Source organism: Hoplias malabaricus, chromosome 17, assembly GCF_029633855.1.
Source record: "Hoplias malabaricus isolate fHopMal1 chromosome 17, fHopMal1.hap1, whole genome shotgun sequence".
NCBI classification, from domain to species: domain Eukaryota; kingdom Metazoa; phylum Chordata; class Actinopteri; order Characiformes; family Erythrinidae; genus Hoplias; species Hoplias malabaricus.
Window position 1 is genome coordinate 24190872 of NC_089816.1, and position 72089 is coordinate 24262960.

The window sequence follows — 72089 nt, forward strand, 5'->3', positions numbered from 1 at the left end:
AGCAACAGCACGCGTAAATACATATACAGACATAAGAACTAAATACTACTGGTTAAATTTTAATTGATGAAATATATAGACCTGCTTGAGCAGAATTAAACATCATAGAAATATGCTCAGGAAATTAAAAGACACCACACACTGGTATTTGAACTTCTGGAACTAAATAAGCCACTGGTTTTGATGCTAATTGGTGACTTTTCACTTTCATTCAATATTAGCTCCATTAGTAATTCAGAGTAAACTAATTCTAATGTTTGTGAGAAGGAGTCAGAGCAACTTCAGAACTGCATGTCAGTCTGAATCCTGTTTGAATTATGAATCAAACCTGACATCAAAACTTGCTAAATGTTGTAACTGACACACTCAGCGTGCCACTGAGGAGGCCCTGAGGTCATTAATATGTTTTAGTATAATTATACAGAGAAAGAGAGAGAGAGAGAGAGAGAGAGAGAAAGAGAGAGAGGAGAATTTAATATGGAAATCACCCCAGTGTTAATCCCAGATATAGTTTATATCCTTTCAATTGCTGTCTTAAAAATAAATAATAAAAAAGGAGGCCAAAACGAGGAGAGTGAAATATGAATGGTATTTTAATATACACAATCACACACATACCTACTGCTGAAGAAGCAGATTAAACGAAGTCAGAAAAGTGTGTGTGTGTGCCTTATGCACTCTGTGAGGTGTGTGCTGTAGTGTTAATGAATGTCACACTTCTCTGTGAGATTATCCTCTTCCTCTCTATTGCCCCATATGCTGCTCAACAATTCCACACACATTAATTTTCCATTCCACCTCAGAGTTAATTATGGTTTATTAAAGTCATGTAGCCACTGTGCTCCCACCTGAACTAGAGGTAATTAGGACAAATCGTATACTGAGTTTGGAATAGAGGGACACACATTAGGGGGAAATTACAGAATAAATTACAGAATGAAATTGACCCCTATTATGTTTTATTTAAAATAAACTGTATTTCCAAATATATCCAAGCTGATGAACCTATAGTTCATAAATTTATTGCAGTATAATCTCCATAGAAATGCCTTAGCAGTAGAGTAGGACACTGAGGACGAGCTGCGAGACACTGATGTCAGCTGGAGGAGTATAAAACCCCCAGCAGTGGAAGTGTATTCTCTTGAGTGATGGAGCTTCAGAGAAACTGATTAATCATTCAATCCAACTAGGATTTAGTTATTCAGCATTAAAACAGAGGTATTAGCAATGGAAGCGTCAGATTAGCTTAGCCTAAAGCTAACATTGAAGCTACCCCGAAAATTAGAACAGCATTTCATACATTACTTATTGCTCAAACATCACCTTTCCATTTTCTCTTAGTTCAATAATTCAGACTAATTTACTGCCACCAGCATTCTCACTGGGAGTTTGCCCCCGGGAATTTTCTAAGAGCTTTTACCCTGCTCTGCTAAAGGAAGCAGCAGTTAGAAATGACAGAAGCATGTCAATCATGACTTTGCGAACAATCGATTAGCCTTCCTTTGTAATTTAAGGTGAGTCTTTGCTTTAAGGCATCTCTGGAATAAATTGATTTTATCCTGCTCCGTCAGTGCTAAGGTTACTGAGATGTTCCTTCAGGGAATTGTTTTGAGCTTTAGCACTGCCTTTGTCCTGTAGGGTTAAACGTGTGTGGAGGTCAGAGCGGTGTGTTTGTAGTCACACTGTTTACAGAAACACCTCACACACTGCAACAGACGGATTGCACTCCTCCATTTTTCATTAAGGATGTGCTGAAACACAATGATCATTTCTGATTCTCTGTGCTGCTCGCTCGGGACGTGCCTGCAGGCTTTCTTCAAAGTTCACACACAGGGAAGTGACAGAGTCTCGGAGGATGGGGAGCACTCCACTATAAAATATTCAAATTTCCAACCATTGAATAAGGCCTGTGTGCTCACCCACATAAATTCATGTCAGAAATAAGCTCACTGAACATCTGACTGAATTCTTATTTTCCATTTGGTTTTCACCTCGTTTAAAAATACTGTACATGTTCTAAAAACCACAGGTCACCTTGCTCAATGTCTAGTGTCACCTACAGGGTTATAAAGCCCTCCAGCATTAGGCTGTGGAGGGCTCCTAGACCTGTGTTAAAGCCTGAGGAGTCCTCAGGTAGCTACAGAAGCGCTGCAGTCATTAGCAAGACACAGGAACAGTGGGACTGGCCTGAATCTGCCAGAGCACATTGGAGCCACCATCAGAGCAGCCAGCCTCTGCTTTGATCCTGTAGCTTTAATAAGCTCCTTCACACTCCTTCATCTGAGTCTTGTTTTAAGATGAAGATGAGAGAACGTCAAAAGGCACAGACTATGTTTTTCAGCAGTGAGAGAAAAACGCTCTACATGCACGTCATTAAAAGGGACATGTCGGATAAAACGGCACGCTTAAAGAGGTGAAACACGAATGCCAATTAGACCCAAAGTATAAAAAGTGGTGCTTTGATTCAGTGGCAGGTGATGTAGGCTATGACACCGCAGACAGTAACAAAAATCCCTTGATTATGACTCCTTCTGAGCAGCAGAAAAGAAGCCAATTAGAGTGTTGCATACAGACAAGACATGCATAACACAAACACACAAACAAACACTTGTAATTAACACTGACAAACAGAGGACATTAGTATCATTTGCATGCTGTATGTGACAAGATCTCTGTCTGTCTCTTCGAGTAATGCACTATATTTAAGACAAATTCATTGAATAAAAGGGCTTCATTGAATTGAGTCAAAAGTACAGTCAGAGGATCTGAAGCATCATGAAATCATTGTTTCACCATTGTTTTCAAGGCCTACTATTTTCTAAACTAAAGTGTGTAGACTTGATATCCATTACACAGCTCCTAATAGCAATGGCATACTACTGTAATATGACCTTAATATCTCTCAATCTACTTACCATCGCTTGTATTGATTGACAGGCCTTGGAATCGAATCTGTAGTCTTTACATCAAGATTAAATTAGAGTGAATATGTGACCTCTGTCATGGGAAATGTTCAGAGTAGATATTGGGGTCATTGGTCCTTTGGGCCTTTAAGAGATAATTACAGTCTGTCCAGTACAATTACAGTAATATAGAGAGGGCACATATAGGGGATCTTAAGCTGGTGCTATAAGGGACACATATGTTCATGCTTGGTTTTAATGAATACAATATCAAAGGGGTGTGTTAGATTTCAAAAGGAATAAATAAATAAATAAATGCTTGGTATAATATGGTGTGTAAGAACTATTTAAAAAAAATCAGATTGGGCAGAATCACCTCACTATATCAATAAGGGCCCTTGGGCAAGACACCTAACCCTACATACACCTGTGGCTGGAGGGTGTTTTACAATGTACATTGCTCTGGAAAAGACTGTCAAAAGCTGTAAATGTAAATAATTCTTAAAGCAACCACTCTATTAACACTAATACATTCTATATTTGCTTTCAGAAGAACAAAAAGCATTCAAAACAATGCTAAAATCAATATAATTCTTTCTTTGAGTTTTGTGTGGAATACCAGTGTGACATCCTTATTATAGTTATGAATCATCCATTCCCACAGCGGTCTAGGACACCTCCAATAAATCATGGATGCTGCTAATCTACCGGGGGATATTTTTATTCATTCTGTTTACTAATCATTATGAACATTGCAGCTGATATATTTAAATGTGCATTTATGCTTTCCTGCTTCTTCAACTAATCCTGCTCCTTTTGGGTTTACTATGGTCTTGATTGAACTGTAATTCTGTTCCTTTAAGATGAGCTACATACAGTGAGAATCTGAGAAACAGAGCCATCAGATGTGACACATCTGGCAGATTTCTGACAGCTCTGCTGTGATTCATGCTTCTCTTTTTCATCACTCAGTAGAGTGAAGATGGACAGTTCCTCCTCTTCTCTCTGCAGATGACAGCTGCTTATCAGACGCTTCATATGTAGTCTGGAGATCTCTGTTTACTGCACCAAACACATGAACATATTGTCTACCACTGCACAGATTAATGGTGACCACAGATACTAAAAGTAATGAAAGTCATAAGGTGGCATTCTACCAGGCCACAACTCTGAGATTTTAATCAGGTCCAGTTTATGGAACGCCACTTCTGGCAACTTATGGATTGTCACAATGTGCCAAAACCATAGTTATTATATCAAATGCATTTTTTTATTCGAATAATACTTGGATAAACCCATACTACTCTAAATGACTACTTCAGAAAACTATACACTACAAAACAACAGACTAAACACTTTGCTGAAGGGCATCGGTAGAGCATAATGGGAGCTACAAACATAAATGGGGATAATGCAAGCGCTTTAAAATCCCAATTCCAATAAAAGCTGGGCGAGTATGTGAAATGCTAGCTAAAGCAAAGCAGTGAATGTTAAATCCCATTTAATTTTGAAAAGATATATATAAATAAAATTATATTCATGAAAATGGAGGCATTTTATTCCAAATGCATTTTTGTACCTATTGTGAAAAGAATCTGCCTTTTTTCCCCCAAAATGTAATGCCTCCAAGTGCCATGCTTACAACTGTGTATTGTCACCTTTCCTTTTTGTCAATACTTAATAGCAGCTGGGACGTGAAGAAAGCAGTTGATTCCTTTTTGAAAGCAGTTATTTGTTTGTTTGATTCTTTTTATTTATTCATTTATTTTTGTCGTTTATATCTTACACAATACCTCAGCTGTGCAACTGTATTGATGTCATTTTTTGCTTCTTTATCCTGAGACTTCTTTTGGTTACCAGGCACTTTTGAAGATATTATATGAGAGTGAAATACATAATATCTATGCTCTTTAAATTATATTAACGTTTTATAATGAATGGATGATGGCACAATGGCGTAACAGGTATCGTTGCTCTCACAGTTTCAGAGACCTGAGGTTTTAAATTTGTTTGTGCCCCAATAATTCTGGGTAAGCTCTGGACTGACCTGAACCTGAACATGATTAAGCGGTTATGGAAACCAGAAAATAATAGATTCAATGATAAATACTGGAGGGACCAATAGAAATAGCTAAAAATGGCTTAGATTAAACACAAGATATTTGACATTAACTTACACTGATATTTAAAAATCTATTTCCTTCTCCTGTAAAGTTACCACACTGGAGTGCGTGAAGCTGAATTACGACACTGATAAGGACATGGCCGCCCGTACCATGGCTATATCCACTCACCCCTCATTCACTTCCTTTCAGCCCTGCACTCAGTGGCTTTGTGTGTTGAGCAACGAGAAAAAAATAAGAGCTGCTATCCGCTGGCCTGGTTGTCATGGAAACAGCATTAGAAGTGCGTGGGGGAACAGGATGGCTGGCTGGAGTGTGACTGGTGAAGACGCCGCTGTCATTTTAGTCATTTGCACACTGCATTCAACAGCCTTTCTGCACCTCTGAGTTGTGTAAGAATCCATTTGAGGACTAATAATAAAAATGAAAAACTTAAAGAAGAATAAAACGCAAAACAAAGTGGTCTCAGGATATCCAGGGTGCCGGGTGCTCATTAATGCACAAGTTCAACTAGTGATAGAAGCCTCACACTGAGCGCGTTTCTATGGAAACCTCCTCCTGTGTAGTGCTTAGTCTGTGCATACATAAGAGATGTGGCATTGATGTGAGAGCATCTGAGTGTGTGTCTGAGTCGAGCAACATAGAGATATGTGTGAAAAAATGATAGATGAAAGATATTAACTGCATGTCATGTATAACAACACATTTCTAATGGGTCAGTTTGCTTATTGGATGCTTACAGAAACAAACCATCTATGTGTCTACTCTCTGACTACTGTATGAGACACACTTGCCTTGTTGGTCCACTTTGTAGAGATGAAGTCAGAGACAGTAGCTCAACTCTTGCTGCACAGTTTGTGTTGGTCATTCTCTAGGCCTTCATCAGTGGTCACTGAATGCTGCCCATGGGGCATCGTTGGCTGGGTTTTTTTTGGTTGGTGAATTATTCTTAATCCAGCAGTGACACAAGTTGTTCAATAACACCAGCAGTACTGCTGTGTCTGATCCACTCAAACCAGAGCAACACTTAATGACAAACCACCACAGCGTCAGTGTCACTTCAGCTTTGAAAATGAACCACCTACTATCTACCTACTTTTTGGTGGTTTGGGTGTCTTGATCATTGTAGAACAGTGGGGGAAGCAGGCTAACATGGTACGCAGAACAACAGATGGACTACAGTCTACAGTTTGACTGTGACATGTCAATGGCTGTAAACAAAGAGAAACTTGTAAATAACTCATGAAAGAATAAAGTTATGTTAAAATCATGCGATTGTTTTTCTTGTGAAATTCCCAATAAGTTTGATGCGATGCTCTTCCCATTGAAAAAACAAAATTTGGATCCAAAATGACAGACTTCAAAATGGCCACCACCCGTTTTGAAAATTTTCCCCCATCCCATATACTAATGTGACACAAACAGGAAGTTAATATCACCAACCATTCCCATTGTATTAAGGTGTATCCATATAAATAGCCCACTCTGTATAATAATAACTACAAAGTGTGCTTAAACATTAAGTGGACCTGATAAAACAGGTAAACAAAATACAAAAAAAGAGGTTATTTATGTTATGCCAAAGCTAATGTTGTGAGCTACAGAGTGGCACATAAAGCCCTTTGGATTACGTACCTTCAAAGGTTGAGATGGCTTTTGTATAATATTTATGTGGCTAAATGCCATCAAAACCTCATGCAGATTCTGGACTTCCGTTGGCACAACACTCCATCTATACAGCTTTTTGTGGGCAATGAGGAAATTTGGGTGGGGAATGTGCACCCCTGCCCCCCTCTAGAGCCGGCCCTGCTGGACACAATGTGATATTGTGAAGCAGCACACCTCAATCTTAAATGATCAGTGTATTTTTTTGTTTTTGTTCTTTTTTAATTCTTCACAGTTGGCAGAAGAAATCTGCAGTCCCTTAAAGGGAATGCCTATGATTGTGGGGAAAAGCAGCTCATAGCTCTGCATCTTTTAATGTGTAATGGCATGTTTGACGGAAAACGACTGTTGTTTGTATGGGTGGAGTTTAACATGTCAGTAAGATTTTATTCACCGTTTGAATTACCACAGAAGCTCATTTGTAACTGGAGGTGTTTAGTTTTATAGCACTTTCAGTAATGCAGTTAGCCGTTTCCTGAGTTTGGAGACATTTCCACCTTAAGTGATCCGAAACAGCAAAAATAAGCCAATACTGCCCACCTATGGAGCAATAATAGAGCAATCCTCATTTCAGTTCATGCTTTTAAATGTTTGGAGTCCTCTCTATTGTCTAAAACAACTCCAGATGCCTCTGCCACGAGCAGCGAGAGAGACAGAGAAAGACTAGCATACACCAGACAGAGCCTGTATGATTTTACATTCATTTACAGACACTGGGGATTCCCAAATACACGACTGGTTTGGAGCACACAAACAGACTAGCAAGTTGTGAGGAAACATCTTCTGAATTTTATATTTTATAAGTGTTTTTGTTTATAATCGTGAAGTACACCTTTAACAATCCACACTGCTCATGCTCACTTACACACATACCCACACACACACACCCACACACACACACTGCCGTAATGTTAAATGTCGTGTCTTTCGGCGGGGGTGACATGTGATTGGTGTCAGTCTGAGGCTCTGCCGGAGTGTATCATTTTCTGCTCTTCAGCAGAAAAAAAAGACAAAAGCCCTGTAGCTAAAAGCCTGGAGAAAAGAGAGGACTCGAAGCATTTGTGTTCTTTGCCTGGTTCCTTTCTCTGTGCTTCAACTCTGCCACTTAAAAAGAGCCATTACTGTCCACTTCAGCCATCTGAGGAGGAAAACTGAACAGACAGGGTCCGTTTACGCATGTAAGAGAGAGAGAGAGAGCGAGAGAGAGAGAGAGAGACATTTCATACATTGGACAATCCTGAATTAACAGAAATCACAGCAAAACAGGATTAATCTACAAGTCCAAAACATATCATGTCATACATTATATTAGCTTGAGCCTTTACTGCTTTTAAGTTACTTTTACTGAACCATTATAAGGACACTAGACAAAACAAGCAAGGGAACAAGCAGCACTGTGGGCTTAATATGTGGCAGAACCACGAGGGTGAGGTCCATTGACCAACACAAACCCCACCACATATCAAGCCAGAACATCCAAACAAACCCCCCCACAACATACTCCTAAAAAACCTCAAAACAACCCCAAACTACAGGAAGTATTGCTCTTGGGCTCCCCCTACAGATGCAGAGTGTATTTAATTTTTACAGCACTGTCGCAGATCTGTGGAATCATTCAGAATTAGATATTCAGATATTCAAGTTTGTTAGTCTGATGGTAGCAAATATAGCGGTTCATTCAGTCTTAAATAATTGTTACATGGTAAACCTTATGAAATATGTTAAAATGTATACATTTGAGGTTTAGTTTTTCTTGTGTGGCCTGTATTTAATACATGTGTGATGTTCTGACACTTAAAAAAGCAGTGTAATTTTGTGTCTAACATTGATCAAAAAACATTCTAGCACTTGTTTTCCATTACCTTTATCAGAAGATGCCTTCTGGGTAGTGAGAGAGGTGTGAGAATATTTTTGTTCCTAATGAGTGTAACCTACCATGCAAAGCAGGACCTGACACTAATCCACTTTGGTGTTTGTGTGCATGTTTACTCATTGTGGGGACATATTTATCCCTAAGGAAAATGACAACATGAACATCCTGACATTTAAAAAAATAAAATAATAATTGTTCTGTTAAATTATGGTGATATCTGAGGTTCACTGATTCCACAAAGATGTTTCACAATAAATCCGCATTTATTTCTGTCATGCAAACTATTGATATATTTCATTCATTAAGTGATTTGTTGCATTGCAGTGTAAAGAAATAAACCTGTTTCTGTATCAACATCTGGTCTTTGAACACAGAGACAGATGTGCTTCATGTTGCTCAGGGTACCAAATGATGCATTAATAATGACAGAAACCTGAATATGTCTGGAAAAATAAAAGAATATGAACTGCTATCAGGCCGAGAGAATAATGAAACAGGTGTGTCTTGCTTGGTCCTGCCGTTGTGTAGCAACCACCTCCCCAACAGAGTTCATTCTGCATTATACCACAAAAATAATAAATACATAAATAAATAAATAAATAAAACCTCAGAGCCTGGAGATTTGCATAAATTATCGTTTTTTTGTTTTTTTTTTCACACACCTCCTCCAAATTTATTCACCGCACTCAGTGAATGTGAGCTATAATCCAGGAGCACACTCACTATTTTATTACCAGTGACCACTCTAACCATCAGAATAGCTCCGCCCATAGAAACTGCATAGAAAGGCTTTCATGTGAGTGTATGACTTGACTTGAGTGAGGAGTCCTACCCAGTCAGAGAGAAAAAGGCAAGTTATGATCTCTTGGACATTGGGACACAAACGGCTGTTACATTGATGGGGGTCCACCTCATGACCTCTCAGCGATGGTGTCAGGGCTTAAATTATTGTACCAATATTGTTCAGAATATTATCACACTGCATTTTTATCATAGTAATAATATTTGTATGTTTATCCCCATTATTGGTGCTTATATGGCGATATACCATTGGATAAATGGGGGTAGTCTAGCAACACGAGGTGAACCAGATTCAGGGAGGTTGTTCCATAGGTTGTTCCAATCCTAGGACTGATCACTCATAGGATTGATTCCTGATTATGGCCTTGGACAAGATAATTAACCACACTACCAGCAAACTAATAGTTAATTCAATCATGTTCGGCAATAGTAGCACTACCCTGAGAAGCAATTTAAGGACATGGATGGGTTATTGTCCACCACTGTACCAAAAGCTGTCTCAGAAAGTAATCTACAGGTTCAAGGACACTGTTCCTCAAAGAATGATTACAAAAAAAGGTTGTCCACTTAAAATTAATTAAACAATCTCATAAAAAAACTCAAAAGCACTAGGTACAATTTAGTATTTTACCTCCTGGGCTCCCGTTCAGTCACAGAGTGTAATTTACTCTTACAGCACTCTTTCTACCCTACTCCAAAAGTTACATAGTGCAGTTTCTGCAGTGCTGAGCCCAGAGTAGCAACAACGGAGGACCTGTTTTCCATATTACAGGTCAGTGATGTTGTAGCTGTAATTCTAAGGTAAAAATACTACCTAATGTTCAATTAATCATTTCTTTTGCCAGACTGTTATTTTGTTGGCTTCATTGTCTTGTTCAAGTACCTATTTTTGTGCTGCCTCTTGGCCACAGATGCTGCAGCAATGCAAAAAGCCCAAATGTACCCAATGAGGAGATTAAACATCAATCAGTGATTTTAGATTGAATTCAAATGTGTTCAGTCATGTGACAGTTGTGGCTAGCAGGTGGGAAATCATCTCTCAATTTCCCCCTGAAGCCCCTGTATGATCCTGGTGGTTCTTTGTGGAGGGAGAAATAGAGGGGCACTCTGGAGAGATTGGTTTTTACTGTGTCCTCCGAGGCATACCGAGATTAAAGCTTTCATCTCTTATTGAAAGCTCTGATTTATGCATGTAGAAGCCTGGGCTGTTCACATACTGTCTGTACACAGGCCTAGGGGCCATTAAAACAACTATGTGCTAATCCTTATCGTAACTTGTGTAACTGTGTGTGAGAGATAGGGTTTGTATTTTGTGCACATTTATATAGACCTGTGTACTGTAATGATGCTGCCTTTCCTCGTCTGTGTGCCTGGCGGGTAGGACACACTGCCGCTTCCTCATTGTATGAACATAATGCATCTTGACATCGATGCTTTATGTTGAAACCGAATGAATGCATGTAAGATATGGAACATATTTTAATATCAGTTTAGATATTGACACATAAGATACTGCACAGCCAGTGAGCACACTTTTTAAATGCTATCTGTATTTCAGACATTGGAACAAACACAGAAATCTGTAAATAGAGCTTAAAAAAGAAGTAACAAGCAGAAAATTACCAACAGGCTTCCCAAGGCCTGGGAATAATAAGGGAATTACAATGACCCATAATATTAAAGTAAAGTTTGTAATGTCAGAAGTTATTTGTGTGTGGTTTGTCATCAGCCGAGATAATAAACATATCTTTACTAGCAATTAATAATGATTTATGATAGTGTTGGCAAGGTGTATAACTGATATTATAGCCCCTATCTGAACACAACTGAACATCCCGTCAAACTTTATTTTAATCTTTATCCAAAAACGAGGGCACATGGGGCAAGACTAAAACATGGAGTGTAAAGCAAGAGCTCCTGACTTCATCCGTTTCCTCCCATCCCTCCTGCTACTCGTCTGTGGAGATCCAGGGGAACACTTGCCATATGGCAGCTCTGGTGCAAGCACTTGGTGCCAAAGAATGAACAGAAGGGCAGTGCCATGCTAAGCTATGCTATAGTGTTAGTGGCATGAAAGTGTGTGTGTGTGTGGGCACTGCTTCACTCTATATCAGCCTCAACAGCTTCAAGGCCAAATTAAGCTTCATTCACAGGAGGCAGGAATGCAGCCTTATTTAAAACCCAGAGAACTGTTTACTGATGAGAGAATTTTCTCTTTCATGCACTGAGCCCTAATGGAAAATCTATCATTAACCTTTTAAACTGCACACTTATTACAGAGATGGGGGAATTAATTGATTCTTAGATGTGCTTCACTCTTCAAGGATTCTGAATCTTCAGAATTCCAAAAGGTTAGAACCAACAGGATTTCGTTTGCAATCTACCTGTGTAAAGTTCTCCCACAACGGTTTACAGCGCCCTACTGTAATGCATTTATGTGGATTTGTCCAGTGGACAGGAGCTCACTTAGGGATTATACAATAACAATGAATCATAACCAATCTTACTGCAGAAATCATATGAATATCTGGCCTACAACTTTTCAGATCTGGTTGTTTCCTGTGTCTTTTATTTTTCTTATTATTTTACAGTTTTCCTATTTTCAAACCTTTGCTTTTATTTAATTTTATTCTTTTTAACATATTTTCCAAAGACTTGTGCATGTTCATTATACCAAACCTTCTCAGAAATGTGTGTGTGTGTGTGTGTGTGTATACAGTATTATGAATGGACATTTTCTCTTGACATTTTAAATGATGTGTGCTATAATCTGCATGCTACTATGACTTGTTTGACTCTGGCCTGTAGTATGTATCAGCTCTGCTGGAGGTGTGCCCTGTTGTAGCTATAAATTGTGGAAGGCTGTGCTAATCCACCTCTATCAGTACTTTTCCTCATCTCTCTGCTAGACTCCAGACCAGTTAACTGTGAACTTTAGATTCTGTTCCTATAGAGCACTACAGCAACACGTGAAAGACCCCAGCTGTTGTATAGGAAAGAGCAAACAGCACTCTGTTTCTCAGCTAATGCCACCGCATGCCGTGCCCAGCTCAGCGGGGTCCTCTATGGCTGACGGGTGCATTATTAATCCTGATGTCCAATTGATGGCTACTGCTGTGCTTGTTAAGAACAGACTGGCCCTGTTCAAAACATCCATGAACAACCAGCCCCTTGCTTCAAGGAGCAGAAAAAAGTCAAAAAGCCTTGTCACCCTAACTCCAGTTAAATGGAATATGAATTAGATTTAAAAGAAATAGTTATTTATTTAAATGGCCCACTGACAGTGTTTCACAGATGCTGAGCTTATCTTAAACACTTTCATGGCCCTTTACATCTTGTGTTTAAAGTGTGAAAGCTAGCTAATGCCACACAATGACTGTTCCATATTAATTTGTTGCCTGTAACCGCTTATCCAGTTCAGGGTCATGGTGGGTCTGGAGGCTACCTAAAATCATTGGGCGCAAGGCAGGAACACACCCTGGAGAGAGCACCAGTCCTTAACAGGGCGACACACACACACACACACACACACTTTTCAGTCGCCAATCCCTCTACCAACGTATGTTCTTGGACTGTGGGAGGAAACCGGATCACCCACGCAGACACTGGGAGAACACACCACACTCCTCAAAGACAGTCACTCGGAGGAAACCCACGCAGACACTGGGAGAACACACCACACTCCTCAAAGACAGTCACCCGGAGAGGGACTTGAAGCTACATCCTCCAGGTCCCTGGAGCTGTGTGAGAGTGACTCTACCTGCTGCGCCACCGTGCCACCCCCACTGTTCCATATGCTTTGAGACAAACAATACATTTCTAGTTCTATCATGCGACTTAATAATTCATGTGTGTGTATTTGTTATTTTAAAAAGAGAATTACATTTAAAACACTATTTTAAAAATCTATTTTATTTGAATAAATATGGTAATTGCTGCTATTTGTTTAGTAATGTATTTCTACTCGGATGCTGCTTCATCTTTCTCTCTACACACAACGACACTGCACTGCGAAACTGCATGGGTTTTTTTTTTTTTTTTTTGCATGGATTTACATTTGCAACACTGCCAAAGAGAGACAGATGCTGAAATATTAATTAAAGGCACGTTCTGTCGCAGTCTGTCTATGGTTCACTCAGTAACCTGTTGGCAGTTTGATCCACTGTTCGTTCCCAAGACACACTGCAGCCTTGTTCTCATATTGGAAAGACATTTACAATAGCACTCTGACCACAACAAATGAAAAAGCATTACCACCACTTGGAATATATATGTATCCCTGAGGAAAAAATACACATTCATACATATAGCGAGTTATGAAAAAGGGGCTCTGTAACAAAATGAAAAAGTGAATGCTGTATGAGGAATATATTCTCCCATATTATATGCTAAGACTCCTACACTATCCAACTGATGAGTAATCGTGCATCTGTACAACCATTCAATTGACTTTTCCAACCACTGGCTTTGCTTTAGTCCCAGATTCGCCCGTGCAGGAAGAACAATACCTGACCATTCTCCCTAAGGACAAGAGTACAGTGCCCAGGACAGGTCAATATAAACTACAGTCTTTACATAGATCCATCAGAATATTTTTATGTCATTAATCTCACTGACTTGGCTCCATAGGTGATTAATGTGTTTTTTTGTGTTCATTGAAACACCATCTGGGTATATTCTGGTGACCAACATGTTATAAAAGAGCTCAGTCCCAGCTAACAAATCACATCTTTAGGATTTCCTTAAAATATTGTTGTAGGGGATATATTATTTCCAATAACAGCCCGGACCTGCAAAACAAGCCCAATGAGTGTGGAGAAATAAGTATGTTAAATAAATATGGGAAAATGAGAATGGAGAACAAAGAAAACCAAACAAAAATCCAGAGCTCCTACTCCTTGTTCCTGTCCAACTCCTTGAACTGTGGCTCAACTGCAACTGTCCTTCAGTCCCTTACCTTAGCTTCAGAGTTACTTGGAATATATACATACATATTTTCATTGGAATTTAGGAGTGTTTGTTTGTTTTGTTTCTTTTTCTTTCACCTGTAAGATTACTATTTTGTAGATACCTTTTCTTTTTACCTTTTTTCTTTTGGTGTTGTCCCAGTGTCCGCTTGGGTTTCCTCCGGGTGCTCAGGTCTCCTCACGCACGTTGGTAGGTGGATTGACTCAAAAGTGTCCATTGGTGTAAATGTGGAGTCCAGACCCACCACAACCCTGAACTGGATGAACGAATTAATAAATCAATGAGTTAATTAATGTTTTCCTTTGGGCAGTGGCAATATATTGGTTGCTTTATGTACCTTGAATGTAATTTCTGCTGAAGTATTCCTTTTAAAATTGTATGCTTAATGTTTATGGATGATTAATACTCTACAAATGCTCTTATATCTCAAATATATTCACATTTTAAATACACAGGAAATTCTTCAGTGTTAAATCAACACTATTAGTGTTAACACTGAGAGTGTTAAATTATTACACTAACAGTGTTAATTCAACACTAATACATTCATTCATTTATTCATTCATTCATTATCTGTAACCGCTTATCCAGTTCAGGGTCGCGGTGGGTCCAGAGCCTACCTGGAATCATTGGGTGCAAGGCGGGAATACACCCTGGAGGGGGCGCCAGTCCTTCACAGGGCAACACACACTCACACCTACGGACACTTTTTGAGTCGCCAATCCACCTACCAACGTGTGTTTTTGGACTGTGGGAGGAAACCGGAGCACCCGGAGGAAACCCACGCCGACACAGGAAGAACACATCAACTCCTCAAAGACAGTCAACACTAATACATATATATACATATACATATATATATATATATATATATATATATATATATAAACATTTGCTGTGTACCTTCTTTGTTTAGTGTTGGGACGAGTAATATGGAAGTTAAAAATAATGAACAGAATAACGTTATTTTACATAGGAAACAGCAGAACAGCCAATGGTACTTTCCCCCTGGGCAGGAGTAGCTGCTGCCACCTACATTTAGGGGTAGCAACCTCTAAACAGCAGTTTATAATGATGACCAAGTGTGCAATGTAATGGTTATTCTTGTGTAAATATAAATTTTAATGATGGTAAATTTTCGGTATATGCAAGTTTAATTACAGGAATATTTTGTAATTATTCAAATGTTACAAATATGTGTAAATACAGTAAATGTCCGTATTTTTAAATGATTCAAAATACCATTATTTAATGGTTTTGTTGGAAGTGATTTCCTTTTGATAGCGAAGAGAACTTCTGTGATCCATGCATGAATCTGGACTACAATTGCTGTCAAACAGGTTGTTCCTCTCAAGGAAGGGAAAATACTTAGCTGTGATACATGGTTTTAAACAGAAAAGGAGAGATAAACTCTTGAAATAAAATATTCAGTCTGAAATGACTTGCCACTGAAATGAAACACCTGATAATGAGTAAGATAGAGAGAGAGAGAGAGAGAGATAGGGAGGGATGAGAGCAGGTGTTGTGCTCAGTGGTGTTTCATCTGCAGCCCCCAGCCTGCTCTTCTTCTGTTCATAATAAACCACGCTGTCCAGCATAGAGCCAGCCCTCTCCTATTACCTACTGTGCAGTCCATACAGCCAGCTTTCTCATGCAGATTTCAGTGGACACTTCATACAGCAGGCTTTATTCTCCAAATATCACTGGGCACTCCATACTGCAATCATAGTACAGTCCATATATCTAACTCTCTCCTCTGTATCTCACTGTTCAGCACATAGAGCCAGCATTCATCTCCATATCTCACATTCCTTTTTCATATTCTACTTTAAAGTCCATTTATCTAACTTGCTTCTTTAGATTTCACCGTTTATTGGATGGTAGTATTGTTGTTGGCCTATTAATCTTCATGGTTCTTAGGAAACTGGTTTTCTCTGTATGTTTTATCTTCAGTTTGTTTTGCTTTGATTCTCCATTTTATTCATATTTAATTTGATTGGAAATGTGAATAACTCCTCAAAACTGAGTAATGTAATCAATGCCCGTTTTGACTGGAAATTAAATGCAGTGGGGACTCAGATTTTTCTATGAATAACCTTCTGCTATGTTAATGTCCAGAGAAAAAGCTGAAATTATGTCTGCAGTTGGACTATCTGTGAATTAAAGTTGACTGATACTAACACAAGCAACTTATATTAGAGCGTGTCTAGCCTACTGGACCTTCACACTCTTTTATTTATATTTTTTTTCTGTCTGTATTGTGGAGCTCATATAGTCTGCACAATCAACACTGTCATTACACGCACAACTGGGCAGAGACTGCCAACAGCGAATTGAGCAGGAAGCCAACAAGCAACACTGCCCACTGCTGTGTGTGTGTTGTGTGTGTGTGATTGTGTAGGTGTGTAAATATCACTCAGAATAAGTGACATGGTATGAGCCAGCAACCCCCCCCCCCCCCCCCACATTAAAAAAAAATCAATGTGCTTCTTTCTATTAAGCTTCACAGCAGTCAAATATATATTCATTTACAATGCAGTTGCAAAGATAAACACTAGTATTAGATAACAGACAATATTATGTGCTGCAGTTCAGTTAAAATGATTAAGAAATGAACTACAACTAAATATGAAACAATAGTTACAGGTGTCAAATTCAAGCAGTCTTCAATGGCCAGACATAACCCAGACACCAAATAAATAACAGAAAGATGAATGTTTGAAAGCAAACACTGAGGAGCTTCAAATAGTAGATCCTATATTAGAGCCTATAAAAGAAGAGAAATGTTGTTATTTGGAATGGCTTACCACTAGTTGAATGTTAGGAGTTTTGTATGGCATTAGAAAACAGGATCCATAACCAATAAATTGCATTTTGTAATTGAGAAAACTGTCATTAATATTGAGAGCTATAAAAACAGGTTTGTAAACAGAATATTTCTGTATGTAATAATATTCTTGAAGGATCAGTTTTCGCTTCCATTCCGCCTTTTCTCAGTTGCGCTTCTCTCAGTCTCACTGTCGCCTCCAGAAGCTTCTCGCTTTTGACCTTTGACGGGGTGGTGGGCGAGATCTAGACAGTCACCGGTTGCTGAAGTTAAGCCCCGCCCACCCAGCCAATTCTGCACACCCTGCTACGTCAGTGAGAGTGCGCCTGATTGGAAAATGGCCGACCTGCAAACACAGGTAAACCATATCAACTATTTTTAACGATTATGTCTTTTAGTAATGCACAGCTCGTCATAGAGGATTAGAGTCAGACTACTAACTGATTAACTGTCTAGATCCTGCCCCCATCAAAGGTCAAAAGAGAGCAACCTCCGGAGGCGACTGAGAGAAGCGCAACTGAGAAAAGTTAGAATGAAAGCAAAAATGTGTTCTTCAAGAATATTAAACTCAGAATAGACGATTATATACAGAAATATTCTGTTTGCAAACCTGTTTTTATAACTCTCAATATTAATGAAAATTAATTTCTCAGTTACAAACACATTATCTATCCACACCAAAGAAAAAGAAATCCAAGAAGAAATCTTTGTAATTAAGTCAGCAATTTCTCTTGGGCAACAGTAAAGTAATTGAAAGAAGCAAGTCTCTTGCTGCTCTGTTGTTTGTTCCTGCTCAAAAATGTTATGATAATTAATCAATCCATTCATCCATTCATTCATTTCATTCTGATCAAGCTTGTGGTGGGCCCGGACCCTGCCTAGATTCAGTCAGCGCAAGGGTTTAATATCCCTCAAACTCCCATAGTCCACTGCATCACCATTTCTTTCTCTCTCTCTCTCTCTCTCTCTCTCTCTCTCTCTCTCTCTTCAATCTTTATCCAAACAACAACGCAAATAAAATAACAAATGAGCCCGTGTTGTTGAAGCAGTTTTGCTAAAAAGCCCTGTGTCTGCAGTGTGATGAATGGAGGCAGTAATCACAGTAAAACTGGTGGAATGTTTTAGGCAGGAAACCTAAAATACAAAACACTGCAATAATTCAGAGAAACAGCAGAACACTCTGAAATCCCGAAAACACTCAAACACTTAACCTCAACCAATTAATGTTTGCTTTCTCTATGACCACAGAACTATGTGTATAGCCACAACATGAGCATATATTAATGCACAGAATTATTCATACACAAAGTTTATATCATTATTTGGATAAGTATTAAATGTTACCTAATAATTTCATCAACGACACACACACACACATATATATATATATATATATATATAGTATATACACATAGAGAGTGAGAGCACATGGACTTGGTCAGACAGATTTGTGGCCATTAAAAATGTATGAGGAGCCAAATGCCTCGTGGGCAAAATACGGAACAGCCTCACTCTGATTTGAATCTGTGTCTGTGGATGAAAAATAAATTGTGTGTAAAATATTCAGTGGGGTGTTATTAGCATGAGTGGATGGCTTGGACTTCAGATTTAATCCAGGAGAGAGGACTGTGGAATAACACAGGTTTCTGCAGGCCAGACAAGGATACTGTGCTGTAGACGATTATAGATGGAATGGTATACGTTAGTGTAGAGTCAGCTCTCCATATCCATGGGTTCTACATCTGCGGTTTAAGCAAACTGTGAGTTCAGAAAAATATCCAGAAGTTTTTAAAGCAAAGCATGAGGAGCAATATGTTGAATTCATGTGAATGAAATGATGTGTAGCACACCATGCTGTAGCCTCTCACAATTTCAGACATCCTCAGTCTCTCTCCAGCATTCACTGTTGGCTTTGCATCTCATTTGTTCCCTACTTGTGTTGTGTTCACACATTATTTACCATTTGTGCATTGTATAAGACATGTTAAGTAATCTAGAGATGATTTAAAGTGTACAGGAGTATGGGCATAGGTTACAGACAACAGAGAACTGGAGTGATGGAGCTCTACCCAATAGCAAAGAGATGTATTTATCCTTACTAAATTATATTTGGCTGAAGGCAGTAGTATCTCAACAGCAACAGTCCAATAACCTGCAGATTTCAGAGGACATGGTTGATAACCACAGATGTCTGGCAGTACAGTGACTATCTGAACTGCATTGTGCTTTGTGTGAGCAGAAATTGTGTGTTATGAAACAGCTCAGTGTTTCATATGTGGTTCAAAGTTGTGAAGATTCAGTTTATAGAAATTTCTGCCGTGTGAAAAGCAGCCAGTGCTGAATTGGATTTGGCTCAAAACATTAAAGTGCAAACATGAAAAGAAGTTTATAGCGATAGATTATGATCATACCGCACCACACCCCAACACACACACACACACTACCAGAAGCAGTAATGTAAAAGCATCTGAGGAAAAACACATTTCTTAACAGATGTCAGCAGCAAGCATGGTTTTTTGTGGCTATTTATTAATATGGTTTTATCAAGGAAATCTGGACTGAGCTGATTAAAAAATGTTTTGAGAACAAAAAAATCTGGAAATGACCCTGTATTTACAAGAAAGGAAAAATACTTCATTCTCTTTCAATATAAGTAAAATTATTCATTCATTTATTATCTGTAAGCGCTTATCCAGTTCAGGGTCGCGGTGGGTCCAGAGCCTACCTGGAATCATTGGGCGCAAGGCAGGAACACACCCTGGAGGGTCCTTCGTAGGGTGACACACACTCACATATCCACACACACACTTACACCTTTGGACACTTTTGAGTTGCCAGTCCACCTACCAATATATGTTTTTGGACCTCGGGAGAAAAAACCCACACAGACACAGGGAGAACACACCACACTCCTCACAGACAGTCACCCAGAGGAAACCCACACAGACACAGGGAGAACACACCACACTCCTCACAGACAGTCACCCGGAGCAGAAATGCAAAATGCAAATGTAACATTTTTAATGTAAGTCATATTAAGACATTTTTATTGATTTATTTTGTGTAAAATATTAGAATAGCATAAAAGGCAGGTCGGGTGGCACGGTGGTGCAGCAGGTAGTGTCGCAGTCACACAGCTCCAGGGACCTGGAGGTTGTGGGTTGGATTCCCGCTCCAGGTGACTGTCTGTGAGGAGTTGGTGTGTTCTCCCCGTGTCCGCGTGGGTTTCCTATATATATATGTATGTATATGTATATGTATATATATGTATTAGTGTTGACTGTCTTTGAGGAGTTGATGTGTTCTTCCTGTGTCGGCGTGGGTTTCCTCCGGGTGCTCCGGTTTCCTCCCACAGTCCAAAAACACACGTTGGTAGGTGGATTGTCAACTCAAAAGTGTGTGTATGTTGCCCTGTGAAGGACTGGCCCCCCTCCAGGGTGTAATCCTGTCTTGCGCCCAGTGATTCCAGGTAGGCTCTGGACCCACCGCGACCCTGAACTGGATAAGTGGTTACAGATAATGAATGAATGTATAAATGGCATGTCATTATTTCTAAATAAAATAATAAATAAAACCACAAAAGTGGAGATGCAAGGTTTTATCCCATCAAATATGTTGTTTATTTTAAAATAAAACATTATCAGGAAGAACTCTATTAGGATTTATTTTTAAACTACTAGCAGCTGCATTATAAAGTGCTGTACATGCGAAGTCTAATTAGCCTACACACACACACAGACACACACACACACACACACACACACTGCTGTCTCAGGTGATGTGCCCTGAATATGTCAGCCACTATGCATTATGTCAGCCATTTTACATTATGTGGAGGTTCTCTGAAGGCTTAAGGTCCTGAAGGCACCCCACTGGTAAATTATTAAATTATTAGATTATTAGCAACATATGCATTGTTATTTCTGCACAATTGATAATTTACACATTTAACTGTGAAATTACACTGAACACATACACTGAAATTCCACAGCTTTCCAAACCAACAAGTAGGTCTTAAATCCATTAAGTTTCAGCAGTTGACCGTCACAGCAGTGGTCAGGTCAGAAGTCAGTACCCATCATCACACAAAACATAAAAGCATCAAGACTGTGATACATTAATACCACACATTATAAATAATATAAACACATTCTACACAGTTTAGTCTTAGAAGTTTGTGTTAATGTTGAGTTCTGAGAACACCAGTAATGTATGGCACATTCCCTCTCCACTACGCAGGAATTTTTTTGACAGATTTCTATTCAGCCGAAGGGATAATGCCACCCTGAGTGTACCCTCCCCCTCCTACAGGCGCTGGTGCTGTGTGGCTGAGATTCTCCTCCAGAAAGCTGCTGAAAGAGCCTCAGCAATGTGCTCAATTGTGCAGATAAATGCTCAGTCACATTTCCATTCAGCTTTCATTTTCCCTTATCTCTAACTGTGTCATTCGCATTCTCTGTCAGTGGCTCATATCTCATTAACTGACCAGCTGCTTGATTCTTCGCCTCGAGATATTTTACATTCGTCTGCTACACTCATAATACAGTGGCTCAAGAGTTTATTTTGCTGCAATAACTCAGAGGTTTCCTTTCAAACTGTATTCCACTCCCCTCTCAAGACTTGACTTTTTCTTGATACACATTGTAGTGGGAGTGGTTCACGTCGAAGAAATACAGATTAAACAAAAACACACAGAGATCACAAGCCTAGTTTTGTGCGTGAAGTGCATAATTAATTACAGAGAAGAGTCTCAGTGCTTGTCTTGATGCTCATTATTGGACAAAGTAGTTTGATCAATAATGTTATCCTCTGATCTCTGACTAACTAAGGGTCAAATGAATTCAAAATCAATCAACAGCTAATTAGGCTAATGACAGAGATACAGATCAAAGACATTCAAGCCATTTGGGGTGTGGAGGTTTCTTCTGAGTTAAAATAACTAGAAGAGCAGTATATATTCCTACAGCTCAAAATTAGCAAATTATATGAAGAAAATGGGACTTTTTCACAACCTGGAAATACCCAAATGCTCAGCCAAACTATCACCAGACTTGTTCACAACAGAAATGTTTTTGAATGTGTTTGTGATTGTAGAACTGCAAGAAGCAGAAATGCAATCAACTTCTAAAGCTTCATGCAAACAAAAGCCAGATGTTGTTTGTTTGTTTGTTTGTTTGTTTGGAGGTGTGGGCTCTTTTAACTCCTATACACAGGTAAAGAGTGCTTGAAGTCACCCACACTGGAGCTTTTCCAAACTTCCAGAGCTGAGATTTTTGAAACCTTTGTTTACAGCATGGTCGCTGGGCCAGAAAAATAGCTTTTTTAAACCCTGACACCACACACACATCAGTTTGTGTCTGTTTATATTTCTGCCTTTATTATCTTAGCATTCATCCAGACTTACATTGATTCATTCATTTTGTGAGGTGACACAGTGGGTCCGGAGCCTACACAAAATCACTGGGTGCGAGGCAAGATCACCTAATGAAAATGCCAGTCCATACACACACATTCACTCACAACTATGGACACTTTTGCCTAACCAATCCACCTACAAACACATGTTTTTGGACTAAGGAAGAAAACTGGAGCACACGGAGAAGTGGGGAGAACACACCAAACTCTGCACAGTGATGTGAGGCAAGATTTGACCTACAACCTCAGAACTGTGGAGCTGTGTGACAGAGACATTACTTGTTGCCCCACCATGCCACCCCCAAACTGACATATCATTTGTTTGATTATATGTTTACAGCTGAATTCCTCTTTACTTCCAAATTACACAGCAGTGCGGCAACACCAGCATTCTTTGCTTTGTAATGTTTTTAGACCCACCTACTTGAAGGTACAAATGTCACCTTGAATTGTGTTGAACAAGACCCAGTTGAACTATCAGCAGCTGGTTTTGAGAACAAAATAGTAATTGCTGAAAATTGGTAATAACATTCCTGAATGTCAGAGGCATCACTCATGTCAGTGGTATGATGTGTTCATTTGAATGGAGAGGATTTCCAAAACCCTGATGCTTTGGATGAATATAGTTTGAAAATAGATAAACAATGTTTTCAAAAAAATATATATGTATCATTTTTTGGAATCTCAATATATATCTGCTTTTATCCTAAATTAATAAAGGGTAGTCCCTAATTAACACAATGTGAGTCAGCATAAAGCATGGTGTACTAATGCTTTGGATACACTTTGGGATGTATTACAAACATATCTCTACTTAATGATCATCAGAATGTCTCTTGGTGTGATCTAAACCTTTTCATTGTTTTCAATCAATAAGTTATTATGGTCAGCATTTATTAAGATACCAATGGAAGACATTCAGATATGACTGCAGACCGGTATATCTCAGAATTACAGGATGGGAGCCAGGTCACACAGCTTCATCTACATCTTCACCAAGGACATCTTTACTGAGAGGGCACTGACTAATCACAACAGGAACCATAAACTACTTTAATAGCTCTTGCAAATCCAGGCTATGAAACTGTAGAGAAGTAGTTAAATTAGAATTGCTAGTCTGAATATAAAAGCCAGTGGAAGAGCTGATGCCCTGCTTCATTTTCTGCCAGTCACCCTACAGACTGACCATCATTGCCAGAAAATACCTGACCAACCATGGAGATGCTGGCAGAAAAACATCTTTAGGCATGTCCTACTGGCCACTGCCTTCTGTTCATTTTCTTTATGGATGTAATACTCGATATATCTGCCAGTAAATTGATCCCATCTTCAAAGTGTTATACACAGTGGGAATACTAAACACTGTTCAACCATTATTCACTTTACATTGTGTCCAAATTCCATGATTAACAGACGAATAAAAATAGCTCAAATCTCAATATGTTTAAATAGAGTGGTCTACAAACGTCCATTTATTATAATTTCCGTGTCATAACAGCAATTCTGCTCACACAGAAGACAACAAAAATTGACTTTGAGACACATTACACAGGAGCTCAGAGAAAAGGACTCTGAGAGAGCCCAATGGGTCTGAAAGGGTGTGGATCTCTCAAAAAGCTGTAACTGACAAATGGAAATCACCAAGAAGTGGACAGACTGCAAATCTAACAAATAAGTCGATGGTGTTCTCAGCACAAAGGACTGAAATAACCACGTCCCGAACCTTTAAACACTGAAACGGTTCATTGACTTTTCAAAAATATTTTGCTGTTTACTCAAACTCCCTCAAGAAGCCCTTTCCAAGAGCGCACCTTTTACCCATCTGCCTTGTCTCAAGGTGCACTGTGCACTCACTAAAAGGTCATGGTTTCCCCCTATTATCTCCCTCTGGACTGTCAGCAGCTGCACCTGTCCACTTTTATAATTGCATTTGATTAATTGGCCTCTTTCTTTTCTTCATTAAACATGGTGGAAAGGGGTGGGGTAGTTTGGAATTAGCAAGGATTTGTGGGAAAGTCCATTCATCTGCATGACATTTAACTTCATACGCAGCCAGATTGGTCCAGTAAAGGGCTGAGTTGGTACTGGCTTGTGTTTTTTAGCCATTAAGACATCATTGTGGTGGTCTTAATTATCTCAGCCATGGACCACTTCATCACATGTACGAATATCTTCATTTACTCCTTCGTTCTCTTCAGTGGGAATGAACCTCCTGAGAGATGCTATAACACACTGATGATGCTATGGATGGCGATGCAGAACAACATGTAATTAAAATATATAAAAAAAAAAGAAAAAACAAACAAGATGTTGTTTAACCGTCCTAGTTCTGCAATGGTGTATGAACCTAGCACAGATTTTTTTTTACTGAATTTCAATCCATAATGTATTTGTGTTTGTAAGCAGAAGAAGATAATGCTGTCATATTATTCAACTGACAATTAGTTAGTTATTAGCAGATAAAAATGTACACATGTTGGTAGGTGGATTGGCGACTCAAAAGTGTGCACATGTGTGAATGTGTGAGTGTGTGTCACCCTGCGAAGGGCTGGTGCCCCCTCCGGGGTGTGTTCCTGCCTTGCGCCCAATGATTCTGGATAGGCTCCGGACTCACAGCGACCCTGAACTGGATAAGGGTTACAGACAATGAATGAATGAATGTTTACTCTGCCCAACATCTTCATTGATTACTGTATATCTTTCATTTATTTTATTCTCATTTAGTTTCAATGAATTTAGACAAAGGAAGCCACCAGTGGATGGGATGAATCATAATACAAATATCTGGACTGCTGCTTTTTGTCGTACATGTACTAATATTTGGAGATTATGTTGCTAAGTAATCCCAAACTCACTAAAGAAATATAAGGTCTGGGCTTTCTTGAGCAGCCAGATAGTTCCATGCATTTTTCAGGAATATCTTTGAGAAAATGCACTTAATTTAGTACTTGATTGTTATTTTGACTGGACCTTAAATTAATAAAATCTGCCTTTGTACAGTACTGTATACATAATTAATATAATGCAAATCCAACACTAGACAGATAGAAACAGCTCTGTGTTTGTAATGGTTAATGATGGTCTGTGAAGCTGTGAGCTGCAGGCATATCCTACTATATATATAGTTTATATTCTGCAAGAGAATATAAATTGCACATACGTGACACAAATACACAGCTCCTAAGTGTCTGAGACACAGAGACATCATTTCACAGAATAAATAAAGGGGTTGCTGTCTGGATCCACAAAGAATGTAAGATGAATTCAAATAGAGAATGAGTGGCTACCATTTTAAACATATATAAGAACACTGCAGAACGGCATAAAGAGGCCAGTTTTGCCACGGCATGAAAGGGTTAATTTCAGTCATGTCCAGTACAGCCAATATACACATGACATATTAACATGGAATGAAAATGATCCACATTAGACCTTGAGTTTGACAATTACGCTAAGGCCAAGGGTCAACTATGTCCATGGGCACTTATTCTGGCTGGTCAATTAGACTGTCCTTGTAGGTGTCACATTTCAGATGGGATTGCACTCTGCTCTTAACATCCAAATGTGACCCATTGTGGATATTATGAAGAATAAATGGAGAGGGTGACCTTGACGTTGAACTCTCAGTAAAATAGCTCCTGTTCTCCATCAGGCCATTTCAAGCAAGTTGGGGAATTATTAAAGCAGTGAATAAGCAGCAACTCCTTTTTCTTTTGGGGGAAGAGAACTGAGTTGGTAAATATGTTTTCAACAGGAGTTAATTGAGTTAAACTTGTGATTTAACCAAATGGCTTATGAAAAGAGGCTTACATGACCTGAACAAAGATGAAGCTGAATTTCTTTTCTTTTTTTTTTGGAAACGCTTGAAGATAAGGATTCAATCCAAGCTCAGGAAGGAATGAGACACGTCTGAATAATTCTTACCCATGCATTTTGAACATTTCTCTTGAGTTTATTTCCATCCTGGCAGTGAAATTCACAAAGGACTAAGTGCTTTCTTTCCTATAACCACACTATATTGCAATAAAATGCTGTGGTCATAATAATGAAGCATTTATATTTCCATCAAAGACGAGTGAGAAGGTGAAAGGGGTAAAACTTTTATTCTTTCTCTTTTATAACAGCGCTCCCCCACATTAAATAGATTCAGAACACTCAATAAAATTTAACACCATGCTAAAATAAGCAAGTTTAACACTCACCATCCTCTTTATTCCAAACTTCTTCTGCATTTATCAGTAAACTTTATGTTGCACCTGCTGTATAGGTTCACTACACAAGGGTACTGTTACACACTGCAGCCCATCTGTTGACACACCATCTATCTGCCTCCCGCTAATGCATTCACTGGCCTTTCAGAGATTTCTTTTTTCCTCATTTTATTTAAAAAAAAGTGATAGAGAAAATCACAAACTACTCCTAAAGTGAAAGGCTGTGTGTGCCCAAACTTTTGAAGGACAGCTGATTTCTTTCCCAGAAAAGAGACCATGTCTCACCATAAGCGTGTTTCATGCAGGCTTTTGGAGGTGATGAATCATACAGTAGACTCGCAGAATACCATCTGGCATAATTCATGCTATATTAATAAAATATCCACAGACACAGCTTCTGGTGGATATCCGCAGGAAAATGTGGAGCTTAAAAAAAATGCATGTGTAATGCTATGTGTAACCTTCCGAACTGTCCAGAAAGCATTAGAAGAGAAACTGCTTGGCTGCCAAAATCCCTTGGCTTGAACACCGTAGTAGATAGATGCCATATTTGTAAACATCCTTGCACTTACATTGCTGACGAGAACGGGAAAAAAAAGTATACATTATTTCTACCAAACATTAAAGTCATTCTCTTCTGCTCTCATCTGAAAAAGGAGAATATCCTACACTATATGAATGCTCCTGCCTTTAAATATGCTCTGATATGTTCTGATCATGACAGTACCTTATTATAAAACAGAACTAGCTTTGAATTTATTGTACTGTGCACAATGGTAGAGCTATTATAAAGAATTATGCCAAAGGCAGTAGGGTCCAATTATATTCTGTCTTCTTTCCCCATGAATCAGTGCCGTGCAGTAGCTCAGTCATTAAAATCAAATGAATGGTCATGCTGTCATATTGCATTTGATGCATCAGGAACAGCAATTTGTTCATATGGAACTGTAAATAAGGCTTCAAACATAGTTATGATGACGTGTACAGGATTGGATTATTAACACCTACACCTTTATCCATACCACAATTACGTCTAACTCATAGAGCCACTATAAAAAACTATGGCCCAATTATTGCGTACTGTGCCCCCCTCTATCCCAGTATTGATCATTTTATGACAGCTATTATACAGATATTATTTGGGCATATTATTATTATTATTATTATTATTATTATTTTATAACAGCCAATTCAGCCACAGCATGTGGGGGGTTAACTGCCTTGATGACTGAAACTTTAGCCTTGAATGTTGAGAAGGAGTAAGCGCTGTTTCTTCCAGGATCAAACTTTTGTGATCCTTTGGTTCTAAGCCTGTTTCTTCAATCGTTAGGAAATGGATGTCCCCTGCACCGCATCCTGTATGATACATTCTGCAGCCTGCTTTATCTTGTATCCCCCTCTTTGTAAAGGTTGTTACTGCACTTCAACAAAAAACAAGTCTCCAGCCTCCATGTTTGTGCCAGCATTTGCAGAATGCCAGACACAATTCATCCCATTGGCAAGAGACAACAAAATCTCAGCAAACAAAGTGATCGATTGAGCTTTATTCCCTCCATTCTTGTTAACTCCAGTGACTCTAAGGCCCTGTTTTATTATCCCAGCCTCTGAGCTGCTTTGTTGTGATGGAGAACAGGCTGTTAGTGAGTAATATAATGACAGATAGACATTGTCTCACAACAGAAACATAGAAGGATATAGTCTTCTTTAGAAACAAGGGAGATTCATCGCCTGGGAAGCTTTATCTTCAGGATTCCTTCTACTGCCTCTTCGGTGCCAAAATATATCTCTATGTGTCAGCGTGTGTTACATTCCTATGGGCAGATCAGAGAGCTCTGGCCTTGCCAAAGCACTTCCACACTCTATGCTCTGGTTCTCTGAAGCACTGTTATTGAAGAACCTTTTTTGGTTACCTGAACAACTGTATATTCGGTGGTCTTTGAAGGAAAAATTCTAGTAGTCTGTCTTATGGGTTCATAGTGCACAACTGATTAAAATTCATTATCATTATCTGTAACCGCTTATCCAGTTCAGGGTCACGGTGGGTCCAGAGCCTACCCTGAAACATTGGGCGCAAGGCGGGAATACACCCTGGAGGGGGTGTCAGTCTTTCACAGGGCAACACAGACACACACATTCACTCACACCTACAGACACCTTTGAGTCACCAATCAACCTACCAATGTGTTTTTGGACCGTGGGAGAGCACCAGAGGACCCGGAGGAAACCCACGCAGACACAGGGAGAACACACCACACTCCTCACAGACAGTCACCCAGAGGAAACCCACGCGGACACAGGGAGAACACACCACACTCCTCACAGACAGTCACCCGGAGGAAACCCACGTGGACACAGGGAGAACACACCAAACACCTCACAGACAGTCACCTGGAGGAAACCCACACAGACACAGCGAGAACACACCAAACTCCTCACAGACAGTCAGCCAGAGGAAACCCACGCAGACACAGGGAGAACACACCAAACTCCTCACAGACAGTCACCCGGAGGAAACCCACGCAGACACAGGGAGAACACACCACAAAAGACTAGATCACACAAATGTATGTACAAATCTGGGAGTCATGGTGCTTGCATTTTTATCCATGAATGAATGAACCCTATGAAGTAGCATTCATTCAATTTACAACATTTATTAAAGTATTTATTTATTATTCCTACATTATCTTTTTCTCTAAACTGCAGCTCATGTAAGTAGAAAAATCGAATTGCTTAAAAGGCCCTGAGTGAACCAGGTTATGTGAGCCCCTCGTGTGAAGCCAGATATGTTTTGAGGACTTTGAAAATGACTGACTAGCATTTTATTTTAGTCAAAAATGATAGATGAAGGTAAGAACAGAGTCAAATGACTCTGATTGATACATAGATGTTATCAAAAATCCATTTTGTAATTTGATCTGTTACTTTTCTACACATTCTCTAGTTATTTTCTTATGAAGATAGTTTAACTTTTACTGCTGTCATTATTACACTGAAGTTACAATACTGTAAATACAGTAAATACACAGTCCACAGACAAATAAGTTGATGTGTGGTAGATGAAACCTACACTGGGAGCAGAATAAAGCTTCTATGTTTCTATGTTTTTCCTGGCATTTGCACGGCTTTCTCATTCCTTTCATACAACACTGAGACAGAACGCTCCATAAAACTACTTCATGGGGTGAAATTAATTGGGCCAGAATGCTCCAGAATAACTAACTCTCTTCCTCTCTCTCTCTCTCTCTCTCTCTCTCTCTCTCTCTCTCTCTCTCTCTCTCTCTGTCTCTCTCTCTCTCTCTCTCACACACACACACACACCATATTCTGATTTGATTATCTAGCTTCTATAAGCTGCTATTTTTAATATACCTCAAGAGAAAATCTGGGGTTTTCTCCCATTGCTGCCTTTAGCTGTTGAGTACACTGCTAGCTTGTTATGCCACAGCCAAGCGATGAAATTTTTATGTCTGCCACAGTTCAAAGTTTTCTAATGGCCAGAGTAATGCACTCATCCGGCAAAAGGCTTCTTTTCAGCAGCTGAAATAATCACGTCACTGTGGCTGTGGCGCAGAGTACAGCACACATTCAAAACAGCCTGGGCATGATTTAAAAAACACATACTGATTCTATTCTATCATAAGCAGGGTTTGTTCACTGAAAGTTCTCACACTTCCATGTGAGAATAATCATAGATTTCAATAGTCTTTATCCATGGTCATTGTAACAATTTTAAACCAATATCATAAGAATAATACAAAGATGTCAGAGTCTTTAACATACAGAAATAGCACCGACATTCCATGATGACACTGGAGAGAGTGTATCTGGATCATTTTGGCTTCAGCTGCTCTCCGGGGTTTGATCGATCAGAATGCAGCATAACAACATTAAATACACACCAATCCAACATTTCCATTAAACCAAACGTTGGATGATTCCCGGGATTTCCTGAATTGACCTTCATCCAGTGAGATTCAATTGGTTTCTCTGTTATAATGGGGTTTGTTGGGATTTAATGATCTTTGATTATGGAGTGTTGATGTTTATTGGAACTGAAGGTGTTTGAGAGAATGGTGGTGTTTGTGGGGGACTGTTAGCCATGGCATATGTTGGAGAACATTAGTTTTTTAGTGAATTATGCTCTTTGGTGAATATTTGTGTTTATAAATTATAGTCTTTCTTGCAAGAAGGTGGTTTTTCAAGGTAAAAACTGAGCCTGGTACAAGTGAATTAGACACAACATTCCTGCTTTTAAACACCTCCTGAGAGTAGTCCACCAACCAAATATATACAGACAACAGTGACTGTGTTGTGTTACAACGAGAACCAACAAGACAAGTTTCCAGAAGCAATGGATCTGAACCACTGAACCATACCAATCACAACCACCATCATGTCAGTGTCAGTGCAGCACTGAGAATGATCCAGTCGAGTAATACCTCCTCTTTGATGGTCCTGTGGTGTTGAGAATTGAATGACAGGCAGAAAAGGGTTAACGAAGTATGCAGACCAACAGATAGAATACAGTATCTAACTGTAGAACTGGAAAGAGCATCTACATCAGGAAAAGGGAGCTGTCTGAAATGAGACATACTTCCAATATACTGCACAGAAAAGTCAGTGCAAAGAAACAGTTCCGCCTCACGACTCTGCTCTACACTTGTTAGTGCAAAAAGCATCTCTAACCCAAGGCTGGGCTGTTTCTATCTATTTACTGAGCATCTCCATTAGCAAGCGTCCATCCTATTATCGTAAAATCACACTGCCCTCAAGTGGCCGTTTAGGCTGAGGAAAAGGATACTAACTCCTTGTATCACAGGGTTTTTATTCCAGTTACTGATATTTGGAGTTCTTATTCACAAATTGCTATACAACATATGACCTGTAAATGCTGAACCTTTCAGGGGGTCAATATTGGACACAGCTTTGATCCCCTTCATTCTGGCATGGTGTTTTCTGGATTTGGTTCATAATATCAGTGGCTGCAAGTGGATCAGCTGTGATTGGTTGAATGCATCCAACACATGTAGTGTTTCTAAATGGGGACGTATATGGAACTTTTTTTATGTATATTATTATGAATCATATAATGAATGACGAAATTTACTTTGGTATTTGCATCACCTGTGTGGAGAAAAAAGGGTTGAGAGCTGCGTTGTCCACAGTCACTTTTTATACAGTTCTGAGCAAATGTCAGTGACCACCTTACATTTACATTAAGTACAAATTATTCATGAGCAAATTTTCCTCCTTTGTGGGGCAGCACAGTGACACAGCAGGTAGAGTCGCTGACACAGCCCCAGTTCGTCCTTGGGTTACTGTCTGTGTGAAGTATAGTGTATAGTATAGTGCCTGCATCGGTTTACTCCAGGTGCTACTATTTCCTCCGGCAAACCCAAAAGAACCATTTGGTAGGTCAATTGACTGTGTGAAATTTCTCATAGGTGTGAGTGTGTGAGTTAGTGGGCGAGTGTATTATGCACTATGATGGACTAGCACCCTGTCCAGGGTGTGTTTCTGCCTGCTTTGGGCCTAGTGATACCAGGTGGGCTTTTGAACCATCATGAACATTAAACAGTTACAGAAAATTACTTTTTTTTTTTTTGGCTCCACAAGGGACACTTACTTTCTGTTTCTCAACATAACGTTATGAGTACTGTCTTAAATGTGCCCCAGCTCCACAGCAGGTATGATCACACATGACTGTTTAAAGTAGAGTGTAAGGGTCACGAGAGCTAATTAGCCTGTTGCTAGCCATGCAATGGCAAATGGAGGCTATTTCATGTCCATAGCAACGCAAACAGAAGGTTTTCACAGCGCTGTGTCGGGAACAGCCTGTTCTGAACGCAGCAGTCAGTTGGATGACTCATTTAGAAAGTCTATGCAATTTTAAAGGGAACGTTTTTCATAAGGTACAAAACTGCTAGAAATTGTATGCTCCAGTCAGCATGGGCTCATTCAAAACAGGAGATGATTTAACACAAGTGATGCCAGAAAAATACACGGAGAACATGAATAAAGCCTTGCGACAATTTAGAGTGAGTATAAATGAACACAGCTGGAGCTTTTAGTTCTGTACATTTTAAATTCAAGCAACATGAGTGGTGAAGGATTTTATTGTTGTGCAATTTATATTTCAATTTATGTTCAAGTTTAAGCTTTAATTTCACCTCTAAAAATCAACCCGTTTTCCCCTGAGAGAGAGAGAGAGAAGAGAGAGAGAGAGAGAGAGAGAGAGAGAGAGCTATCAGCTATACTGGTCCTGGAGTGTTCATCTTTGTCGTTAGGCCACAGCAGTAAAGAGAACTGAAAAGTGAATATGATTCATGCCACAAGAAATTAGGATTTAACTCTGTAGCTGCAAAACCCACTTAAATTAACCCACCTATCTTCAGTAAGAGGTCTCTATAAACCCCACTTATCCCAAACATTCAAGCCATTCCTACCCTCCTCCAAAAGTTACACAGTGCAGTTTCTGCAGTGCTGAGCATGGAGTAGCAACAACAGAGGCTCTGTTCTCTGTATTACAGGTCAGTAGAACATTACAATGATTCTGAAGCTGTAAAAATATCACATAAAACCCTTTAAACCCTACTGCATTAGGTTAGTACACAATTAACAACCCGGTCTAAAAAAAATTAGTGATATAGTCACATGTATAGGAGACTGCAATTCATGACATAGTCACATATTTCCGACATTTTATAACATTTAAAGTTATTTTGACTAATTTTCAAAAGGTCCTGAAAAGGACATTTCTCTAGCCATTATTTGATTCAATATTTTAGCAAACAATGAATTAGTAATGTTATATTTTCCATAAATAAAAATAAATATTAATTCATTCATTATCTGCAACCCTTATCCAGTTCAGGTCTCAGTGGGTCCAGAGCCTACCTGGAATCATTGGGCACAAGGCAGGAACACACCCTGGAGGGGGCGCCAGTGCTTCACAGGGCAACACACACTCACACACTCACACCTACAGACACTTTTGAGTCGCCAGTCCACCTACCATCGTGTGTTTTTGGACTGTGGGAGGAAACCGCAGCACCTGGAGGAAACCCACATGGACACAGAGAGAATACACCACACTCCTCACAGACAGTCACCCGGAGGAAACCCGCGCAGACACAGGGAGAACACACCACACTCCTCACAGACAGTCACCTGGAGGAAACCCACACAGACACAGGGAGAACACACCACACTCCTCACAGACAGTCACCTGGAGGAAACCCACACAGACACAGGGAGAACACACCAAACTCCTCACAGACAGTCACCTGGAGCGGGAATTGAACCCACAACCTCCAGGTCCCTGGAGCTGTGTGACTGCGACACTACCTGCTGCACCACCATGCCGCCCCTTAAAAATAAATATGAATAAATAAATAAATATATAAAATTTAATATAAATATAATATAAAAATAAAAATAAGACGGTGATATTAATGGATGGTAATGACGGCGGTAATGAGGAAGAGTTTCCGTGTTACTGTCGCATAGTGTTTGTTTGGTAATTACTCATACACTTATGATTGTGATATTGTCGCATAAAATGTCAGAAATATGTGACTATGTCACGAATTGCAGTCTCCTATACATGTGACTATATCACGAGAAGGTGTGAGACCGGGTTGCAATTAAATGTGTGTGCATTCTAATCCATTCCCAGTCTCCTTATGGCTGCACATGTTTTTCTTTGGTTTGAAAATAAGGAACATATCAGAAGAAATGAACTGAGTTTGAATTTTTCCTGAAGATTATGATACATTGTGTAGGTTCATTGATAGGTAAGGTTTTTCTGTACATGTGTCATGACTGCATTTAGGCATTTTCTGATTACGCTTGTTCTTTCTGACTCCTGTGGTCACCTGCCTGATTCCTGAGACACTTCCTACAATTTTCTTTTGAAATCTGTTTGTCCACTTCTCTGACCTGTCTTGGTTGTTATACCAGGTCATATACAATACGTTTTTTGTGAGAAAACACTGTGTCCAAACTGCCCATCATTAATCAGTTCCAGCTTTAGCTGGATGATTTGCTGCTATATTGTTTAGAGCCTTGTGGATTGTTTATTTATTTATTTGTTTGTTTGTTTGTCTCCTTAGTGCACTCAGGCTTTGGTAATGGCTTTTCTGTGGCTGGAGCTAGTGGAGGATTAAACGCTGATGCTCGAGAATACAACAGCCATAAAGAGCAACTCCGCAGCTTTCCACACCAAGGCCGTCACTATGGCAACCAGCCCAGAAGTGCAAGAGAAAGAGGGGGAGAGAGACAACTCCTCATCACCAAGTCCATTTACAGCACAGAGGACTGCTTTTGATATTTTATTCAATATTAAAGCAGATTAACAAGCGAGAGACTAAAAAGCGGTGTGAGATTGTGTGTGCATGTGTGTGTGTGAGAGAGAGAGAGAGAGAGAGAGAGAGAGAGAGAGAGAGAGAGAGAACAAAAATGTCATCTCCCCATTCCTTTTTTAGTCACTGTTCATTCCTGTTATTTCTGTGACACTCTGTTAAAGCTGTACCTAAATATATTCCACAAATCAAATTATAAATCATAAATTCAATGGCAGGGCCTCACAAACACAGTTCCAGCTTCAGTCCTGGAGTCTAACTCCTAAACCACATCTTAGTAAAAGGACCAGTGAAACATTTTATTAGAACCAATATGTCTAGCCAAGTATGGTTGGAAATTAAATCTGCAGGAAGATCCCCAAGAGCCAGGCAAAAAATAAATAAATAATTAAAATTGAAATTGAAATATACAATTTTCAAACTGTATTTCGATCTTCATAAAAACAAACAGATTATTTCTTCTGACATTTCCATATTTTCATGTGGAAAATGGTTACACATAAAACATAGGCTGCCACCAACAGGCCTGGAGTGGAAAACAGTGGACACATTGAATAACACATGTTAAACACAACACAACTTGTGGTATGTAAAACATACAAAAGTATATTAATGATATATTAAATACTTAACATTCATTCATTCGTTATCTGTAAGCCCTTATCCAGTTCAGGGTCGCAGTGGGTCCAGAGCCTACCTGGAATCATTGGGCGCAAGGCGGGAATACACCCTGGAGGGGGCACCAGTCCTTCACCGGGCAAACACTTAACATAAAATACTGATATGTTCCAGTGCATATTAAAATGCACAGTGCTTGCAGTAACCCTTTTCTACCAGTGGATGGCAGAAGAGCTCCAGTTATAAACATATTTAAGTCCCTTACGTGACATTAAGTGTTTGAACTGGGAATTTAAGGGGATAGAATTTTTTATGACAGAAACAGTAGTGTAATCTGTACCATAGCGGGGTGTTTACTGGATGTTCTGTCTCTCATTTGGAATTGTGCAACCAGAATGAAGTCAACGTGACAAATATTGAGAAACTTTTGGCTTTTTCTCGAGTTGTTTCACCCTTTGGCTGTTTGAGCTCAGTCTGAAGGGAAAAGCTAAGCCAAATGCTAACATGCTAACATTTGTATTTGAAGCACAATCATCCACAATATGTTGGACATTTAGGAGTTATTTATTTTTAATACCAATATAATTTTTACATTTATTTTACAAAGCTTGTATAAACACATGTATTACTCACATAATTATTAAGCTTAGATATAAATTTTGTTAAAACTCCTCCCACAGAGTTTTCAAATGATAATACTGCTGAGGTATATTACCTGGGACGCTTTTTATTTATTTATTTATTTATTTTTTATTATATTTATTAGTGTATGTTCTCTGTATGTTCTCTGGATCTTTAGTATTTTAATTTAGACCAGAAAGACGAGGACAAAAGAGTCACAAACTTAAGACTTATACTGGCTGTTTTAAAAAGTCCCCCTGCAGTTTTACATGGTCAAAAGCATTTAGGGTCATTTTGCCCAAAAAGGTATTGGAGGCTAAGGTTCATGGTATTACATCTTGAGGCAGTGTGACTAACAACAGCCACAACTGACTCTATTACTCGCACAGGAGCATGAATTGCATCACCTTTTACATCAGGGCAGATGTGTGTGTGTGTGTTGGTATATGTGTCTGTTTTAGTGGACAGACTGGACACTGCAGTTATCGCCGTGCCCTCAAATGACTCTAGACAACAGGAATGATGTTTTTTCTCCTTTTTTCCCCCTCACTGGACTTGTTCCTTCCTGTCTATACCCTGCCCACATGATCCTGTTTGTCTTCCTTTAACATCATTTCCTTTAAGACGTTTCCTGAATGTTTAGCTCAAGATGTATGGCTCCTCACTGTATGGTGGGACTTCATGAGGCAAGTAGCAGAACAGAAGTTTTTGCACATGACTTGGCCTGATGAGCGGTGGAATTGTAGTCAAATTCATCGAGTTTTCTAACGAGGCTCCTGTTAATACAGCAACAAAATAATATCCTCATTTTAGAGGAAGCTTTTAGAAGAAGTTCAGAAATACAGAAGCCAATACATTTCAAAATGATTATAATGAGAGTGTAAAAAGTAAAGATTCATCCAGCTCCACCTGAGCTTGTGTAGGCCGCGTTGTTCGTTGCCAACTTGAAAATACATGCTTTCGTCTTTAAACAAAGCATGAAAAGACTGCGGCCCTTAAAAGGCTCTTTACAAACATGACCAGTGTTATGTTTTATGATCTGCCATGTCAGCAAAAACAGCTCATAAATCAGAGGTGACCACAACAAAGGACAGACGTCTTAGATTCAGTGCTAGCTAGAAGGTCTTTAGGGTTTTGATCTGGGAGTGAATCCAAATGAAAATAAAGTTGAACATCAGACAGTGTCAGCAGTTCACACTGCTTTGAAAATGCCTTCAATTTATGTGAAGTTATACACGAATAAAATGCATTACACTGACATTATTTTTACAAAGATACAGGGCCCTGGTGTGTTCTCCCTGTGGACTGGCCATACAGACGTGTTCACTGGTGTGTGTGTTGCCCTGTGATGGAGTAGGACCCATCCAGGGTGTGTTCCTGCCTTGCACCCATTGATTCTGGGTAGGCTCTGAATGGGATACGCAGTTACAGTCAGTGAATTAATGCACTTATATATTTCTTGCAGGCAAAATTGCACTTTTGAAACAAATGCACTTTTGAAGCAAGTACATTCAGTGCATCAGGGGTTCAGTAACTTTGGACAACACTGTGTAGCACTGTCATAAACTGAATTCAATGTTCCCCTTTAAAAGCTGGCCTGGATTCCAGCTACTGTATCTGTCTTCATTAACGCTACGCCTCATCAAAAATTCAATTAAGAATATCTCTAATTTGTTTTTGATGAGTAATAATTCTAATTTAATCAATTTCAATTTTATGCACCGCTCCAAGTATGTCTCACCTCATTTAACACAGGCCCGGACTGAAGTGTCAGTGCTAGAAAATGGCAGAGGCTGGTTTAAAGCAACTCTGTAATTATAGCTCCATCATAACTGCCACGGTCAGCTCTGAGACTGTTATTTCAGTCTATATATTCTCCAAGAACTCAGCCTGCACATTATACAGTCAGTTTCACTCAAAATGTGCTTATGTGACGATCTATAAAACACACTGGCGCAACTGATGAAGGCCTTTGGTCCAAAGCATACAGCTCTATGAATGTATGTATGTATTTATGTTTTGGTGAGGGGGATATCACTTGCACCTCATAATTGGACAATAAAACTCGATCTAACTTTCTATGTTATAGCTTTTAGCTTTCACACTATTTAACTACTTCATAAACTTCTTTATAAACTACAGCTTAACCCACTGTTTGTTATTTTACATAGAATTAATTTTACTTCATATATATATTCATATATATATATATATATATATAATTTATGCCTTCTCATAATTTAACTATACACTAGGAATACAAACATAAATCAAAACAGTATCGTTTCTGCATAGAACTCATTTTTTGTGCCCTGTGTGCATCACATGTCGCCTATATTTAGAGGTATAAGCTGTGGCCAGCTGCTGCACTGGAGCTGTTTGGGATGCCACTGAGAGGAGAAGGATGGTGTGTGTGTGTGTGTGTGGGAATTAGAAGACCAAGCTTGGTCCCCTAATCTGGGGCTCTCATGGGGGGTTAAACCCCAGCACAGAGGCAGAGGGCAGCTTTAGAGAGAGAAGCTTTCTAAACATGCCAAAGACCATTGACCATTTACTTCCACGTACACACCGCTTATTTTACTCTTTGTCCCATGTGCATTCCTCTGAGGCAGAGAGAGGAAACAACATCCATGTACTGAAAACACAGAGAGAGAGAGAGAGAGAGAGAGAGAGAGAGTACACAATTCCACCGAGTCTTTTTCATGTTTTGAAACAGCCACTCTGCTGACACCTAGTGGGCTGGATGTAGAGACTCTGTACATAACCAATGTTTAAGATGTCCACCTCCATGTGGGTGACCCATGTGGGAGACTGTACATTTATTTAACTCTTTAGTTCAGCTGAGAGGCACTAGATAGAAAACATGAGTTGATAGAAAACAGTTGATAGACAAGTCCCCACAATGAGAGTGGGCTTCCCTTGATGTATGCCTTGTCCACACTCATTCACACCCACACACACTCATACACAAGCCCAACTCATGTCTGTTCTGACCCAGCAACGGAAACATTATCGTCTCTCAGAGTCCTTTCATCAGGCTATAACACGTCCCCGAAGCTGTGCCCAGAAAGATTTGGATCAAAAACACTATCTTTCTGCATTCCTTTGATTTTTGACTCATAAAGAAGCACATGTGCCTTAGTCCAGATAAAACTTCCTTTCTCACAGTGCACACTGGGTAAGTGTGAGGGTGGCTTTGTGTTTTATGGAAGAGATGAGCAAGGTGTTGTGTCTACATTCTAATGTTTTGGTACAGAGGAACGAATACTGTTTTTTCTGATTTTGAAGTGTACAGCCACCCACACATAGGTACACACACACACACACACACAGAGAGAGAGAGAGAGAGAGAGAGAGAGAGAGAGAGAGAGAGAGAGAGAGAGAGAGAGCTTTATGTGAAGTTTGCTTCCTTACTTCTTTATTTCATGCTGGAGCTGCTTTACACAATCCTCAACACACACACACACACACACACACACACACGGTACTCATAACCATAGTCTGTGGGTGTGTTGGTGCCATCCAGCTTGAATTCCAATTGTTGCAGGGTTTCTTGCCACAGCAGTTGGCAAAGACCAAAAAATCTCCTGGCATCCAGCGGTGGTGGAATATGACTCCATAATTTCACACAGCTGAGAAATGAACCAAGACAAATAATGCATCCAGCTGTGGAAGACTTAAACAGTCACTTACCAATTTGTCAGAAACACATTTACTTCCATTCACTGGCCACTTCTTTAGGAGACAATTTACTATTAACCATAGTCTTCCTTCTCTACCCTGCCTTACCAGCAGCATCACCCCCATGGTTTAGAATCTACACCATAAAAACCTGAAATATTTCAGTAATTAAAAATTAACCAATGTTACAGTCAAACTACTAGAAAATCAAATTGGAAATTCTTCTGATTTAATGAAATACTCAGCTGTCACTGTTCAAGTGCAGCTGGGGTCTCAATGTGTGTGCTTGTGTGTGGCGTGGTGTGGTGTGTGTATGTGTGTATATGTATGTATGAGAAAACAACTGGCTAGATGGACCAGAAAATATAGGGAAAAACATGGTCATGGTGAAGTATGAAGGGAAGTGATTATCTGGAGAAAATGTGCTTCATAAAGCTCCTTCTGTTAGAGAGAGGCAGAGGGTGGGGGGCACATGGTCAGGAGAGAGAGAGAGAGAGAGAGAGAGAGAGAGAGAGAGAGAGAGAGAGAGTGCATTGATGCAGTTATTGGGAGTGTGTGAGGGCAGTGGTTTGTAACTTGTGCACTAGAAGAATAGAGGCAAAAAAATGAGTGTGTGAGTCTCAGAGGTTCTCTCCCAGAAACTCACTGCCCTTCTTACATAAACACTCACCGGCCGCCTGACAGCTACGGGCTTAGTGCAGCACAGTCAGTTCACGAGTCACATCCCTCTTAAAGCAGCAGTCCAGCAAAAATAAATAAATAAATAAATTAGATAAAAATAAAATTACATAAAAAATTTGATGAAATGTGTTATTTGTTTCAAACTTAAGGGCAGTATCAGGAGGAACTTTAGCACAGAGAAGTGAATATTACCAGTTTATTTACTGAATTCAATTCATTATCATTGAATAATTCAGGTGTTTAATTCGGTGCATTGCAGCAAGCCTCACAGTCTTCTAAATACCTCACTGAAATTTAGTGTGACACTGTACAAGACTAAAAAGATGCCACTGCTGCAACAAGTCAGTTCACGAAATTATTTTCCTCCTAGATATTCTACGATCATGTTACATGATTCCATGTTACAGAGTGGGGTTGCAGAGTGCTGAGTGCATAAAATTGCCAAAGCACTGTTGACTCAATAACTGCAGAGTTCCAAATCTCTTCTGGCATTAACATCAGGACAAAACCTGTCTGGCTGTAGCTTTGTGGCATTAGTTTCCATGTCTGTGCAGCTGCATGCAAGCATCTGATGGAATGGTGTAAAGTATGGCGCCACTGAAGTCTGGAGCAGTGGTAATGTGTTTCGTGGGGTGATGAATCATTCATCCTTATCTTACAGTCTGATAAGTGTGGATTTGGCACATGCCAGGAAAATGTTACCTGCCTGACTGCACTGTGCCAACGATAAAGTTCGGTGGAGGAGGGGTAACGTTATGGAGTTGTTTTTCAAGTTTTGTTCCAGGCCGGAGAAGGTCCTTTACTGTTCCAGCATGACTGTGCCCCTGTGCACAAAGCAAGGACCATAATGGCATGATTGGTTGAGTTTGGTGCGGAAGAACAGAGCCCTGACCTCAACCCCATCAAACACCTTTGAGATCAGCTTGAACAGAGACTGGGAGCCAGGCCTTCCCACAGATAAACTACAAAATCTTGTAGAAGGCCTTCGCAGAAAAGTCACAGCTGTTATAGCTGGAAATGGGGGAACTACTCCATATTAATGCCTAGGGATTTAGAATGGGATGTCATTAAATATCCTGTAGGTGTAATATGTAGATGTCCCCACACTTTAGTTCATATACTATAAGAACTTTTAGTGTATTATAAATGTGAAAATGAACTATTTATTTCATCAAGACAGTTTTGTTGACCAACTCAAGCCCTCAGTAACAAAGCAAAGCTGTGTAAAATCCCCTGAGTCTGCGATAATCTTTGTTAGTGTGTGTGGGGGCAGATTCTGGTCTGACTTTGGGAGCTTGGGCTTCAGTTTCGTACGTATGAAAGACCTCTACTGCTCATTAATCTATTTCTTGTTATATACTTTGTCCTTGTAACAGACGAAAACATGTCCTGGCTGAATAGCTACATCTGAAAGTTTGAGGGGTCTGGAGATTTATTTTATTTCTGAACTACTGCTTTAAACCCTTCCCCATGTGAAGATGCACAGCAGGTATGAAGAGGCTAACTGAAGTGACCCAGTTGTTCAAGTGTGTTGTAATCAAAGACTTAGATATGATTCACCCAACTAACACAAGTGGAGGAAAACAAAACAAAGCCTACCCCCCAAACACACACATAGGTTTGAACTGAACTCTTCACATTGTTCTTTCTTGCAGGCAGGTGGTAGAACACTTCTAAACCTTTTATCTTAAACCATTTATCACAAATTAGATTACTGTTGGAGGGCACAGTGGCACAGCAGGTAGCGTCGCAGTCACACAGCTCCAAGGACCTGGAGGTTGAGGGTTTGAGTCCCGCTCCGGGTGACTGTCTGTGAGGAGTTTGGTGTGTTCTCCCTGTGTCTGCGTGGGTTTCCTCCGGGTGACTGACTGTGAGGAGTGTGGCGTGTTCTCCCTGTGTCTGCGTGGGTTTCCTCCAGGTGACTGTCTGTGAGGAGTGTGGCGTGTTCTCCCTGTGTCTGCGTGGGTTTCCTCCGGGTGACTGACTGTGAGGAGTGTGGCGTGTTCTCCCTGTGTCTGCGTGGGTTTCCTCCAGGTGACTGTCTGTGAGGAGTGTGGTGTGTTCTCCCTGTGTCTGCGTGGGTTTCCTCTGGGTGACTGTCTGTGAGGAGTGTGGCGTGTTCTCCCTGTGTCTGCGTGGGTTTCCTCCAGGTGACTGTCTGTGAGGAGTGTGGTGTGTTCTCCCTGTGTCTGAGTGGGTTTCCTCCCATGGTCCAAAAACACACGTTGGTAGGTGGATTGGCGACTCAAAAAGTGTCCGTAGGTGTGAGTGAGTGTGTGTCGCCCTGTGGGGGAATGGCGCCCCCTCTGGGGTGTGTCCCCCTCTTGCGCCCGGTGATTCCTGGTAGGCTCCTGACCCACCGTTACTGGATTAGCCATTACAGACAATGAACAAATGAATGAATGGATGGATAGATTACTGTTTGAATTCAGTTAATTTTTTTATTATTTGTGAACCAGAGTATATAATTAAACAGAGTACAAAAATAAATAAACTCAGTGCTGGGAATGACACAGAATATTGCTACTTTTAGCAACACTGTCAAAATAAAACAACAATTTGGCCCCGTTTCATAGATTCCATTATTTAATGATGTGTTACTATCAAAAAACCTAGTATTAAGTGTAATCTGGGTCCAGGAAACTGGCACTTAGTAATAATTACAGTTTGTAGAACAGTTAACTTTTAACCTTAGTGTTATGAATGCTTGTTCTAGATGTGAAGTTGAATTTGTGTAAACAATTAGTCCTTCAATAGCAGTGTTGGTCAGTGACAAACATTGAAAGTAACAAAAGGAAAAGTATTTTGATATTTTATATATATATAAAATAAGTGTCCTCTTCATCTCTATCACGTATTCATGGGGATGACCTTGATGCCGTGTGCGTTGATGTATCTGAGTAAAACTCTGGCCCGTCTCTCGATGACATCAATGAGTTTCTCGACACCCTGTCGTCCACCCTGACTCTCCCAGAAGAACTGATCCAGGAACAGGGACTGGAGGAGCTTTTCCCTCAAACGCTGAGAGCTCAGCACACCCACAGCCACGTCAGGCAGCCTGAGAGAAATTACACAAAACCTTTCATCCATACAACAGTGTTTATACTGACAGTTAGTAGGCTGGATTTACCACAGGTATTACATGTTCTAAACCACTGCTACCCCACGTAGAGGACCTGCTTCATACAGCAGATAACATATAAAACAGCTCTGGGCAGATAGTGTACAATGATGTCATGCCCGCCTCCACAGTTAAATCCTCAGGGAGCAACTTTCCCTTTTAATCCTGAGCACGGTAAACTGTCACACTGTTATTATGTACATAACTCCTATAACAAGACACAGCCAAAGACTTTAATCGCACCACTGTGTAGTCTGAGTGGTCTAGATCAATCACAAACTGCTCGTTTTGCTTTGTTGGTTTATAGAAACTGAAAACTGAATAAAATGCTTTTGACAGACAGCTTACATTCATGAGAACATGCTGTAAAGCAGGGAATGATGAGCGAGAAAGTGAGAAGGTGGAGACTGTTCTCTTCACTTCAGATTCATTTCACTGCACATGAGGTATCAGTGTGCCACTGAATGTGTTACAAGAGCCCCCCCGCACACACACACACGACACAGCCGCCAGTTTCATGACGCTCCCAGCAGTATCATCTATCTCTCATAAAGTCTTTGGGTGCCATCTGTGTTTACCTCTGAGTGTGCATTCACTATAAGTCTGACATATCAACATTATCTTCAAATGGACCAGTGGTTGGAGGACAAAATATTGGAAACACTGATTCTGGGTTCTGCACCAGGCTACAAATGGGGGGTGTTGTAATAAAGTAACCAGCAGATGTGTGTGTTAAAATGACCAATAGGTTTTGACTTTACTTACTCTTTGATTCCCTCCAGGAGTTTGAAATCGAGGTTTTCTTCATCTCGGTCAAAGAAGCCCTTGTTGTGAAAGAAGACGAGGTGCCGTGGGTCAGTTCTGCGGAGGACGATGCTGGACAGTTCCACATTGTCCATGTTTCCACATTCACCGTGGTAACCAGCTATAACACAACTGTCCTCTGGGCGCGGTCTGAACCCACAGCAGTTCCTGTCCAGACGCTGGTGAATCTTAAGAGAAGCACAAGTTTGCTTTTGGCTTGTTTTAATACAAGAACCTGTTGAAATGATCTAGCACAGTTATTGTTTATTGATAAAACATATTCTGTATTTAAAATTTCACAAAACGATGAAAATATTAAGGTAATTTTTTTTAAACATTTAAAATGGCAAAATAAAATGTCGTTAGTGCTACAGTGACATTAACATAATACATTAGTGTGTGTGGTGCTGGTACGAGTGGATCAGACACAGCAGTTGCTGCTGGAGTTTTTAAATAGTTCACCAACCAAATATACATTATATATTAAAACGCTACCTGCAGGAGAAAGTCAAACAACGCCATTTTGCTCCACTCATAGTGGTGGATGGTGGAACAGTTCCATTCTGGCTTTGGTGCACCACGTTGCCAGCACTTGTGTTTGAGGGAGGTTTGGTAAGAGCTCCAGGTCAAGTGGCCAGGCAGAGGGGTGATCGAGGGGTCCCACTGGGTCACCGGACACAGCTGACCATCTACACAACACAATGCAGTAGCATTAGAAGTATTCTGAGAATACATAACTTTATGGACGCCTTCATTAACATAACAACACGCACCTACCTAAAATAGGTAAAGTAAAGGAATTCTGAAATAAGAGCATATTACCAAGTGCCTTGAACCTCCTGCTGACAGTAGGCAAACTTCGGTTCAGCCCCAGCACTCTGTCCAAGTGGAAAGCAAACACTTCACTCATATCCACTGGAGGTTTAATGACCCCGCAGCCAACAGTGCACTCTTTAGGATGCCCTGGGCTCGCCTGGACATCACTCCTGAACATAAGGACGGAAGGGGAGCCTTCTGGCTGCAGTACGTCTAGCGCTGCGACTTTACTGTTGGACAGAAGGCGCATTTGGGCCATGTCTCTTGGACTGAACCATGGAGGAGGCTTCTGACTGTATAAACGGATAGAATTTCCCGGGTAGTCGTCCTCAAAACGGCCTGATTTGTATAATACCAGTGCTCTGTGTATGATTTGCGTCCAGGCGTCAGTGCTGTTGGTGCGCTTTTGTGCCCACGCGTCCTGGTTATGTCTCCCTTTACCTCCGTGTACCCGTGCGTCATGCTCCCCTAAAGTCTTCGCCTTCTTTTTGCGCAATTTTGGTCTCACCGTAGCCCTAATGACTGCGGGTCTCTGCCGTTTGGACCTCAGCGTTATGTACAGCACGTTGGAGCGAGTGGCGGTTGGAGGTTCCTGTGTTTTCTGCGCGTCGTTGTGGCGCAGGGGGACGCTGTCAATGCGCCTTTTCCCATCAGAAGGAGAGGAACTGACCTGAAGCACGGCGAAAAAGAGGTAGACGAAACAAAGTCCGGCTACAACGGCACTCTTTCTGGCGCTGGGGTGCCTCCACCAGCGACTGGACGCTCTACAAAGCCTGGAGCACAGCAAGCTGCCAGCTATTACGCACCGCTCCATTAGGGCGCAGAGCTCCACATGGTCAGTCTAGAGGACAAAGCCTCCGTTTTGGGCACCGAGCTGCGGATATATCCTTGGGTTTCTGTGAATTAATGGATTTTATTCCCTGTTTTTAAAGTGAACAAAATAACGACCAGTCAGCCTCAAACCTCGTATCTAAAAAGTACTCTTTCGCCTTGACAGTGTCCAGTTTAATCCGCTATAAAGGGTCCTTCTCGTCGAATATTCTAATTAAAGATAGGCACGAGGTCGTTTAGACTTCCCTCTTTAAACACTCTCTCTTTTCTGACTTCTGAGATGCTCCAGTAAAACACACCAGCCTTCTTAAAAAAAAAAAAAAAAAAAAAGTTTCAACTTGCTCATGGAAACTGCTCATGAGCGCTTTCTGTCAAAGCGACATCTGCTGGTGACTAATGTCGTAGCACAGTGCTTGTCTCTGACCCATAACCTCATGGCTGGCCAGTAGATGAGAAGAATGACAGATGTGATTTTATATGTTGTAGTTTACTGTATGATTTCGAGCTTGTCTAAATACAGGTTTAACTGTTTGACCAACATAAATGGGTCCAAAGCACATATTCCTCTCATTGTTAGCATTATTAGCATGTTTGGACGAGGAATTCCCGCCTATTTTAAGAAACAGGAAACCTTTAATACACCTCCCGGGACGTGAGGTCAACATTAATTTGAATAGCACATGCTATCAGGCTAATTATTACGGAACTAGGCTATTTTTTTCCTCTCATATTAGCAGCACATGGTCAATATGGCGAAAGAATACAGTCAGTTTGTGAAGTCTAAATAGTATAATAGTAATAGTTGACCTGAATTCTCCAGTGTGTTGCCTCAACTAAATAAATAAACAAATTAATTAAAATATATATATAAGGCACAAGGAGTACTGCTCACTCACTCATGTATACCACCTCACATTCTGGTGTTGATTTTTTAAAACGACATTCTAGAACCAAAATGCCTTATATGGACAAAGTATTTACCACAAACATATCACCAGCGTTTTATGTTTACCATGACATTTTAAAAATGTGCTAAATCATACATACAGTTTTCAAAACTATGTTTTATACCATTATTTACATTATCAGTAGTAGACATTTGACATAAACAAACTTGTCTGTTTGCACCTTTTAAGAACTGCAATGAAAAGGAAAAATAAAGTGCTGGAAAGCTCACAGTTGTTCCACTGTAGCTGGACTATGTAAACTTGGCTTACATGCAATGGGTTAAGTAGTACTGTTACCATTTTTCTCACTTATATATCCAGTGCACAAAGACCAACAGCGCATACCCGAGCTTCACATACTTTATATGCTTATTAAACACATTCCACAGCCTGAGGAGTTAGAACAGACTGAAAAACCAGGTTCAGGTAATGGACCACAGAGCCACTGCCCAAATGAAAAAGAGGGAATAACGGTTTTATGCAAATAACTCATTTAGAATCGGCGGAGGTAGATAACTGTTAAGGTCAAGTCTGGATGCAATTTTGTGAATGTGCTGTCCCCTGCAGGCAGCTAGTGGTCAGTATTTTCTCAGATTGCAGAGAAGACCGTAAGCAGAGCACCAGCCAGCACCACACATGAGGCCAAAGCAAACAGCAGCTCATTTCCAAAGCCCTGAGGAAACAAATTCAGACAGAATAAGGGGGAAAATCAACTCATTCAGTGCGTAAAAAAAAAAAAACAATCTGATAAAAACAGCCACAGGAAATGGCAGTCTCCAAGGGTCAAAAATGAAAGTGGATTTAGTGAACTTAGCTCCACCAGAGTATCACTAAATAAGGAAAAGGTATTCTGTCTTGGGTTAGCACACTTTACTACAATGAAAGGGTGGACAGAATATTTTTTTTGGACCTTGAGGCCCTCCTATTTCTTAAATATGCAATTCTTAAAGAGCCCCTGCATTGAACATCAGTTTTATACCTTGTTAATATGAATATGTGGTGTTGTTTACATGATCAGTGATGCATCAAACATAAAATAAGCAACCAAAGCCATGGCCGGGCATTTCTGCTGTGTGTTCCATAAACAATCTAAAGTGGGAGGATTCACACAGTCATAACTTCATCTAAGCTATTTTCAAGTCAACAGGTTATTTATTCCCTGAAAATAATATCTAAATATATAACGTTGATGAACAGAAATGCATCTCTAGTGATTACTGTTTATCTGAAGTCGCTTGGTCGTTATGAGCTCCATTTCCTCTACTTCTACTACAATGATTTATGATGATCTCAGAAAGTTAAATGCTGACCTGAACGGAAATCAGTGAGTTAAACAATGACCTTATAACAATGCCACATTCATATGGTATATCCTTCCTACTCACTTTGACTTCCTTAAAGACAACGCTTCCCCAAAGAGCAGCCACTAAACCATAACCCTGCAAAACAAAACAGCAGCATCACTAAGGAAACAATGAAGACACGAGAAGACCTTTGATACACAGCAAAAGTAGAACTTGGAGAACGCAGACAGCTGAGGAGACCCAGCAGCAGGCCTTATACTCACAGCTGTAACTATCGGGAAGGTCAGCACAGGGCCCAGGAAGTAGTTAGCCAGGAGCCAGCAGTACGTGGCTATACTCCACATTAAACCTGCTAAAAAACCTACCCCAAACACAGCCACCGGTAAATTAAATACTTCATGCCATTCACACTACATGGAATTGAAGTAGAATATCAATAATCTGTTCGAGATGTAATATATATTCAGAGCTCTTTCTAATGAAATCATCTTCACAGTGTTGGTCATGGGAACTTCAGAAGAGTTTATTGTCTGATATATAAAGGAGACATTGAGATATTGTAGTCAAATATACCCAATGCTAGCCTACATGTCCCATTCATACAGTGTCAGAAACAACACTGCGAGCAATTGCATAAGAACCCTATGTGCTTTGAAGCAGAATGATTAAGATAAAGTATTCAGAGCTGCTGTAGTGTGGGTGTAGGACCTGGTAAGATGGCTCTAGGGTAAATCCGTGGCTTGTTCTTCATAGCAACACAGTAGATGAAGAAGTACACTGTGCTGGTGAGGAATATTCCACTGCTCTGGGCAAAACAGTAATCAAAATCTAAAACAAAATGCACCAAGTCTCATAAGATCATCATCAAGCCCGGGGCTGAATGTTCCCAAATAAACCAATTTAGAGGAGCAATTAAAATAGTGATGTTAAAATGTTTGGTAACGTAAACACAAGGGTTGGTCATTTACTTATCTGCAGTCACTATTGATATGTAGGCTAGAGATATCGTAAAAAAGGAATATATGACCATTTAAAACATTTAAACATGGATCATGGGCTGAATGGATTTTGAAACACATGCTTTAACAAATAATTCTAACCTTAAAAATACATTTTTAAAGGTGTAATTAAAGAGTATGTCTAACACATACCATTAACTTTCACTAATTGTAACATAATTTCATAACGTAACGATTTACTTATGGGGACAATATTTCCCCCCTCTTAAGGACATTAAGTGTGCCCCCCACACACACTACATGATATATATCTGGACCACACACACACGGGTCTTACCAATCTGACTGGATCCAGTGAACACGCTGCTGTTGTTGGAAGTATGGTGTTTAATGTAAAGCATGGGGACAAATGAACAGCCAAAGAGCAGACCTGACACGACAGCAATAAAGCAACCACTGCAGGGAGATAAAGCACATCACTTTAAACACTGTTCACTGAAAATAGCAGTATGTCATAGAGTTTAAACACTGTCCCCACTGCAGCCTTTAAATCTCATCACTAAAATGTAGCAGAGATATTGCCATTAAAAAGGCAAAGCATAAATATATTGCAAATACACACAGTTGTCTTTTCGTCTTCTGAGAGAATGTGTCCACCCAGGAGTCACTTGGACGAGGGATGTCTGAAAGTGACCTCTAAAAAGTCGAACATAAAACACAAGTGAACTGGCAGGCCACAAGAGGGTGTTGGTTAAAGAATGTGAGGATGCAGCATTCAGTCATAGTTAGAAAATCGCTATTTAATATGATTACGACAGCACTTCAAACTCACCTCTTCTATCAGAATCGGTGTTGTTTCCGATGACATGGGCTGCTGCACGTCACTTTTCACAAAGAATAATATGAAGGCACTGGAAAAGAACAACAAAGGAATCAATGATCCGAGAACAGGATTAATTCTAAAGTTAATGATTCTAAAGACATTTCCTGACCTGAGTAAACAGAGACCAGCCCCACAGTAGTTTAGCAGTGGCTTAGGGACATCCTCGGGATAAAGTCCAAACAGACCGAATCTGGGCATACCAATTCCAATTACACATATCTGTAGATTCTTTGGGCATTGATAATTATATTATAATATATACTATATATACACACTTTTAAAATGGCATCAAGATATCCATAATTACAGCAGTGCACTAAAAGTTTAATTTCTGAAAGTTAAAGCCTACAAAGAGTGAAGTCTCATTACGGAATTATAGGACAACATTATGTAGCTTAAGCTCACCTTGAACTTGCCCATCCAACTAGCAATACATTAGATGCCCAAAACAGCATCCCAAGCCCAAGGCCAATGCATTTCACCATAGGAACAGAGCCGATATTTCCTGAAACGAACAAAAGAACAAATAAAAAAATTAATTATAATATAAGTCCATCCGTCTCACACACACTCACGCGCACACACACACTCACGCACGCACGCACACACACACACACACACACACACACTCACGCACACACACTTACCAGTGGCCCAAATGACCCCTCCTATCATGGCGGTTGGAGGGGCTTTGGTAGAGCAAAACAAAATGTCCCCCACAAATGACATCACCCAAATTGAAGCACAGGAAGTCCACTGGAAAAACATTCCTACACAAAAATAAATAAATAAAAATAACATTTTCAAAACATTATAATTCACATTTTAGGCATTAGAATTTATATCAGCTTTAAACATTTGGTCTGCACAGTAAATAAACATTACCTACTGATACCCCAAAACTGAAAATGACTCACCATCTCCAGTGTCTACCATCTTAACTGGGACAATGTAACTTCCATAGAGCACCACTGCTGCCAAACAGCTCAGGAAGCCAAAGATTTCGTCCATAAACGTGGGGTGAGCTTTATCCACTTCAGAGAGATCTGGATATGACAGAAACCATTAATCTACATAAAAGAACTGCGTTTAGTATAATAAAGTAAATCAAACTGATTGGACTATAGCCATTCCAATTTAAATAGTTACAGGTTTGTGGAATATCTCAGAGTAGCCATTAGAATATTTAATATTGCATGTCATTTTCATAATCGGTTTAACAATGAAATGTAAATGTTCTACTCTACTGTCAAGAAGACTAAATTTAATGAAAAACTAAGCCAGACTTTTAGACATTAGGAAATTTAAAACTTCAGATATGGAAACTGAAGGAACAAGAACATAGCTGCAGGCTAAGGGCAAAACTATTAACTGCAGTAATCAAGCCTAAGTGTGTGCAGTGGGAAGGATATATTACAATGGTTCATGATGAACATCAACTGTGGTAAATACGCTGCTAGCTTTTTGAGCTTATACAGCCTTTTCCACCCACATTGTAACAGAAAATACCTTCCACTTCACCCCCGACGGTCAGTATGGACGAACAGTAGAAGCCCAACAGTATTACAAATGGTAGAGTTATCTGCAGCCCACTGGAGTTCATGTTGACCGTGTGAAGGAGTCACATGGTGAAGGAAGGTAGTTGACTCTGTTAGCTAGTCTGTGGGTGACACAGGCACCAGTGTGGAGGAGGTATGGGGTGGGGGATCACAGCTGACATGAATTTGGCTTTACTCCAGTCATCCCCACCTCTTTTTAACTCCACCTACTCCAATTAAATGTGCTGTGTACTATAGCGGTTATGTAGTGCACTATGAATGTCATAAACTAACACCTTCCACTGTCAAACAGTGCAATGTACGTCCAATGTAAACTAAAATAAGTCCTGGGCCTGTGGACTCAAACCCTCCTCGGGTCACCGTCATGAGTTTACCCCCTGTGTCTGCACGGGTTTCCTCTGGGTGCTCCAAAATCCTCCCACAATCCAGAAATACATGTTGGTAAGCGGATTGATTCAAAACGTGTTCACAATAGTGATGGGAATTTCGGCTCTTTTTGGGGAACCGGTTCTTTTGGCTCTTTCGGCTCCTAAATGGCTCTTTGTTTTACCACTTATTTCCACTGGTACAGAACAATATTACCTACATTTTACATGACTCTATGGACAAAATATTATTGTTCAATATTAAAAATAATAGTGTTGCAATGGCCAATTGTTTTATGGCTGTCTTGTAATAACTCACTGATTGCACTCACACATTCAGTTGTATAAATAACTGGATTTTTATTTAAACACCTTAATAAAAAATCACTTGTAAACTCTGAAATACAGCCAATGGAACCCAAAAGGTAGATATTACAAAATAGCTTATTAAATTAAATAATCATCCATTTCTGGGGAATAAAATAAACAAATACTCTGCAAAGTGCAAAACAGCAGCATTCAACGGTAGTGATTAAAACAACCACAACTGTCAACAAACATTTAACTGATTTAACATCTTCTTCAACTATTTTTTGGAAGGCAGATTGGCATTCAGGAAAACCAAGTGTCTCCGGTTGGAGGGTTGGAGAGTTGGAGCTTGCTTGTTGTTCTCTGATTGGTTGAATGACAAGCCTTAGAAAAAATGGCTCGGTCTTAGACGGGAACCGACTCTCATCGTTCACTTACAAGAGCCGGCTCTCTGAACCGGTTCGTTCGCGACCGACACATCACTAGTTCACAAATGTGAGTGACTGGGTGAATGTGTAGTACCTGTGATGGCTCAAATGCATGTTGGTGTTCCAAGAGCACTATTCCAAAGTGTATTTAACAAGTGTGCAAGCCCAGAGGGTGGTAAGGTTAATTCTGTACGATGTGGACTTTCAGAAAGGCAGATTTGAATCGTTTTATGCAAGTCAGGCTGAAGTGCCGTCATATCTGTGTTACACAGCTTGTACTATAGCAATTCAAATGGAACCAATTACACCGCTCACACTGTAAATACATATCTGTGTCACTAGATGGCGGCGTGCTTCAGAGCTCGGTTTAGGGATAAACACTGCTCACAGAAGAAGCAGAGTAACGTGTGTCTGACTTCTGTCCACTTAAAAGGTTAGTAGAGTTTTAGTTTTACAGTGTAATATCTGTAATCCAGCTTTTAGAGAACTATAGTGGTCAGTAATTTCATGCAAAAAGACGTGACTATACGCTCTTTGCTCCCTCGAGCTCAGACAGAAGCTGCAGAAGTAGACACAGGAAGAGCACACCTCAAAGACTTTGACCTGAGGTGAGATTTGTACCAACAATGATATAATAATAATAAAACATTTCAGTGAAAATAGGTGCTTTCATAAATGTAAATTGTAGTAAATACATAGTCTAAACACAATAAAGTTACTACAATACTTGTATACTGAATATAGATGATTTGATTTTACAGAAACTTGTATTATTGAAGTTTGACTGAGATGGGAACTGAGAATAAGGTAAACACATGTCTGCTTTCTCTTTGTTACCTCTCTGCCTTTTTCTTATTTGCTTAGGTTATTAGGTCCCCCCCCCCACCTTACTCTTGGTGTGTGTGTGTGTGTGTGTGTGTGTGTGTGTGTTTGTGTGTGTGTTTTGTAGGTGATCAGGTGTAAGGCTGCAGTGGCCTGGGAGCCAGGAAAACCACTGTGTATTGAAGAAGTGGAAGTTGCCCCACCCAGAGCTCATGAAGTCAGAATTAAGGTAAGCCTTAATATTTGTATGTGTGTGTGTATATGTATATATATATATGTGTGTGTATATGTATATATATATATATATGTGTGTGTATATGTATATATATATATATATGTGTGTGTATATGTATATATATATATGTGTGTGTATATATATATATATATATACATCCATCCATCCATTATCCACCACTTATCCGGGTCCGGGTCGTGGGGGAAGCTGTCAGAGTAAGGAAACCCAGACCTCCCTCTCCCCAGCCAACGCCTCCAGCTCCTCCGGGGGTATACCGAGGCGTTCCCAGGCCAGTCGAGACATGTAGTCTCTCCAGCGTGTTCTTGGTCTGCCCCGGGGCCTTCTCCCCATTGGACATGCTCGGAACACCTCACCAGGAAGGCGCCCAGGAGGCATCCGAACCAGACGTCCAAACCACCTCAACTGGCTCCTCTCGACATGGAGGAGCAGTGGTTCCACTCCGAGTCTCTCCCGGATGTCCGGCTGTCTCTAAGGGAGAGTCCAGACACCCTGCGGAGAAAACTCATTTCAGCCGCTTGTACCCACGACCTCATTCTTTCGGTCACTACCCAAAGCTCGTGACCAGAGCCCACATGACGCTGCACCGATCCGCCTGTCAATTTCCCGCTCCATATATTTTAATTAATGTTGTGTACATGTGTGCAGATTGTAGCAAGTGGTGTGTGTCACACAGACTGGGCATATCTGTACGAGTGTGGAAAAGGAATGGCTCCTAGACCATTTCCATTGGTGCTCGGACATGAGGGGGCCGGTGTGGTAGAGAGTGTAGGCGCAGGAGTTTGTGGCTTCGCTCCAGGTTAAAACACACACGCACAATAAATTGTTCTTTGCTACAGTGTGCTTCGATATTTCATCTATTAACAACACAACTGTGCAGCTGTATCATATGCAATCATAAAATTGTATAATGCCACTATTTTTATTTAATAGTTTTTCATTACTGTTGTTATATTGTTTTTCAGGAGATAAGGTGATCCCCTTGTTCCTGCCCCAGTGTAAAAAGTGTGAGCGCTGTCTGAGCCCAAAAACAAACCTGTGCACGGAAAACTGGTAAGGAAATGCTTCAGAGTTTGAATATGAGAAATATATAATGATTTTGGTAGAATTAATTTAACTCTCTCTCTCTCTCTTTCTCTCTCTCTCTCTCTCTCTCTCTCTCTCTCAGGGAGAATACCCAGCAGGGTGTATTATCAGACAACAAGAGCAGAATCAGCTGTAGGGGTCAGCAGGTGCATCAGTTTATTGGCGTGAGCAGTTTCAGTGAGTTTACAGTTGTTCCAGAAAACAATGTCACCAAAATCCACACTGATGCTCCACTGGACACGGTCTGTCTGCTCGGCTGCGGAGTCGCAACTGGATACGGAGCTGTTCTGAACTCGGGCAAAGTGCGCGCGTGTGAGAGATGATGTGTGCATGCAACATTCATGCCTCAGTAAACACACACCACCCACCACTGGGTGGGGGTTTTAAGTAATAGACTGATTTAAAAACATTTACGTGGAAATGATTAAATTCACTGAAGCACTTTTTTTTTTAAATAAATAAGCTTGTCAGTCACAGTAAGTCTGTTCTACGTGCACAGGTAGAGTCCGGCTCTGCGTGTGCTGTGTTTGGTTTGGGAGCTGTGGGTCTGGCGGCTGTTTTGGGTTGTAAAACCGCTGGAGCCAGCCGGATCATCGGCATCGACCTCAACCCGGACAAAGCGGAGATTGCCAAGAAATTCGGTGTGACTGAGTTTGTTAACCCGAAAGACCACAGCAGACCTATTCAGGAGGTTCTTAGGGAGATGACCAATGGAGGCTTGGACTACTGCTTTGAGTGTGTGGGGAATGTGGCTGTTATGGTGAGTGTAGTATTTTATTATTATTAAAATTAGAACAGTTATCAGCCAAGATCAAATATAATCTAGACAAAGAAACACACTCTGGCCCAAATATAAGCCTGCACTTAAAAGCCTGTCCAGTGGTGTTATTACAGTACACACGGTCTGTCTTTGTGACTGGGCAAACAGTTTGCGTTTTTTGTTGCTATTTATTCATTCATTCATTCATTATCTGTAAGCGCTTATCCAGTTCAGGGTCGCGGTGGGTCCAGAGCCTACCTGGAATCATTGGGCGCAAGGCGGGGAATACACCCTGGAGGGGGCGCCAGTCCTTCACAGGGCAACACAGACACACACACACACACATTCACTCACAGCTACGGACACTTTGGAGTCACCAATCCACCTACCACCGTGGGTTTTTGGACCATGGGAGGAAACCCGCGCGGACACGGGGAGAACACACCAACTCCTCACAGAGGGTCACCCGGAGCGAGAATCGAACCCACAACCTCCAGGTCCCAGGAGCTGTGTGACTGCGACACTACCTGCTGCGTCACCGTGCCGCCCTGCTGCTGTTTATATATTTTAATAATATATATATTATAAGATTTGGAGTAGAAATATAATAAATGAATAATAAAGAATCAAGGCATATTTTATGTTTAGCAATGAGTCATGCCTCTACATTGATTGTTATTTTAACTGCAAATTTTTCTGCACTCAATGTATGTTGTATTGTGGATTTTGACCAACAGAGGGCAGCACTGGAATCCTCTAAACCTGCATGGGGGACCTGTGTGATCGTGGGCTGGACAGAGCTGGAGGAGCTCTCCCTGGCACCCATTGACATCCTGCTGGGGCGGACTCTGAAGGGCACTTACTTTGGTGGTAAGAAGAGGTGTCATTATTTTACTCCTGTATTATTATTGTTTTAAATGAATAAAAATAAATGAAACTACAATGATTATGTAATACTATTATTATTATTATAAACCGTAGTTTATTAACATTTTTTAACTGTAGGGTGGAAGAGTGTGGATGAAGTGCCCAGGTTGGTAGAGGATTACATGAATGGCCGGCTGCCTTTGGATGAATTTGTGACACACACACTCTCTCTGGACCAGATTAATCAGGCCTTTGATCTCCTGGTCAGTGGAAAGAGGTGAGTCAGGCTTTAATCTGACCGTAAAAAAGTCTCAACAAAAAACAATTCTGGGGAAATATGTGATTGCGGTTTTCCAAAGCTGTGTTGTTATTTGCATGTCTGCATTTTCAGCCAATAAATCATGCTTTTGATGTCTGGGTTATTTTAGAATTTCTAACTGAGGGGTTCTTGAGATAAGAAAAAGAGGGTGTCAACTTTTAACAGTGCCTACTAGTTAAAATAAGGTCAAGTGACCCCTCTTCAAATGAGGGCATTAGGCTGCTTTAGCAGTTGCTGTAGTAAACCAACCAAGTGAAATAATACACACACACCTTCAATTTCACCCAAAAATAAGTATTGAGTGGAGGAATAAAAAAAAAAAACAATAACTTTTAAAGAACACTGTTTTTACAAGAAGACTGTTTCTTTCTCTCTCTCTCTCTCTCTCTCTCTCTCTCTCTCTCTCAGTATCCGGACAGTGATAAAGATGTGAGATGAAGCCGTGTGCTTTGTGAGTTCCACACCTGGAGCGGAAGGATAGGTTGAAACGTGCCCTGGATTAAATCAAATAAAAGATTAACGTTCTGATTGATATTCTAGAATAATGACTGGCATTTGAAAACATCTTTCAGTGCTATAAATGCGCACTAATAACGAAACATGAGATCATTGGAGACAATACCCTTTAACCTTTCATTGATTGGTGCTGGTTCAGAGGAAGTGCGGGTGAGTGTGTCTTGCTATGAATTCTGTGTAATGTAGGAACCATCTGGTACACCTCTAGAGGGTAAACCAAGAATATAAGAAACCTATAACAGGTTAAGAGAACTGTTTATAGCCTTCATATAAGAAACGTTGTTATTACTATGGACTGCTTATGTACTGTGAAAACAGCTCAGAACCCACTGAATGTATATGTAATCGTTCGCATGTAAAATGGTTTGATCCACAGTGCTTGACGATGTACAAATGTGTCAGATCCCACTGCTGCAGCCGTGACAACGGGAACAGCATGAGTTGCCATAGCGACTGGTCTCAGTCACCATAGCAACAGCATCACGTAGCAGTAATCCTTGGAAAGCACTGCTAATTAATGACAAACTACCTCTGTACATCTTTTAAACCTGCAGATCCCTTGATGTCTTTACAGTCAGAATTGAGGAAGAAGTGTAAATCACAGCAATGTTGGCTTGTATTTGTGATGGGACAGCTTTTAAAAGTGTGAGAGCTTGTACCAGTTTCCTGTTGTGTTTTCTAGGGGGTAGTAGTGGGTGATTTCAGCACAGCAGGTCGGGGTCCAGCCTCCACTATACCATGTAAAACAAGTTAGTGTTCCAATACCATTGCCTACCTCCAGTAACATTTAAAACATTGAAAAACTGTGCAGTCTCATGTGAGCTACAAGGTCATAGACCATCTCTATGATAGGTGTTTCCCATAAAATGACCCAGTTTGAGCTACTTACTGAAATATATTCTCATTGAGACTCAAGTGTCCGTAGGTGTGAGAGTGTGTCACCCTGTAAAGGACTGGCGCCCCCTTCAGGGTGTGTTCCTGCCTTGCAGGATTCCAGTGATTCCAGGTAAGTTCAGGACCCACCGTGACCCTGAACTGGAGAAGCGGTTACAGATAGATGGATGGATATTCTCATTAAGTGATATGTAATTCCTGAGCCACTAGGTGGCGATATTGTACCATTAAATATTCTATAAACAGTTCTCCATTCTGCAGGGGTCAATGTGCTCCGCTTTACTGTCATCATCACTGTCACAGATAGTGTCCAGTTTTCCCCAGACTGACTCTTTATGTGAATTAGCGCTGTCTGTGTTTAGATATACATCAGTCCCAGATGTGACCGCTGGGCTTCCTGGTGACCGTTGCTGCCCTCTAAAATTGATATCTGTCTTCAAAAAACAGTATCATCTGACACTGTTGTCTTACAGTACACGCTGGGAGTGGAGGTCTAGGAAAAATAGAAGTTGGTCACGTTTAAGGGGACATGCCGCTGGGGGCTGAGGGCAGGGAGTTTCTGAGAGAACTTTGACCAATGTAATATTATATATTGATTTAATCTAAAGTGCTCTGGAGGCCCATTTAAACAGTTGTGCTCTGTCAGAGGCCGAGACGAAGCGCTGGCTGGGGAATGCCAGGCCGTGATGGACTGAGATAGCTGTCTAAGAATTTACTTTATTGAAGTTCCATTCAGATCAAATGGATTTCTCTCTCTCTGTCGTCAGCCACCCTCTCTCCTCCTCTTTTCCATCTTTATTTAAAATGGAAAAATAAAGAAGACAAACTTGGCATGCTGCCTTTCTCTCTCTCTCCCTTTTTTTTTCTTTTTTTCACCCCTTTTTCTTTCTCTGTCCCTCTCTTTGCCCTACACACTGCCATTTTTAAATTGGCTTTAATCTCTGTGTGTGTGTGTTTGTGTAATCAATCAGTGTTTCAAAGCTGTGATGGAAGCTCTCAGAGGGAAATGAAGAAGGGAGGAGGCTGAAATACAGACATCAAAAGAGGGAAGAAAAGAGACGAGTCGGGGCAGGTGCTCATTCAGTTTACTTAGTTTTAAATCCAGAGAAAATCAGGAGGGACAACAGAGAAAAATGGCTCCGCTGCATCAGCGGGTTGAATCGAGCTCCTGCTGTCACTTTCACTCAGAGTCTATGTTTATATCAGGCACCTGCTGATGTTCTGCTGACAGAGATACAAGGGTTTGATACGCCAGCTTTTCTTTCTTCAGAAATCGGAGGGACACGCGGGGTGTTTGGTTTCCTTTTTACTTTCACGTGAGGATTTGATTGTATACATATCATTCCTATTCCAGCTGAAGTGTCTTCACTAGAGCTCAATCGATCGCTCTGTAGAACTGGGTCAGTGCACTTGGTTTTATTGAGCATTATTGTAAAGTAGAGTAAAAAAGCCAGTTTTGTGGTCAGTAACTAACCATTGATGAAGAACTAGAGGACGGCAGTACAACAAACAAAAAATAGGCTACAGTCTCTGACTTTACCGTCAAAGCGGTTATAATAAAAACGGAAAGTCTACGATGGTGAAAAATCACAGTTGTCTCAGGTTGTTTACATTCTGAATCTTTTAAGGTGGAGCGGCATGTTTGACAGGAAAAAAACGACCCGGATTGTTTGTACCCGGATGAAGTTTACTCGTCTGTAAGTTTGAATTACCACAGAAACTCATTTGTAACTTGAGGAGTTTAGTTTTGTAGCACCTTTGGTAACACAGTTAGCCTTCTCCTGAAATCTGAGACATTCCCACCTTAACGGATCTGAAACAGCTAAAATAAGCCAATGTTACCCACCTATGGAGCAGGAATAGAGCAACATCCTCATCTCAGTTCATGCTTTTCAACATTTTTTCTTCGTTGTGTAAACATTCTTCACATGCCTCTGAAGACTGGGGCTTCGTAAACACATCAGACTGGTTTCCAGCGCGCAAACGGACGGGAGCGCTAGCAGATGACGAGGAAACATCATCTGGATTTTATTAAAACTATTTTTTTGATTACAGTCATGAACTGTACCTTTAAGTGACCAGGAAGTGTTGTAGTCTTCTCGTTTTGATTGACAGTAAGGACAGAAATGTATTGTATATGAAGAATGACACCCCCCTGCCCCTTTCAGACTGCCAAAACAGATATGAAATCACTCTTCACATGTTCTGTCAGTCCACGCAAATATCATCTGGTTACCCCGGCAAATGTGCCGTCAGCCCGGCGCATCATCACCCAGGCGCACTACAGCCTCATAAAGAAAATTGACAAACACCCAAAATGCCAGCGTAGGTAAATACTGCCGAGCAAATATAGCCTGGAGCAGAAAAAATGTCAAAGGGGCTGAGTTGTCTTTCACAATATTTAGATGGGGATCAAAAGATTTCTCCCTTAATTATTATATTTAGTGAGTGAGTGTGTGTGTGTGAGAGAGAGAGAGAGGGGCGGGGGGGGGGAGAGTGAGACACTGCCAGATGGTGGCACCGTAGGCCTGTGTCCCAGATCTCCTTCAGTGTAATGGAATTTCTAGCCTGAATTATCGTGATATCCAAATACACACAGAGGACCTATCAGCGGTGATTTATTACAGATACGTAAATGCTGTACATTACACACAAGATAATCCACTTGAAAAGAATGAGGAATAAAAAAAACTGGAGTTTTCTTATCTGGAGTTCTGCAAAACAATTAAATTAGAGACAATGGAACTCCTAACAACCACGCAATACACAGTCTACTGCCAAAACTGTCACCATCAAAGGTTTCAAGATTGAGAGGTCTGATGAAAAGACCTTGAATTACTTGACTCGTGAGAAGCAGAAGGTTTAATGCATGAATGATGTGTAAAAGATGCACAAAACACACAAAACCTAAAATGAAAACGCTTTCCAGGGTTCTTGCCTCAGGCAAGGAGTGAGTGTCATGGTTCTTTGACAGCTCTACATCTAGACTTCCTGCTCATCTGAGTGAGTGACATGAGCAATTATGTGAAAAATTCTTGCACTCTGTGTGTGTGTGTGTGTGTGTGTGTGTGTGTGTGTGTGTGTGTGAGAGAGAGAGAGAGTGTTTGTGTAAGTAGTTTGTCCACTGCTAGGCTCAACTTTAAATGCTGTATCCACCAGAGTTATGAGGGTTGTGATAGCCAATCAGAATAGTCCATAGAATGTACACTGTTTGTCACTTTTTTATGTATTATTATTATTATTATTATTATTGTTATTGTTATTTGTATTTTGGTCATAAGATCTTCAGGGCACTGCTATGAGAGATTATAAATTAGAGTGAAAGTACGTAGTAAAAGAGTTGTAGGTTCTCACTGTATTTGTATGGGTTTCCTCCAGGTGCTCAGATTTCCTCCCTCAGTCCAAAAACACATGCCAGCAGGTGGCTTGGCTATTCAAAAGCATCCAGGTGAGTGTGAAGCTAATTGACTGGCACCCTATCCTAGGTGTGTGACTCACTAGGACCCTGAAAAGAATGAAGCAATTACAGAAAATTTGTTAATGAAGAGGGCGGCACGTGGTGCAGCAGTTATTGTCGCGGTCATACAGCTCCAGGGACGTGGAGGTTGTGGGTTCGATTCCCGCTCCGGGTGACTGTGAGGAGTTTGGTGTGTTCTCTCTGTGTCCGCGTAGGTTTCCTCTGGGTGCTCCGGTTTCCTCCCACAGTCCAAAAACACACGTTGGTAGGTGAATAGGCGACTCAAAAGTAAGTGTGTGTGTGTGTCACCCTGTGAAGGACCGGCGCCCCCTCCAGGGTGTGTTCCTGCCTTGCGCCCAATGATTCCAGGTAGGCTCTGGACCCACCGCGACCATGAACTGGATAAGGGCTTACAGATAATGAACGAATGAATGTAGTTAATGAAGATTCTAGTAAAATCAAACCAATTTATATAGCACTTTTTTTTCACTACAATGGACAGCAGGCCTGTTGTGGGCTTGTGGATGTAGCACAAACAAATAAATAAATAAACAATAAAAAGCTTCCATATAGTAAGTAAGTGTGTCATATTTCTAGAAAACATAACATCAAAGGCATACATTATCCTCTTGTCGTTATGTCAGCACACAAAACATCTAGAAGTCGAACCCACCTTCGGGTCAAAAGAGTTTCATGTGTTTTTAAGAGTTTAGATCGGAAAACACATCTCTCAAATAATTCTTGTAAAACGTCATGTTCATTAGAAGAAAGATGAGACGTGTGTTTAAATAACACACATTATTTATTTATTATTTTTGGCTCATTTGCAAAGCAGTGAACGTAAATAAATACACGGCGAATTAAAATGTCTTAAATCTTGAATGTGATTGAATAGCAAAACTAACCAGTGCATTTACAAAACAAAAAAAGTGTAACAATGTCATTTAAAATCTGAAGTTTGCCAGAAAAAAAAAATGCTTTGTTCTTTTAGCGTTTGTGGGCTTGTTGTGCTTTGATGAGCGATTTTCCCAGAGTCTCTTTCATGTGTTGTTTGTTTAGCAGTGAAAAATACACTACACCACCTTCAAAGCATCAAGGTTTAGCGAACAACAAGAACTGTCAAAACCTTTAAATTAACTTAATTAGTGGCAGGGACCAGAGTAAGCTTCAGTGACTATGATACTGGCTAAAACAAGTGTTTGAGAGCAAGGCTTTTCAAAGAGAGAGAGAGATAGAGGAGTTGTGATAGACCCAAAGCCCGACCGCTATGGAAGATTGCATCTTTAAGTCAGGTAAAGACCACCCCGGGTAGAAGCCATGTTTGAGCAGTAAATCCGCACTTTTAGCGTTAATGCCCATATGTCTGAGACTTCCCTGCCCCAGGACTCACCCCTGCACCCCCACAGCCAGCCACACAATCACACCAACACACACCTGCCAGGAAAACCCCCACATCACACACTCTCAGAGGCTAAAGCTACTGCCATCTTCCTAAACCTTTGCAAAAGAAACCACAAAGATGTTCTAAAGAATTTTACCACGTGCATTATTAAGAAAGAAATAAAAAAGTTAACCTCTCAGTTATTATTTTATGGTGTTACAGTATAATTGCGCGAATAATTAAAAAATTGCATTTACACTGGAGTTATTGATTAATTCAAGACTGCACTGCTTTTTTGTGTATATTCTGATATCAAAAATAACATTTAGTATAATTATCAGTTTATATATATATTTATTCTGCACTGTACAAAGAGAAGCCTATCACCCCTATTCTTCCTGTAGTGTTCATCAGAATGAGTGCATGGATCGCTTGACCGTTAAAGCCTTTTGGTCATAAGTACATACCTAGATACATATATTAACGTATTAAAGATTATTAAAACGCAATATTTACTTCTGGACGATAAACAAGAAATGAAGTAATGATGGAGTAGTATTTCTTAAAGTGTGCGGAGATGAAATATGCAGTTAAACAACACAATATTGTTTTGGCGAGGTGTCTGAGGAAGCTGACGTCACCTGACCAGTGTTACATTTCTAGAGGCTTACTTTTATGTCTGAGAAAAGTGCGAGGAATGGTTAATGTTGGTGCGTGTTATTTTTGCTCTTTTCCCTTTAAAATGTAAAGGAATTTTAAATAAATATAAACTGTAAAGAAGCCTTTTTCAGTTTTTATTTATTTATTTATTTATTTATTTAAAGCACCTTTTATCAGGGTTTTATTCCTTAAGACACAGGTGAATCCGGCTGCTGGTTACTTCAGGCAGACTGGATTAGGAGCCTGTCTTTAGAGGCTTAAGCTTTAATCATGCGTTTGACCATCTAAAACAACTGATGGCCTTAATTGAGGGCCTGAAATTGCTCATCACCCTTTAAGTGAGTTGTAATTGGTGTGGTGTTGTGATGGTGTAATCACAGCCCTTGATTTTGGTTTTTTTGGTGAATGATGAACAGTAGTGGTGTTGTGCAGAAGGATTTGAGGTTACATTGTGCAATGTGTCTGAATCTACGAAATAGCAAACAGCACCCGCATTACACCACCCAAAGAGAGAGAATGTGTGTGGGAGAGACTGCTTGTTTGTGTGTGTGTGTGTGTAAGTGTGTTGTTGGTGTATGTGTTTGCACGGTAATTATATAATTACTTTGTTAACACACTCTGTCTGGTTCTTTAGTGGCTTTGGCGCCTGTGAGTCATATGATGCCCCTGAATATACATGTATTCATACCATATAGCAACAGGCAAACGCAACACACTGCCTGCCAACCAAAAGCAAATACTTTTTTTTTCCCCAGGTTTGTTCAAGGTGCAACACAGAGAAAAAAAAGAAATAGTAAAAAAAAAAAAAATGACAGTAACCCAGACAGGAATCCTGCTTCTAGTCTTTTGTCTCCCACCCACACAAACGAGAAACAAACATCGCTAAAAGATTCCCAGACAATGCACTTTACCTCCCACAGTTAAGCCTGGCCTAGGGCTGGGCCGTTCGATAGCTTAAGTATTACAACATAGTGCATGCACTGGTTGACATTTTCACTGTAGGTTTGTCATTTCTTTTGTGGGACTGCTTCGTTACTGAAAAAATTATATATTTTTATATATATTATATATAGTTTTCTGAGGCGACATTATTCATTCAATAAATAGCATAAATATATTAATATGCATTAAATATATGTATTCATATAGGGTTCATTTGGAAACAAAAATATATATATGTATATATAAGACATTTTTTATCATTAAAAATCAGTATTTACACAATAAAACAATAATGCAGCTTTCAGTGGAAGGCCAGATTTATGCACACATTAAAGGCAAGCAGTAGCTATTTAGCCAGTGCAGGAATAGATTCTCTATTGATTCTGAAAGTTTGCTGATGTGTGTGTGTGTGTGTGTGTGTGTGTGTTTTAAATGCACGCTGTGAACACTTTCCTCTTGGCAAATATCGAACGCTTCCCCTCAGGTGGCGGGATGTGCTTCCGTCCGCTCGTACACTTTCAAATCCCTGAGAGCAAACATAAAACATTCCCACATTTGCTTAATATCAGCTCAACCACAAAACACACACACACACACACACACAAAATGTCACCTTGTCCCATGAAACCAAGTCAAAGATAAAAAAAAGAGACATATAAGCAGTGTGGTGGTTATATATATTACATTTTGGTTTTGGTTTAATAAAAATATCTCAGGACTAGGTCAATTAGCCAGGGCCTGTGCGAAAGGCTTCACTAATGAGAGGCTGAAAGGAGTGCTCCTCAGATGGCGGCTAATAAGGCGGCCATGTTTAATCCTTTAAACAAATGCTAGCGCTCCACTACAGGGGCTACTTTCTCATACATAATGTATATTTTTTCCAGCCTTTTCTTGCTTTCCATTACACCGTGAGTTCAATTTCGTCTCCAAACATGTCTCTTTAACTCGACCCCCCCCCACTCGAGCACTAGCTTTAATTAGCGGGGGTCTCCTATTGTGTGTCCCACTGGGGGAGATGGGCTAAACTCTCAAAACAAACACAGCCACGCTGGCTTCCCCTTCTCCTCCACCCTTTTCTCTGCGCTCCTCCTGGCTGGCCTGGGCAGCCAGTGGCAGGGTGCAGCAGACGGGGCCGCACATGCTCTAAGCAAACAACCGTAATTGCATTAGATCCCCCCTCTCTCCCGCTCAATCCCAGGGTGCCCGGTGGCTTTTTTCCCTTTCCGTAAAAGTGCTATCATTCCCTCGCATGAGAATGATCTCCACCTGTCGTCTCATGGAACAAAACCTGTGTGCGTGAATGAAATTGTCTTCACAATCTTCAGCAACAGTCTAAGTGTTAACAGAAGTTTGGTAAAATATAAATACAGAAAGGCCTATAAACCAATATCAAAATAAACTCCACTAAACGCCAAAACTAAACCTGTCCATCTGTATATAACTATCACTAAGAATAACTGTGCTGGCTAAAACCTTAACAGATCCATTAACTTAAAGAGTGTGTTAATAGCAGGGCTAGCAGTTTTGGTGAAATCATCATTGCTGTTTATTTACTTTGACCAGAATTAGCTCCACAATCCATGAGAAACTAAATTAGCTTTGAATAACTATTGTTAGTCAATACCTTATATATCTTGAGTTCAAGTAAATAATATATTGATTTCTACAATATTTTATAAATCCTTTAATTTTATTTTAATACTGTAATATTACCAGACATGGGATAATGAGACTGAGATGAAACTGAGTTTTAAACAAACTTTACCGAACCCATAAAATGCAACAGGAAATAAGAAGCAAGCAAACAAGTAACAATTTGGGCTCGAACTGTATTGAGATTGTTGGGCACCACACCCTTTTTTTCAAAACGTTGAACCCTGGCACAGCACCACGCCAAGCCCAGACACCAGCCCCTAAACTAAAGGAGTGGGCACAAGGCCCAATATATTGACTTAGTATCTCAATATAATGAGTTAGTATCTCAGTGTATTGACTTATTAACTCAAAATAACGAGGTAGTACCTTGAAATATTGAGATAGTAGCTTACATATTAATGAAAAATAAAATGTGTGCCATTATTACTATTATCATCATCATCATCATCATCATTTTCTTCTCCGTTTCTCCATTTCAGGGTCGCGGTGATTACTATTATTATTATTATTATTATTTTATGTGGCAGAATTGGGCTTCTATACAAATGACTCCTAAAACCTTTGACTGACTCATTTTTTAAACTATTATATTTATACATTTTTAATTAAACTTAAATCTGTTAGCACATTTAAATATGAGTACAGTAAAACTGAGGTACAGTATACATACATTTTCTAATAAAGCAATGACACTTTTATGTATATTGTAATTAAGCAATATAGTTAGATGTAGCCTACAGTGGGCCTACAGTGTGCTAGGCTTGGACTGTGTATACTACACATTTTATTAGTATTGTTGCAAATGTTTTCCTTTCCTGGTATGAGAATTATATCCATGTGTGGATATAAACAAAAATACCCTAGGGTTAATATTGTGAACCAGGTATAAATACATTACCCTTAAATTCATATTGATGCAAACGCTAGATTCTGTGCAAATGCTAGGCCCCCTTACATTAAAACGATTATCATGACATGTTTCCTTGCATAACAGAACTGAATGGCATTAGCATTGAGATCATCAGCATTAGTCAAAAACACTTGCTGAGTTTGTAGCATCCGTAAACAGCTCAGCACAGAATAAGACTGGCCCACGTTGATCCAGTCTTATTCACAGTATCCTGAACACCTGCTGTTGTGTTTTGGCAACTAGATTCACTCAAGCAATTTAACCATCCAATCAAATTCACTCCTGGCTTTCTACTAAAGCACATCACTAGCCTATTATTAGCCCAAGCTAACAGATTTTGGGAGGAAGATATTTTAATAACAACTAACATGCATCACAAAGCTAATCCCGATTCAAATCCACAAAATGGCAGTGCTGCACACGTGTGAAAATGCAGTATTATTAGCTGAAGCAGAGTGCAAAGGCTAAGACATCAGTGGTAATCCACTGCCGGGGACCCTATTGCAAACTGAAAGCTGATGAGGGCATGAAAGGCTCTGGGCGGCATTGTGTTTGTGAGGGAGGTTTAATTTGTGTGGTCGAGGGGTTAGTGTCATAGAAGATAAACATAGCCCACATCCTTTCTCTGATTACAGCTTTAGTGGGTCCTCTGGAGCTCAGGATGGAAAGCCCAGCTTAAGTCTGTGCTAGCAGGAAGAGCCTAATCGGAGCTTGAGTAAAGCTAAGTACAAGGACACTCTCTAGACGTAGATATCCAAGCTACTCTGTTCTCTATTAGCTGGATTGGCTAACGTCGGTGAGAGTGGATATCCTGAGACGGGTTCATGCTGCTGCTGTGGGCTTTTGTAGTGCTGCTTAGCATTGCTAAGAACAAAAATCAACACAATTTGTGGCGGCTGAAAAAGACTAGATGAATTGGCTCCAAATTGCTGTCATGTTGTGCAAGATACAGATGAATCTTTCCTCTTGATGTCAGACAAAAAATATCTCTCCTGTTCCACCCTCCCTTTCACACAGACATGAGCAAACAAACTCAGTGTGAAGTCCTCTGGTGGAGCAGTGATTCTGACAGTGGCTCTTTGGCTGAGATGCCACCCATCCTGTGAAGAGCTCATGAGGATTTGGGTTCTAATCCCCCATGTTTCACCCTGGGGCCAGTTCCCACCCTGAAGTGCCCTAACATCTGCCCCAACAGGCCCCTTTACTTCGTCACAAATGCCACCCCCTTGGCCTCACCTGTGGAGGTCCGGGCTCAAAAACACCCGCCAAGGTCGCTGTCAATCAAACAGGGCCAAGGGTCATATCTCTAAGGAGACTTGCATCTATTCCAGCATTAATTGTGTTTAAAGTAAGTCAAAGTTTGGCTCCGAGGCTCAAACTGAGCTGTGAATCAGCAAGATTTTGCCTTGAGTGGATAGAGAAGTCCAAATACGCTGCATGGGTAACAATGTAGAGCTACAGCATCTCTAGGCTATTGCAAAACCACAGTGCATGTGGGTGGCCAACTGATACATTGGCCTGTGGTGGAGTTTTAATGATGGTTAATGATGGTCCACACCCTAATTCATACCGCACCCACATTTCACAGATAGCTTTACCCAATGTGCTAATCTACACAATGCTAATCACATTCTCCTCACAATGAATCATAAACCTCTATTTGTAACTATTGCTAATACATACAAATGAAAAAGAAAAAAAAAACAACATTAAATAATGAAATATAAACAAAACATAAACAACAGTCCAGTCAGGGCATGTTTTGAAAATAGCGACATTTACACTGATGCTAATGACTCGTAGCATGGCTAATTCCTATTGCTAGCAGGGATATTGCTCAAGAGGGAAGAAATAGGGCAAGTTCTGGAGAGTATAGTATCAAACTACTAACACAAGAAGATCTATTGATATATAAATCTATGAATCTATTAGTAAAAAGATAAAAGGTGAGGGTAATGCTAGTAATGACCCATGAATTATGGCTATTGCTAACAGTTGTGTTTGTATATATCACAAAGCATTGTAGTAAAGCTTATTCACAAGAAGGTTTAGCCACATTTACAATCATGTATAGATGCATTTAGGCCTACATGTCATATTTTGAAGATTAGGGAAATTCTAATATATACACATTGTTAATTCATATTGTTAAAAGTGTTATTAGACTTATATATTAGACTTGGAAAGTCGGCTATGAAAACAATTTTGCCAAGAGTGTTCTCCTACATTAACCCTGTAATCAAATAAACAGACGAACAACAGCTCAATCAGGGCATTTCCGAGAATAGGAAACTTCACCTCATATCTCTGCTGAACAGAGCAGCTCTGAGAGAGGCGTAGAGTTGACTATAGCAAGGCTGTGTAATTACTGGTAAATATTTGCAGGAAGAGAGAGAGGAGGAGGAGAAGTGTCAGGGGAGGTCTGCAGAAGAGAGGGAATGAGAGAGAAAGGGAGCAAGAGAGAGAGAGTAAATAATAAACAATCACATCAAGAGACTCTTCAGTAGACGGTTTACAGATTAGCTGGGTGGCTGCCTCTCAGCTTGAACTGTCTGCAGTAGCAGCTCCCACAGATCAAATCCCACGCATGTATCGTATAGTGTACAGGTGAGAGCCTTGATCAACACGCATGGAGAGATTTAAATTGTCAAAAAATGTTGAAACTTAAGGCTTTGATCGCATTTATCAACATAAGCTTTTGTAAAATAACAATGATTTTGGATGATGATTTCGGATCATCTTCAAAGGCCACGGTTTCTTTAGTATGAAGCACAATATGGGGGGCTGTATAAAAATGACCATAGGCTTTAGTGAAATAACTAACTGATATAGATAGATACCTGTGTATGGTTGAGTTCTAGTTTGGACTCACAGATTATGATTCTAATAATTAAACTGTTTTGAGTGTTTATGTTTACACCACATGATGGCGATAGAGCACAGACAATAAAGCAGTACAGCACAGGCCTGAGAGAGACTGGATTATGGTACAGGGTTACAATGCAACTGAAATTAAAATGGACTTAAAATCATAATAATCATCATCTTTTCCATGAAGATTTTGCATTCAGAATCCCAGCTTTGACCCGGGGCTGATTCGCCAGTGCTCTTAACTCAGCAGTGGCCTTCTGGTGCTGTTCTTAACCAGGAGTCAAAATCTGAGCGGAGCAGCGCCGAGCGGCTCGTTTTTCATGCTTTTCGCAGAGCAGGATTAATGCTTTGAAATGCTGCCACGGCGCAGTGAGTTACAGGCATCTGTGAATTACAGCTTCGTGCTAGAAATAAAGATGTGCTTAAAAATCTTCATCCTGGAAAAAATATCATAGAATTTTATGAGAGTGAAGCGTGGGTTCAATGAAGCAGTGATAAATCTTCCCTCATTCTGGACCTTAGCACACACCAGCAGATCTTCACCATATGACTCTGTTGTGTGTTAGAGAGAGAGAGAGAGAGAGAGAGAGAGAGAGAGAGAGAGAGAGAGAGAGAGAGAGAGAGAGAGAGGGAGGGAGGGAGGGAGGGAGGGAGGGTAAACCCCTGGGTTTCACACAACTGGCCTTAAGGTCTGGATTTTGTGGAATCTTTTTACTTAAGTTCTCATCTTATTCTTATTCCCCTTCCCCTTTTCTGAATTTGTAATAATATAAATGACAAAACACAGCAGCATTAAAATATATAGAATTATGTGCACAAACGTAATAATCAACATACATTTAGAACCTGCTATGAAATCAGAACCTATCCAATCAGTTCTCACTAAACCATACCCCCAAAAAACATGTTCCACTCATCAGAATATCAATACCATATCATCGTATCAGCCACCCCTACTGTTCAGTATAAATTACAATAACAGGGTCAATCAGAGGCTTTAATAGCAGTCATGCCTTCAGATCGTCAAACATCAAACAGAGTTCACGGCTGAGGCAGTAATGCGTCTAAACAGGCCTCGGCTCACTCTAACATCAACACACAGCTCAGCCATGACAGTGCAGTCAAACTCCGGCAAAGCCAAAACACACACTCGTTCACTGGGGTTTTCCAAAGCTAAAGAAACAGCAGAAGAGCAGGACAAAGCCGTGAACCCAGGCCCAGTGTGTAGCGCTGACAGACCAAATCCTGTTCAGCCAACAATCAACATGTGGATCACTGCCTCTAAAAGTGTCTGTTAATCTCAGCTTTACTTACTGCTCTGCTAAGAGTCCAGCTGCACTTTGAGGAGAAGCTGAAAGACGTCTGAGGTCTAGCAATAGTTTGGCAAAAAATAAAAAAAAATAAAAAAAAGTATCATGTTTTCAATATTGTTTTATATATCCTAAAATAATAACGCTCATAAATATTCTTATGTGATTTCTAAATAAAAAATAAAAATAAAAAAAACAGGTATCGTTGGGTTCATGGATTTTTTAAATCTACACAAAATGTCTGTTGTTTACAGAAGAATTCCAGAAACAGTGCTGTAAACTGTTGTAGAATGATGTCACAAGAAA

General features: G+C 40.2%; 3 protein-coding genes across 5 annotated transcripts; 1 reads left to right on the plus strand and 2 right to left on the minus strand.

Moving 5' to 3' along the window:
- Positions 1-43187: 43187 nt before the first annotated feature.
- gask1b (golgi associated kinase 1B) lies at positions 43188-46607 on the minus strand. Its single transcript, XM_066648635.1, has 4 exons — positions 45501-46607; positions 45174-45367; positions 44640-44866; positions 43188-43811 (listed from the first exon to the last, which is right to left on the minus strand). The coding sequence occupies exons 1-4, from the start codon at positions 46306-46308 to the stop codon at positions 43604-43606; spliced, it is 1437 nt and encodes a 478-aa protein (XP_066504732.1). The 5' UTR covers positions 46309-46607; the 3' UTR covers positions 43188-43603.
- Positions 46608-46748: 141 nt separating this feature from the next.
- Positions 46749-52312, minus strand: tmem144b (transmembrane protein 144b). 2 transcript variants are annotated; one of them, XM_066648638.1, is made up of 12 exons: positions 51911-52038; positions 51336-51464; positions 51066-51188; positions 50824-50923; positions 50528-50608; positions 50368-50446; positions 50158-50231; positions 49873-49991; positions 49285-49404; positions 48840-48937; positions 48658-48711; positions 46749-47945 (listed from the first exon to the last, which is right to left on the minus strand). In XM_066648638.1, exons 2-12 carry the CDS (start codon positions 51427-51429, stop codon positions 47862-47864), a joined length of 1026 nt encoding a protein of 341 aa, XP_066504735.1. In that variant the 5' UTR covers positions 51430-51464; positions 51911-52038; the 3' UTR covers positions 46749-47861. The 2 variants fall into 2 exon arrangements, with proteins under 2 accessions (XP_066504735.1, XP_066504734.1); XM_066648637.1 differs by having other exon boundaries at positions 46752-47945; positions 51928-52312.
- A 34-nt stretch (positions 52313-52346) lies between these two features.
- Positions 52347-59373, plus strand: LOC136673275 (alcohol dehydrogenase class-3-like). Of its 2 annotated transcripts, none has more exons than XM_066648640.1 (12): positions 52347-52418; positions 53422-53512; positions 53632-53687; positions 53841-53886; positions 54029-54130; positions 54803-54953; positions 55120-55207; positions 55323-55542; positions 55740-56000; positions 56738-56870; positions 57006-57144; positions 57595-59373. In XM_066648640.1, the coding sequence occupies exons 4-12, from the start codon at positions 53869-53871 to the stop codon at positions 57617-57619; spliced, it is 1137 nt and encodes a 378-aa protein (XP_066504737.1). In that variant the 5' UTR covers positions 52347-52418; positions 53422-53512; positions 53632-53687; positions 53841-53868; the 3' UTR covers positions 57620-59373. The 2 variants fall into 2 exon arrangements, with proteins under 2 accessions (XP_066504737.1, XP_066504736.1); XM_066648639.1 differs by lacking the exon at positions 52347-52418 and adding an exon at positions 53206-53254 and having other exon boundaries at positions 53627-53687.
- Positions 59374-72089: the final 12716 nt, after the last annotated feature.

Coding starts and splice junctions, on each gene's coding strand:
- LOC136673275 (XM_066648640.1), top strand. Junction 55,208..55,322: donor AACCTGTGCACGGAAAACTG/GTAAGGAAATGC, acceptor TCTCTCTCTCAG/GGAGAATACCCAGCAGGGTG. Junction 57,145..57,594: donor CTCCTGGTCAGTGGAAAGAG/GTGAGTCAGGCT, acceptor TCTCTCTCTCAG/TATCCGGACAGTGATAAAGA.
- tmem144b (XM_066648637.1), bottom strand. CDS start 52,021: ATGAACTCCAGTGGGCTGCAGATAACTCTACCATTTGTAATACTGTTG. Junction 51,189..51,335: donor GATGGTAGACACTGGAGATG/GTGAGTCATTTT, acceptor ATTTTTGTGTAG/GAATGTTTTTCCAGTGGACT. Junction 48,938..49,284: donor CCCTAGAGCCATCTTACCAG/GTCCTACACCCA, acceptor TGTTTGGGGTAG/GTTTTTTAGCAGGTTTAATG.
- gask1b (XM_066648635.1), bottom strand. CDS start 46,308: ATGGAGCGGTGCGTAATAGCTGGCAGCTTGCTGTGCTCCAGGCTTTGT. Junction 45,368..45,500: donor CAGGAGGTTCAAGGCACTTG/GTAATATGCTCT, acceptor TGTGTTGTGTAG/ATGGTCAGCTGTGTCCGGTG. Junction 43,812..44,639: donor CTCCTGGAGGGAATCAAAGA/GTAAGTAAAGTC, acceptor AATTTCTCTCAG/GCTGCCTGACGTGGCTGTGG.